Source organism: Cygnus olor, chromosome 4, assembly GCF_009769625.2.
Source record: "Cygnus olor isolate bCygOlo1 chromosome 4, bCygOlo1.pri.v2, whole genome shotgun sequence".
NCBI lineage: Eukaryota > Metazoa > Chordata > Aves > Anseriformes > Anatidae > Cygnus > Cygnus olor.
The window spans coordinates 69,353,064-69,424,377 of NC_049172.1; the positions used below are offsets into that span (position 1 = coordinate 69,353,064).

At 47.2% G+C, this 71,314-nt stretch overlaps 1 protein-coding gene across 6 annotated transcripts; it reads right to left on the reverse strand.

Annotated features, from left to right (window-relative positions):
* Positions 1-3,213: 3,213 nt before the first annotated feature.
* On the reverse strand, positions 3,214-59,088 carry FGFR3 (fibroblast growth factor receptor 3). Of its 6 annotated transcripts, none has more exons than XM_040555659.1 (18): positions 58,965-59,088; positions 57,879-58,114; positions 38,557-38,820; positions 33,961-34,014; positions 27,833-28,002; positions 23,113-23,236; positions 22,428-22,618; positions 17,424-17,568; positions 14,655-14,842; positions 13,689-13,834; positions 13,477-13,598; positions 12,153-12,263; positions 11,486-11,676; positions 10,020-10,142; positions 8,616-8,686; positions 6,975-7,112; positions 6,243-6,348; positions 3,214-6,163 (listed from the first exon to the last, which is right to left on the reverse strand). In XM_040555659.1, the coding sequence occupies exons 2-18, from the start codon at positions 58,063-58,065 to the stop codon at positions 5,999-6,001; spliced, it is 2,496 nt and encodes an 831-aa protein (XP_040411593.1). In that variant the 5' UTR covers positions 58,066-58,114; positions 58,965-59,088; the 3' UTR covers positions 3,214-5,998. The 6 variants fall into 6 exon arrangements, with proteins under 6 accessions (XP_040411593.1, XP_040411592.1, XP_040411591.1 ...); XM_040555658.1 differs by having other exon boundaries at positions 13,689-13,837; XM_040555657.1 differs by having other exon boundaries at positions 14,649-14,842.
* Positions 59,089-71,314: the final 12,226 nt, after the last annotated feature.

The window sequence follows — 71,314 nt, forward strand, 5'->3', positions numbered from 1 at the left end:
CCCAGGGGAAAATGTGCATGGCATTTCACTAAATGTCTGTAATATCAGCTAGACGGGGTATGTTATCACTGGAGAAGGTTTATCCATGGCATATCTTGTGCTGCTCAGCATCAGTTTTAGTTTGTGCTGCCTGATTTTCTGACCTGACGCATACGGCCATAGGAGGCACACATCCCTCTGCTGATGCCAAACTTCCCCCTGCTTTCACTGCTTGACTTTGGTGCCCAGTGCCCGCTTGAATGTAGCCCTTGGTTGGAAATGGGAAGCTGCACGTCAGCCCAGCCCCGTTTGAAAGCAGCACTTGCCCCTTTCCTGGTGTTGGCACGTTCCCTGGGGCAGATGCACTCGTTCATATTCCCTCATTGGTGGGGCAGGAGCTGGACCACCCTCACCCAAGGGGTTTCTTCCAGCTCTTGGCATTGCTGTCAGAGCTGGCGACAGGCTCAGCAGAAAGCAGAAGTATCAGTCACTCTGCCAGACTAGTGGTTCTCCATCTTCAGCACAACGGCATTTCATTCTTCTGCCTTGCGCTGGGCTTGTATTTAGGAAGGGACACCGAAAAAAAGCATAATTTCACATTAATCTGTTCCCTAGTCATGCCCAAACCAGAGGCCAAACAGTGGCACTTCTCACGGGCAGAGAACTGCCGCAGAGACTGCCAAAATATCTGATTTTCCTGCCTGCTTTGCCTATGCCAAGGTGGGGGAAGCAGGCAGATTGTGGCCTTTAGCAAAATCATTCCTGGACCAGTTCCACTCACACATTCAGTAAGATATCTTTCTTCTCCTTGCATGCTTTTTTTTTTTTTTTTCCCATCCCATGCTCCTGCATGCTGCTGGCCCCCAAAAAAGTCCTGGGACAGGCACAGTGATTATGGTCTGCTCCTCGGTGGGCACCAGAAAGTTGAGCTGATCCCCCAGCAAGCAGTGTGTGTGGGTACGACTCTCTCTGTAGGGCTCAGAGCTGATGGCATTGCTGTCTGCTGGACATAGACTTCTCTCCTGGTTTTAGATAGTGATCTTCTTGGGGCAGGGCATGGTGCTGCTTCTGCTCTGTGTGTTGGCCTACACCCAAGATGCTGCTTGTGAAAATCAACATGATGGTGTTGAAACAGAGAAATGAAATCAGAGGTATGAGAAAGTGAAACCATGATCAGAAGGGTACAGGCAAGCGTGACAAATCCCTTCCCTCTCTTCATGGTCCTGGGTCCAGATCCAGCACTCACCTTTTCCATTCCCTTTTCATATCAACACAACCCACGTCTCCATCTTCGCCTTCTGCAGGTTGGGTATGCTCTGGGAGGAGCTAACTTGGAGTCCATCAGCAGGAGACACTGCCTTCAAGGGTTTTAGGTGGCACCAGGAACCAGGAAACTTTGCTATTTTAGTTCTCGCTGCCTCCATCTCCTACTGACACCTGCAGGGCTTCGGACTTTTTCTTCCTTTTGCCAAACCCTGCCTGGCTCGCCATGGAACTGTGACCAACGAGAACATGTAAAATATGACAATATTAGTCATTTGTTTGAATGTTGCTATGAAACAGGTCACAGGGGCCAGCGTGAGGCCCTGTTTGTGTAGTCACCCGCAGAGGGAAAAAAAAAGACATTTGTTCTGTTTTGAAAAATACCTCTTTCATGTGGAAGGGGAGTACGGTTTGGGTGGAAAGCTGCGGCCACTGATGGGGAGGATGAGCTGCGATGGCTCAGCCACACAGCCGGGGCAGCTTCACAAATGGTCCTTGAGCTTGTTTTGCACATGGCTAAATGCACCTCGCCCGCTGCAGCCAGCCAAAAATTCATCCTCGGCTAAGGGCTGGCTGCATCGTAGGGCAGTTGAAGTAAAATATTACCCCCCTCCCTAACCCACAAGCAAATAGCTCTGCGCACAGAGGCCGGCAGAGGAAGAATGACATCATGAAACCCAAGAGGGAAAGCAAACATCCCGCCAGCTCCGTGCGCAGGGCAGCCACAGACGGACTTTGTCTCCTCTGCTGTGTGCTCAGAGGACTTTTCTCGGCAGCTATAAAGCATGGGTGTGCTGCACACCACAACCTGCTCTGCTCCTGCCTTTGCCATCCCGGTGGCCAGTGGTGCACAACACCCTCAGCACCCTACCATGATGAACGAGAAGAGAGCATCCCTCAGCCCACGGTGCTCCTGCAGGGCTCGGGGCTGGCCATCATCAACGTGTGTCCGGGAAGCGTGGAAATGATCCACTGCAAGGAGCAAGGCTTCTCCTCCCACAACGCAGTGCTAAAAAAAGGTTTTTCCTACAACGGCAAGGAAATGACCTAAATGCCATACAATCTATCTTCAATAAATAAATAAATAGAATGTAAATTCTAGGAAGCAGCAGGAGCAACAGTGCTTCCAGTGCTGTGGATGTAACCAGCAGAGATGCATGAACCCCCCCATGCCACTTTCTTAAAAATAGGCAGGCTACACGCAGTTGGATGAACTTGCACGCAAAAACTGAGGTTTCTGGGAAGCAGTTCAACAGGATCACTCGTAGGGGTATGTTAATTTTATATGGCCATGCTGGGTTGGCCCAGTGCTCCCCAAGCTGCAACACCCCGTCTGCTGCTGGCAGAGCGAGGATTTGTGGAGCTTCCTTGCATGCTCCTCCAGAGGTAAAGGAGACAAATGGGGGTCTGCTCCTTGGATGCTGGGCAGGATGAGGTCCCTCGTACCCATCCTGAGAGGTGCTGGGTGCCTGCTCTGGATAAATCCCCATTCTCTTTCCTAGCAGGGGCTTCCCTTGTGCATGGCGGGACTGAACACAATGTTTGCACCACATCATGCTGGGAGACTTCCAGGTCTGAACAAAATCCACAGCTGAGGTCTCATCAGCAAATCCTGCCCTTGTGCCAGGGGTATATGCTTGGTCCTGTATGGGAGAGGGAGCAAAACACCCCTGTTCCTGCATGCACACAATGGCCTGTGTGGACATGAATACACCCACTACTAAAGAAATAATCCTTCCCTGCTAATCCATAACTTTTAAAGTTATAAATATAAAACCTGTGCTGGCCAGGATTTGTGAAGCACTGTAAAATACACCCTCCTGGCACAGGTTTGGTCACTACAGACCCCACAGACTTTTTTTTTTTTTTTTTTTCAAAGGACCCTCACAGCTGGGAATAAACCCCCAAATTTAACAACTTGTTTATCTTTATTATTGTTATTTTTCTTTTGGTAAAAGTAAGTTTGCCATGTTAACAAAAGCAGAATAGTTTTATTTAGTGTTCATCTCACACCTTCGACAGCTGCAGCTGTCAGGCACAGAAATACAGTATTAAAATAAACTGAACAGAGTTGCTCATTGAAAAATCACGCTATGCAAACCTGTGGATTGTAACATCAACAGTATAAAATGTAACAAAATTGGAATTTTTTAATTTTTTAAGCTTTTAAAGATAATAGTCCAGGCTATAAAACTATATAAGCATTGAATAAGAAATGTTAAGTCAACAAGTCTACAACAGATACATCTTGTAAAAACTCAATAAATTATATATATATTTATAATATCTAGTAACATTTGAAATCATGCACAGTTTTGTACATTTTCTTTTTCAGTACATGAAACTCAACGCTTCGAGTACTTGGAATGTACACAATTAGCAGACATTTGTAAGAAAATACCAAAAAATTCTTTTTTTTATTCCAACACAACAAAACAAAAATCTATAGAAATCTACCTTCTCAAACTTCCATTGAAGTAACCTCAAACTATAAATTATTTATTTTAGGATAAGGATTTTGTGGCTCTAAGAAGGAAAAAAAAAAAAAAAAAAAACTTAAAATGAGATGCTGCCATCCTGGTATTCTGAAACATTGATATGTAATATGCACCAGAGAAAAATGTAAAGAAAATTCAGGATGCAATTATCCTTGCCTCTTCATGGTAGCAGATAGTCTTCTGGACAAAAACAAACAAACAAACAACAAAAAAGCCAACCCAAACCTCCCCCCTTGTCAGCTTGAGCCACAGTAAGATTCTCTAGTTCAGTTGTGTGCTTTTAAACTGCTATCTGACGTACAGGAACAAAATAGCACAGCACTCTGAACACAGAAAATTAGGCATCACTGGCATTTTTCAGTGTTAGATGCAAAAGAAATATGCAGTCATTGCATCTCCCCTGCAAACAGTGTCACTTCTCTTGGTATTTTGCCCACATGGGTATTTCTTAAGCCCAAAATACAACGGTACTGGCAAAGGGGGGAAAAAAAATAATGCGCATCATCCAAAGTCAACATTTCGCTTTGCTGCGTACTTGTTATTAACTCGACCACAAAGAATACCTTCATTCGAAAATAGAAAAATAAACACCCACACCCCCTTTAATGCACAGTGGTTAAACTGATGGAAGAATTCTTGGCCCTATTTTTCTGAAATATGTAAAAATCATCTCTCTGCTGCTATTTGTTTGGTTTTAACCACTGGTGATGTATTGAAAAATAAACTTACCTTTGCTCACTGCAATCCAGGATAAACTAATATTTTTTTAACAAATACATATATATATATTTATAACATTAAATGTAATTTGTTAAAGGACTGTACATCTATACATTCTTTCAATATTTCCCATAAACACAAAAGAAAAACTTGATTAATATATTTTTTCTCCATTTTTAATAAGTTAAAAAAAAACACCCTTAAACTCAGTGAAATTTAAAGTTTACAGTAACGCTACGCTATTTAAACCGATGAACAGATATGTTAATGTCTATAAATAACTTTACAAATATACATGTTAAGGTACAATTTTTAAAACAAAACTGTGAAGATACAAAACAAACAAAAAAATCTCTTTCACCCAGATCAGTATATCCTAGATTGCAATGCTCATATTTTGAGACTCTCTCTCAGTACTGCTTTATGTTGCATTAGTATTATACATTCTTTTTTTCCCATATATTTATTTATATATATACAGGATATATTTATAGATATATACACAGATTCTCTGGAATAAACCTTTTTGATATAAGTTAAAGGCTCTTGCCTACAGGTACCCGTAACTTCTTTCTCCAAGTCACTGCACGTAGATGGAGCCAAACCACTGGCGCCAAGGGCCGGAGGAGCTGCTCCCCTCCAACTCGCCCTTTGCAAGCAAAAGTATGCACACCCCCATCTCCAGAAAGCAAGGTTCCCCCAAAACGGCTGCTCCCGCAGGTTGGGACAGGGCTTGAGAAGCAGCATGGGTGCTCAGTCCCCGTGGGACCTGGCTAGCGGCAGGGTGATGCTCTCCTCCAATTAGGATCACTTGACTGTTTCTTTTTTTTTTCTTTTCCTTTCTCCATGACGATTTGCATTTTACTCTTTTTTCTTCTTCTTCTTCCAAAAAAGATTCCTTCTATGTAGCTGGGTAATAAGATCATGAAGCTATAAAAACGACGACAACAAAAATATAGATATTTTTATAAATATATGAATCCCTGCAGGCAACGTGGCTTTTCAGCTCCACCAAAAAGGTTCATGTACAGATTGCATAAGCAAAGAATTTCTACATTCTTTACACTTTTTTTTTTTCCGTTAGCTTTTTTTTTTTATAAAAAAAGGAAGATTTTTTTTTTCTCTTCTTCGTATTGCAGGCACAGATCGGCTACTCTGGCACTCGGCACACGACCGTGGAGGCTGGAGGTCAGCACCCCCAGGTTTAACATTCTACTTAGGAAAAAATAAAATAAAAAATACCAAAAAAAAAATCATACAAGATAGATCATCTTGGCAAGAGATTAGTTCCTTCAGGCCAAACAGTGCTTCTTGACTTTTTATACAGCAAATGGGAAAATAAAAAATAAAGATCTTTCTTTTTCTTTTTTTTTTTTTTCTTTTTTACCCTGAACAGCTCAACAACACAAATCCTCCAGCGTCGCCGAGCAGTTTCACGGAAACATCCTTCACTACGGGTTTGTTCTCGGCGCCCCACGCTCACGCCGGGGTGGGCGCGCTGCCTGTCCGTCCGTCCATCCGTCTGACCGGGGGGGCCGTCACGTCCGGATGACGCCGTTACAGGGGGGGTGCTTGGGCAGGCAGGGCTCATCCGGCAGCAGGTCATGTGCAAAAACCGAGTCATCCCCCGAGGAGCAGGTGCTGTGGGTGTCCTGGCCAGCCGGCGAGTACTGCTCAAAGGGCACTGAGAGGTCCAGGTACTCCTGAGGGGGTGACAGACCCGTCAGCACCCTTGGGGACAAGCCACCCCTCCCCGCGTGCCCCCACCAACACCACACTCACGTCGGTGGACGTCACGGTGAGGACCCTGTCCAGGTCTTCCACCAGCTGCTTGAAGGTGGGTCGCTGCGAGGGGACAGCGTGCCAGCACTCCCGCATGATCATGTACCTGTGGGGCATGACAGGGAAAGGGAGATCGTCACCTGTGGTAAAGATCGCCCCCAAAACCCCGTCTGCCTGAGAGAAAAGCTACGGCAGAGGAGAGCAGCAAGGCTCAGCCCCAGCCGCCATGTCAGGAAGCAGCAGGGATGAAGCCCAGCGCTGAGGGGATGGCGGCAGGTCCCTGCTGAGCATGGGTAGGAGAAGCCTCCTCTGCTCACATTGACTTGAGGAGTCACTGGAGCTGAAGTAACGAGGAGGAACTGAGCGTAATTGTGTCATTTTCTGGGACGCAAAGCAGGCTGCGGCCCCAGCTCCTAGGACAGCGTCCCTCAGGCATGAGGTGAGGAGGGTGTGAGGCTGTGGTGTCGTCTCGGGGAGGGGAGGAGGAGGGTTTTGTGGAGCCAAGGCCTCATTACTGATCACCTCAAGCCTATACGTGCTCTCAAAGCAGGACAAGGACCTGTGCTAAAGACGAGACACCAGAGCTGTGCCCCAAATTGCCACCCATCGAATGAGGCAGGTATGTGATGCCCCAGCAGCCTGAAGCAGGCCATTTGTTGTTGTGGTCACAGAGGGAATGGGGAGTGGGGAGAGGTGAGGGGAAAGCTGCTGGTTCACCCTCCTTCCACTCACAGGTCATGGGTGCAGTTGGCAGGTTTATCCATCCGATGGCCTTCTTTCAAGAGTTTGAAGAGTTCCTCGACAGGAATTCCTGGGTATGGAGACCCTCCCAAAGTGAAGATCTCCCATAGTAGCACTCCAAAGGACCAGCTGGAAACCAAAGAAAGATCTTTAAAATTCAATGAGTTTTTTTTTTCCACCCCCCATATCCCCTCCCCCCTGCTCTGCTTTATTTCTGTGCAGCCATGCATAGCTAACAAAGTCATCAATAGCATGACTAATTGCCTAGGCCATTTTTACTAGTTACTTGGAGATCTCTGCTGATCCAACTCAATAGCAAAGAAATCCCAGGCACCAAGTCTGAAATTGAAATGAGCATTTAATCAGATAGGTGACAGCCCATCTATTACCCCCAGCTCTTTGTTAGGTCTTCCACCAGCTCCACTGAATGGAACAAATCAAATTATTCATGCACAGCTTCACTGAATTGCAGGCTTGGAACCACAGGCCACTAATTGTGCAAGCTGATACCAAAACTTGCTTGTTACAACACTCATTTCACTGGCCAAGCTGGGAGAAAAATACCCCAACAAAAATCAGCAAAGCACTAATGTTACACACTCCAGTCCTGCAGCTGTGCTCTGGTTAAAAGTCCTCTTTTCAAAAATATCTTTTGCCTTCTTCGTTTTCTTTTTAAAAACAGGGATTATCTGTCTCTGTTTCTCTTTCATGCATGCTCTCTCTCCTGTTCTCTAGCTTTGATTTATCTGTCATGCCCAATGCAGCATTACCTAAGCATGGAAACTATGATTTAAGATCAATAAAGCCAAAGTATGTGAAATTTACAGAAATAGAAATGATTCATTTGTCCAACTGCAAGCAGTGAGCCTTGGGGAGCCAGCAGCCTGTCTGCTAAATTACTGTAAAAAGCTATTATCATCCAAATATTGAAATAAAAAAGCCGGTGTGCATATTGAGCTACTTCAGTCCTTGCAAAGTTTAGATGTGATCTGAAACTGCTTCCCAGACTGCTCTACTTTCTGTTCAAGTCAGGAAAAAGAAAGAGAGATGTTTAAGGTAGCAGCCTGATAGATTTACATTTAGCATAGGCTCTGCTGTTTGCTTACAGTGCAGAGACACTAAAACTGACAAGATGGGATTAAGAAAAATAAAGGTAAATAAATGAAGCAGCAAAATTAATCTGAGAATATATCTGTTGACTATTCTCTGATCACCTCTACTAATGCTGGACAGAATATTTCAAGCTCATCCCACGTACTCAACTCAAGTGTAACTGTCTGGGTCAAAGTCTGGAAGAAGTCAAGGGTAACTTTTTAATGGTTTTTCTTTTCATGTTTTTTTTTGACTGCAGGATGAATCTCCTCATCTATAAACTGCACAAGAAATACCTGCCTGCCTCCCAGTAATTTTTCAGCAGCCTACTGGAGATTTATCCTTAGTTAAAAGCAACTAGATAACAGAAAAACAAAACCACGTGTGCAAAGCTGCAGCTTGAAATTGAATCATTCATGTTTTCATCCCCAGGCGCCCCAGCACAGAGCAAGCCCTGCTTGAGTTTAGCAGTACATATATTTTTGGGTTTATTTTACTGTTATTTTGTTTTATTTTTTAAAAAGTGTGGGTAATGCTTACACATCGCTCTGGTGAGTATAGACCCGGTCAAACAATGCTTCTGGAGCCATCCATTTCACAGGCAGCCGACCCTGTAATTAGGAAGACAATGGGAACATCCCATCAGCATATTCCCCCAGCCACAACGGCACCATCTGAATCTTCTTTTCTAATCCAGTTTGAAACATTTTCATTAACAACCACATCTGCCTTCCCGGTCACTGGGCAAAGCAGTAGTGGACACATATAAACAGATTACAGCATTTGATCCCTGGATCTTTGCTAACAATCTTTGCAGTAAATGCTCTCTGTGAACTGTATTTCTCTGCCAAGGCAGGTTTAACATATCAGAGCATCTAAATCTTCGTGTGGGAACAGCTTCTATTGCTCATAAATGCAGCTAGCTCAGAGGCAGAGAGCACAGGACAACAGTTTCAATCTCTTTGGTTGGAAGAAGCAGTTTGATGCTTAGACCAAATTCTGCTTAGGCTGAACCAGAGGGGAAATTGCCTAGAGTGAAATCAAGGGCCAGATCCTCTGAGAATCAAATTCTAATCCCACTGAAGTCTGAAGGAGGCCTGAACCCAGGTTTCCAGGGGGCTATTCTACATCAGGGTCATAAACATGCACAAATGGGATTAGGTTGTCAGCTGTCCAACGCAGCTCAAATGGGAAATCCATCTGAGCTGTAATTAAAATTCCCAATAATTTTTTAAAAATATATTCTTTTGATATTGCATGGGATCATGGTGGGCTTTGTAGGACTGCCTGAGCACTGAAACCCCTTGCCGCTGCAAACCTGCTGAGCTCCACAATACACTCAGCTCTTCCACTGCTGTCCTCTGCACCACGTTGTAGTTGTGGCTTTTGCTCTTTTGCTGCAGTGCACTGGGACGTGCTTTGTGTTCTGCAGCATGGCAGAAATCTGAACTGTTTTGGGACTCAGCCCTTGGCTGGGACCCTCTTCTCACCCTTGGTAGCAGATCCATGGAGTTCATTTGTAAAAATGAGAGAGAAGTGCATGAAAGCCAGGTAGCTCCAGGAACACAAAAAGTGATATTCTTCACTCAAGGGCTCTGGTGGGGCCTGAGGTTGGCTCCTTGGGACCTTTATGAACAGTAGTGCAACAGGCTTGGAAAGGCTCCTTTGGTAAAAACCTTGGTTTCTTAATCTAGAGCCTTCTTGGCAGAGCCGAGACCTCTCAACCAGCTGCTAGCACCAGCACCATCTGTCAGGAAGAAAATGGATGGTGGATGGACTCCTGGGATCAGCCTGTCTGTGGTCCCTCACAGGTGAGGCCAATGGCAGATCTCTTCCTCCTAAGCCCCTCTAAAAAGGGAGATGTGGAGTGAGGGCCACTTGCTGCAGGGACAGCAGTTCCTTGCCAGAAGGAAAACTACAAGTTCTTGGCAGTTCTGTACTTACATTGGTGGTTTTCTTGTAATAGTCGATGTTGTGAACGTCTCTAGCAAGGCCAAAATCAGCTATTTTCATCACATTGTCTTCAGTGACTAACACGTTCCTGGCTGCCAAGTCGCGATGAATGCACTGTGAAAGGTGAGCAAGTCAATAAATAAGGGCTTAGCTGCTTGCGTCTGGAACTAACAGCAACGTGTGGTTTACGAGCTGCTGTTTCATTGACTCCCAAGCTCATAAAGCTGTGAGCACTGCTTAATTCCTCGCTCTCTGTGTCATCGCTGCATCATGCATGCTCAGTGGGAGCCACTTCTTAGCAACACCTCATTGGCAGCCCCGGCGCTGACACGGCCGTGCAGCTTTTCCTTCTCCAAAGGGGATGCATGGATGGGTGAGAAATCAAACTTCCCTATTCTGTGGGTGCCTACTGGGACATGAAGCTCTTTCTATCCCCCTTCCTCCACAAAGATGAGTGCAGGTTGATGTTTAGAGTAAAAAAATCTTAAAATAAAGACTCATCAATACACCCAAAACACATCATAGCTGTTATCAGAGAAACAAGCTGTATTAGCCTGCACTGTGCAGAGAGGGAGTTGAAAGCCACCACGAAGCATCCACTCTGAACTGCACTCACGGGGCCAACACACCTGAAATCTGGAGCTGAACTTGTTCTTGCCTTTGTGTTCCCTACCCCCAGAAAGAGGTCACACCACCTGGTGCACAGCTTAGCAAACTCAAAGGCCTGATCGTCCACTTGCTGGTGTCAGGGTAAATCAGGACTAATCCCCAGGGTGTGATGTAAGCAAACACAGCAGCCGGCTCAACGCCAACAAAGTACTCCCCAGGGAGCATCCTGGGCATAGCCATGCCAAATCCGCTGCCAGCTCTGCTCCAAACGAGCCTACACGTGCTGGTGACAACTGCAAACACGTGCACTGCAAGTGGGATCTCAGCTTCCTTTTAAGTGCCTCCATCTTCAGCAATCCCAAAAGAGAGATCGAGGAAAGACAGGGGTGCGGGGAGCTCCTGACTCTGTCATCTAAGGTAATGCCTCCCAGGGTGGAAGCTCACAACTTTGTGTGATGCCCACCCTGACCACTGCAGAGAGAGCCCCAGGATCACACATCTGAAAACCAATTACTTCTACAAGCGGTAGAGGTTGAACTGCTGAGGACACGCACCAGGGTCTGGGCTGCCTGTGTTTTTGCATGCCCTTTGGAGATGCTAACAGGCCTGCAGGGGACAGCCAGGGCTGTTCAGCTCCACAGCTCACGAATGCAACCTGCACACAGGGAACAGGCTTCTACAGCTTCAGCCTTCTGCAAAAATACAAAGATCCTTTGTACTGAAAAATCTGGTCTCTAAAGGGAGAAGCCTGTATAGGTAAATTTGCCTGAATTTGCCTATACACACACACGTCTCTGAACACACAGGACTGACCAGCATTTTTACCAAATGAGACTTGTCAAACTCACTTTCTGAGATGCCAAGTACTCCATGCCCCGAGCCACCTGGTAGGCGCAGGAAACCAGGTCTTTAAATGTCAGCTGCTCCTCAGGCAGCTTGCAGGTGTCGAAGGAATAGTCCATGCCAGGTGGGCGACGTGCCCTGAGGTATTCCCGCAAGTTCCCCTTCGATGCATATTCCACCAGCACGTAGAGTGGTCCTGCAAGCAAGAACACCATCAGCATCCAGAAGAAAAAGAGGAAGCATGTGCAAGCTGACCCCTGAAATCTTATATTTTGAGACATTTTGGACAGTCAGTTAATAGAGGGGCTAGTCACAAACCTTGCCTCTCTCCAGGACATCATTTTATATCGATGAGAAAAGAAGAAAGATGTACAGGAGGACCTCAGGGAAAGGTGCAATCCAAGCCAAACCACATCAGACACAGACAGGAGTCTGTTGCTGATGCCAGCTATATGGCCGTCAGCAGGGCCTGGCCAGGTCTCACACAGTCAATGTGTGAGTGAGCCAGAGGAAGGAGGAAAAATCCCTCGGCACTGACCAAATACAGCGGGCAGGTCCTATCTGGGGTGAGATTAGCTCCAGAAAGCCATGCTGAGCACTAAGAGCAATGCTGTGGATGCAGGAGTATGAAACACAGCACCCTGAGCCTCCCGTCACCCTGTGAGCTCGTACCGTCCTGTGTGCAGGCACCGAGGAGGTTGATGATGTTTTTGTGCTTCCCAATCATCTTCATCATTTCCATCTCAGAGACCAGGTCTGAAAGGTCCTTGTCTGTGGCATCATCTGGTGAAAACAAGAGAGGGAGAGAAAGAAAACGTCAGGATGAAAATAAGTGTTTTGTAAAATATTGCTGCACAGCCATGCAGGGTTTTAATGGGGAAAAAGTATGCAAAAACTGTCAGTATTTGTTTTTCTTCTACTTTGGGAAGAAGAATCAAAATAAAAACAAAAACTATTATCCAAAAAAGAGAGTATTTGTTCAAAAATAAAAATGGAATAAATGGAGAGAAATATTGCTATGAAAATCAGTAATACCTTTCATCTTCTGTTTCACCCTGATGAACATTAAAGAAAAAAAGTCAGTTTGGGTACTTGGCACCATTTTTCTGTACTGATTGTTTCTCTCCCTTGTCTTCCAGGGAAAAGGGTTAAGGATGGGGGAAGATCAGATCTGGGATATAGGATAGGAGAAGGAATGTAATTTTTGCTCAGAAACCTGTAATTTTTCTACAACAGTAGAAAAATGAGGGAAAAGCTCCCCAGACGAATGCTTTGGTTTGGAGAGATGGGAATGTTCCTGCTTCCAAAAATAACTTCAGAATGGACTGAAGGAAATCTAAAGAATCCTTTTCTGATAAGAAATAGTTTTGTTTAAAAAAATGTCACCCCATGTAACCTCAGATCTGGGCTGCTCACTGACAGGGCGACTGCCCTGCCTGTTCCACCCGAACTCCACAGGGGGATTTCGCTTGTGATTACCGAAAGACTGCATGGGGGCAGGATGGGAAACAGGGACTCTTACGGAGGTGCCCAGTGCATCTCCCATTTTGGCCTCCCTTCCACCTCTCAGCAGTTTTGGATTGATTTTTTTAAGTGAGGGGTCAGAAGGAGTTTGGCAGATTAATTTCTGCAAGCTCCACCTGAGCTTGTTGAAAAATGTTTGCTAAAATAGCCAGCGTTGGTTATGGGGGGAGTAAAGAGCAGACTGCTTCACGGAGCTGGCTAGAAGTAAAGGTGCTTCCCCTTCTCCTCAGCGATCACATTACCCCTTGGCAGAGAACCGGGTTAATTCCCATTGCCTTTTCCTGACGGGACTTACACCTTTACATCCTCTCCAAGGAGACAGCCCTCGCCCCCAGGCTATGTGGGTGAAGCAGAAGGAAGGCCCCTTTTGCTTTCTTCTATTGGATCTGTTTGTACAAAAGACTTAAAAGAGAAGGAAAGAGAGGAAACCCCAGCGCAACATGCTGCTCCGCCCTCCGTGGGCTCCCCATACCTTTCAACATCTTGACAGCCACTGTGATGGCCTTGTTTGGCTTGTCCTTATCAATCCCAATCGCTTCTGCCATCACCACCTGGCCAAAACACCCCTCACCGAGCGGCTTCCCCAAGGTCAGGCTGGAGGGAGGAATAACAGGCGTGTTAGTGGGTATCAGGATGGTGACACTCCTGGGAAATGTGGGGACCCGGCCCGTGGGTTTGACTGACCGAGAGCGTGCCAATTCCCACTTGGGATCTGGAGGCAGTTCCAGCTCAGAGACGTTGGCCAGCATCGGCCCGTCGCTGGAGGAGAGACGCGTGATCCGGACCAGGGGTGTGTTGGAATTCATGGAAGAGTTGGACTCCAACGACACCTGCTTGGGTAGAGCAAATGAAGTGTTATTGCCAACTGTAGTCCCAGCGGGCAAGCGGGTGGGAACATGCCCTAGGTGGGTCACTGAGGGGTTTTGAGCTATCTCTGACATCTCACTGGTAATTTTGAAACGGGAAATCCCTCCCCCCCCCCATCTCTCATCTGTCCCACCCTTGCAGAAATGAGCTGATCTTGGCACACGTGGTCACCGTCTTCGCTGGTGGGAAGGAGGGATGGGTCAGCCAGTGCTCTCCAGCAGGGAAGAGTCCTGGCAGCGGTGATATAAGCCCTTCATTTGCTCTGTATGCTTCTACACAGGTGTACATGTGCACGTACAGGCTGTGGTTCTATCCTGGCACTGTAACTGCCCACCACGAGCTGTGAAATCCACATACTTCACCATGTAGCTTTATGTGGTGCCTTTTGCCCCGCTGCAATGGCAGAAAGTGCATGGAGAAAGATGACCCTCTTTCATCTCCATGAGAACGGAAGGAACAGGCACATTTAATGTGCTCTTGCTCCCCAAATTACCCCTCTGCCAGGGAGCCAGGATTATACTGCTCCCCTGCAAGACCTGCTTTCTGTGGCAGCCAAGCACTGGGAGTTTGAACCCAAGGCAGACGCCACCAGCTACTGCTCCACTGGAACAGAAACAAATGAATAAAAGGGCGTTAGACTTCTAGACTGCAGCCAAGTTATGTCCCTCTTGGGCAACATCTTTCTGGTAGAGTTTCTCACCTAGAAAGGAAATTTCAAGGAAAAAAAAAAAAAAAGGAATGACCATAGGGGGGAATAGGAATCTTGTATCTACTTTCTGTTACCTGTCTCTTAAGTGGAAATTTGGAGACTTTCTGCACAGTGGTGGTGTTCATGGCCTTTTTGTTTGGCATCTTCATCCTGCAGATAATCACAATGACCAGCACCAGGATGAAGAGAACTAAGCCAGTGCCGTAACTGAGAATGCCAGCATACACCGAGCCTGAATCGTCCATTTCCATTAGCTCCTCTGCTGCAGGGTGACAAGAGACAGCAGTCAGGATGGGGCCAGCGGCTGCCCGCACGCAACCACACACACGCAGCACAAAGAATTTGGGGAGGACCTGCTCATCCACACCAATTTTCTGACTGACTTCAGCGAAGGGACCCTCCTAGGCCAGTGGTTTTCCACCTGTGGCTGTAGCTACAGTATTTGCTTGGTTTGCTTTTTGTGGGGGGGTGATTTTACTGCCCTTTGATGTGATGGTGGAGGGCCTTCAGCCACAGGTTGAAAACCACTGCTCTAGACTGAAGGCATCTCCACGTGTCTGTGCTGTTCCTCTGAACCATGTCATGCTCTCTCTGCACATCCAAACCATGTAACTGGGTGCGCCCAGAGCTCCAGTGAAGATCTCCACCGGACCAGTGCCTGCCCTGACGGACAAAGGGGCTCAAAGGGCACCCAGGGGTAAGGTACCACAACAGGAAAATGTCTCATGATAGAAAGCTACATAATTATTTTGTGAAAACTTTGTTGTTTTGGGAGGAGGCCGGAAGGTCTGGCCTGGAGAGGTGGCTGAGCCAGGAGGACAGTGGCATGAGCCCATCAGCAGTGGCCACCTGAGAGCAAGGCGTTTTTGGGACCAGCAAGGCTCGGTTGCAATTCTCCCCCTGTTCCCTTCAGGACAGGCACTTGGACCAGAGGAAGGAGTCATGGTGGGACCGTTTTTCTGTCCCCCAAAGGCAGACCAGCATCAGAGGAACAGTCAGCAGTAGGAAACTTTACAGTGAAGTCACGCCAGCGTGGGCAGCTTGCTAACATCCCATGTCCATCAGCGGCTTCGGCAGCCAGCAGGAGCCTTTCTGCTGGCAGCAGCAGGCTCCAAATCAGGTCTTCAGTGGCTGTTTCCAGGGTGCACATGGAGAAACGGTCATGGGTGAGCACAGGATTCGCACCAGAGCATGTGGGCCCATGTGCCAGCTGTGCAGGGCCTGATCCTGCCAGGCGGTGATCTCTTCCTGCAGGGAAGGGTCACCAGATCTTTCGGGATCAGGCACTAGGTTGGTGCCACAGCTCACAGCACGTCGCCCTCTGCTCTACACGGACAGGTTCACAAAGTCAGGTTCCCCAGCAGGGTTGGATCCTGCACCTCCCTCCCTTTGGGCAGTGCTTTGGAGCCTGCTGCTGCACAGACAGCTGTACTTTGCTGCACAGGACTTCAATATAAAGTTCCACTTCAGGTGTTTTTCTTTTTTCCCGTTTGTTCTTTGCTTAAATCGGAGGTGTGAGTTCACACATTATAAAAACAGCGTAACGGTTGAATGAGACAGGATCAGGAGATTCTTAAATAACAGGGATATTAGTGCTCTAACCAAAGGAAGTGATTTGTCATCCAGTGGATGGCAGAAGCAGAAACAGGATAGGATCAGCTATTTTAGAGCTGGCAAATAAACAGAGAAAAGACCAGCAGATCCCACAGGCAGCAGGGTCAGGCGTGGAGGAAACCCTCTTGAGCCCCAGGAGAAGTGTTTACGAGCAAATCACCCACACAGATAAAGTCAAGCTTAGAAATGCCAAAGTTCCTGGTTCCTAAACATATCCCAAGACATTTGTGGGATAGAAACAAATGTGGTCTATGACTCGGTGAGCAAAAGCTGTGGGTATGGGATGCTTACAAGGGCCTACTGAACATACTCCAGGTCTGTTCCTGCACCCTCTGCAAGGCACAGCACCCACTTAGCTTTACTGTAAAACACTACTGGTGCTTTCCTGGGCTGTGCTCACGCTGCCTCCATAGCTGGAGGCAGATTTTGCAGGTGAAGGCACAGCACAGCCTCAGCCCTTTCTTTTGGAGGGCAGACCCCTCCTGCTGCATATTCTGCGCTGGCTTCATTGTCAGCGAGAGCTTTGCACATGAAAGGACCACAAAATTGAGGTCACTCTGGCCTCGGGTTTGAAACCCGTGGCAGCTTTCATCGGTTTCAGCTGGAGCAAGCAGCATTCAATGCCCCTGGGAGCCAGCACTCCTGGGCTCTGTCCACAGATGACTCCGGTCGACCTCCCGTCTGAGATCGCTCTCTCCGCCTGTTCATCCGTGAAGTGGAAATAATGCTACAGGCAGGGACGGGGGTACTCACACCAACTACTTGTGCATCTGATTTTTTGGTTGAGATATGAGGTTGGACAGAGAGGTTTCTCCATGAGATGATCCACTGTACATGGCCAGTGTAGGTGTCCTGGATTGTCTGATGGGGAGTTTCCTTCTCCCACTGGGTACACTTGCAGCATAAGGAGACAAAGCGACTGATTTTGGCACCTAGAGACAGTCTCCTAATGCAGAGGCTGTGAGCACCTCTGAGTTATTGACATCTAGAAAGATACTGGGCAATTTGTATCATTGCTGCAATAGTAATTTAAATCCCGAGATGAAATGCAAAATCTGCCAGCTGTGAGTATGCAACAGGGGTCTTCTGCTGCACCGGTTTGTCACCGGCATGGCAAATCCCAGAGGGGAGCCCTCCCTGGGTAACGTGTCAGCAGGAACCTGGCATTTCTACAGCAAACATCAAAGCACCCTGGAGAAGGAAGGAGAGGCCAGCACAGAAGGAAATACCTGGTAGCACCGTCAGCCAAGCAGAGTGATGTGAGAAACCAATAGAATTCCCTGCGAGACAAGTATATTCCCCAGCATCCTCAAAAGTAACATTTCGCAAGTACAGAATCTCTAGCTCCTTATCCGTTGTGTTAACACCTGCCGTCTACGGGGAAAAAAAACACACACATATAGAAAGAGGGAAAACAGAGAATAAGCCACATTCCCAGCAAGTGTGAGGACACCACAGGCAAATTTCAAAAGCAGATTAAAGTGTTTTTTCTTTTTTCTTTTTTTTTTTCCAACGGCCCATCTTCCACATTTATTCATTCATTCCCCTCTGCATCCTGTAGTCAAAAGCAAAAAAGTTCCCTTCACCAGGTTCTTACTCTGTCCCACTAAAGAAGCATGCAAGCAAAAGCATCCAAACGAAAAATTGCCCCCACAATATGACTGACCTTCAGTTAGTAGGGTGAGTACAGGGGGGAAGAGAGAGAAAGAAAAAGGAAAGAGGAAAGAAGGAAAGAAATGAGAAAGGAGGTGAGAGGTAGTGGGGAAAGACTCAAGTGCTGATCAGATGAACGTACAAATATTGAGTTCATTGAAGAATATTGAATTGTCAATTTTTTTTTAAGAATTATTTTCAGAATGGCCATTTCTAAGCCATATATTTATCATACAGCCTTTGATACTGCAGTGTGACTCTGGCTGATCCCAAGAAGGTGCCAAACCCTCCAGGGGTGCAACAGCTGGAGTCACACCAGAGAGCTCACAACTCTGCACTGCTCTCTGCTTAATGTGCTTGCTCGTATGAGTCAACATTGATATTTATTTCCCAATTACTCCTCAAACGGACAGAAGTCAGTCCGTAATGATTGTGTCAGTTTTAGGGGCAAAAATCTTGGTTTTCCATAGTACCAAACATCACAGGTCATTAGCATGCAATTCTGTTATCAGCACTCAATTGTAAGGAAGGGAAAGGAATAAAAGCATGAAGAGTTGATAGCAAAATTTGACAGTCGTTTTATTGTGGGAATTTTTCCATGGCAATTGCTGTATAGGCGTTACATTCTTGTAAAAAAAATTTAGCAAGAAAATAAGATAAAGCCATTCAGCATCAGTTGACAGGGTGTAATACAAAATGAATAGTAATTTTAATCACTAGCTTCTTAAAATGTTATAGCTCATTCTTGCAGTTGCCAGGGCCTTGGGACAGAGTCTGTGGTTTACCTGGTTTTGGTTTGCGAATGTGGAGCCAAAATGGTTTTTCGGCTATGCCTACGAAATTGTTGGCTCTACACAGATATTCTCCTTCATCTTGTTCTGTCACATTGAACAGATTTAGGTTAGCATCGGCTTCAGCGTTTTTACTGATCCAAGACTGCAGGAATAGACAGAAACCTGAACTTCAGTAAACCAAACAATACCTCCATCGAACCTATATCAGCTAGGATTGACTGTTCATGCCTATTTTCTTTCCAGCTGTAGCAACACCCCCAGCTCACCCTGTGGTGATAGACCTACCCAGGACTTGGGCGAAGAAGTCCCCAAACCACACGTAGGTGACCTCCCACCCCTTCACTGGTGTTCCTGCTGCTGGAGGCACACGTGCCATGTTTTTCTTAGAACAATTTCCCACTTCTCCATCTGACAGCAGTCAATGGCCCTACAGTTCCCTAATAACTCTGCAGACAGGAGCACCAGAGAAAGGGCTTAAGCAGAGATTTGTGTTTGCAACCGGGCTCAGCAAATACTGTTTCAATTATCAGATTCCAAAATAGAATTTGGAAACAAAATATAAGCAGGGGCGGTCTGAAACTAGCTGCTGACTTTGCCTTTCAGAAATTAGCTGTAATTTTTTCCACTGCTTATAGGAGCCTCTTCTTTACTAAATAAAGTGGCATATGTAAATCAAACAAACTTCAGGCTGTTAAGCAGGGGTTTATTTCTCTTCTTCCAAGCTGCCACAACTGCATATCAGTCTGTTCCTAAACAGTTGTTTTTATTTTGGTTGAAAACGCACACACCAAAAAAAAGCACAACTGTTTTGGGTAGCCTCAGAAGTAGCCTGGGGAAGGTCCATAAAAATATCAGCTTCAGCCCTGGAAATGAAAATAAACCAATTGCATTTCTCAGTTTTGTTCTTATGTCCTCTAGCTCCATTTCAGTGCTTTTGATTTCAGAGCCTGATCTTGCCAATGTGACTCTCAGCCCATGAAAATCAGCAGGGCTGCCAGATCTCATAGGTTATTGGAAGCCAAACCCAGAGGTGACATCAGCAAGGAGCCCTGGTGTCCACGTCTGATGGCAAACCCCTCTGGCTTTGACCTGATCTCGTCTCTGAGGCTCACACGCTGCAAGGTCTGTCTGTCCTGACCAGTGGGGAAATGTGCCTGCCTGCTGCTGCTGCCTTGTTTATAATTAAACCGGGCATGTTTCAATGCCGAACGTACAATTTAGCCTTTGACAAAGCTCGGGCACCGTGCTGCCAGCCCCCCTCCAAAACTGGAATGCATTTAGTGCTCTTCTGCAAAGAACAAGGGCTTTCCTTTGATCACAAATGAGCCTGGCTTTCAGGAGCTGACGCAGGTGATGGCTTGGTTTTGTCAGGCTGCTTAAAAAATAGGTTGAAAGTACAGCATTCAGTTTATCCATCTGGCCTGGGGTGGGTTTTGTCCCCATGATTTAGATGTGAGGGGGAATTTCACATGCTGGGCACCTCTCCTTCTCCCTTGCTCTGATGGAGACTGGGATGCTCCCCATATACAAACTGCCCCACAGCAGCTCCTAGGCGCCACAAAATCTCCTGAAGGCAGGAGGGAAGGACAGGCTGATAAAAAAGCCTTATCTCCCTGCAGGCACCATACTATGAGGCAGTGGGGAGCCCCTTCTAAAGCAGCAGAGGTCAGAAGGGCTGCTACCAGGACCCTGCTCTGGCAGCATGGCCAGGATCCTGGGTCAAAGCAACAGCACCGCACGGCACAAGGGCAACGAGTCCATACAGCCAAAGGACTGGCCCCGAGATGACAACGAGATCATCATTATTTTTGAAAAAGCAAACTAGCACGTACACCAAAAAAAAAAAAAAAATCCCTGCAAAGCTGGGCCTGATACAGCTCTGCGGAGGCCCAGTACTGGTGCACAAAAGATGCATCCCAAAATGGAAATGCTCCGTGCCCCAGTGCTGATGCAGGCATTAATACAATTCAAAGCATTCCTGATTAACCAGAAGTAGTAAATAGACGTGTGCTGGTCCTATTCAGCAAAAATAAAACCAAACAAAACTTCTGCTTTCAAACGCCTGCCTGTGCTCCCCTTCGAGGAATGCGGAGCCTTTGCCGTCCACAGAAGAGAAGGTATTTGGCAATTCTAATTACCTAGCCACCCCGGTGCCGCTCAAACGTAATTTTAAAACACTATTTATACGGACTATTTATATGTTCTTTGCCACAGCAAAATGGGAGCTTGTGCTTGTGACACAAGCCACTGTTCGCAGCGGCTCTGCAAACTTCCCAAAGGTAGCACTTTATCCCATGGGGACCACACACGGAGCTCGGAGACTATACGAGATGGCATGTGACACAGCCAGCTATTCAGAGCGTGGTACTGGGCTGTGAAACCAGGGGGAAATTCAAATATGCATAATTCAAACATATTTGGAGACACAGACAGAAAATAAGTTTTATCAACTTGCGAGAAGTGCCTGCTGCCAATCCTGAAGAACTGTCTCCAGCCATTTCTTCCAACCAATCTGTTATTTCAATCTATGTAATTATTTCCAGGGTCTCTGGCTTTTATTATCATGTATCTGGCTGAGTTACAGTTTTGTAGATGCTGTCTGATAAGTTTGTGTTTTTTTTTTAATTTCATACAAAGAGATAAAAGGGTGCGTACAGCAGGATGTGCACGGGGAATGTCCATGCAGAGGACAACCTCTGCTCAAAACTGCAGGGACAAAATCTGGTTTGAGAGACAGAAAAACTAGATTTGGCACTACATATTTTAATAAATACAATACAAACACAGGATGCCTTTAATTATTAAAAAAAAAGGGAGGGGGGGCTTAAAAGTTCAATTTGTTTTTCACTCTCTGTTCCTTACTTTTATATCTGTACTGGATCAGAAGAAACCAGACCTGCTGGCTTTGCTCTGTCTGTAAGCTGGAAGATTCCTTTCTAGAAAGCATTTTAACAAAGTGGAGTTTTACTAAGTGAGCTTTTGCTCAATAAAAAATAAACTTTCCTGAGCATGGATAATAGCAATGCTCACAAATTTTAGTGGCTGGAACAACAAGACTGTCTTGGCTCTCAGGTGCTGGTCGTTGAGCATTATTTAGCACATGTGCGCTGCAGTATGTTTACTTGGAAAAGGAAAGAATGTGTTTTAGTTGGGAGCCTTTTATTTTAGTGAGCCCTGAAAATACCTCTTTTGAAGCTGTAAAAGAGAGTTATTTTTACAAGTTTAGGTCAAATTCAATCTGACAGCTTCTCTTTTATTATGCTGCATTTCTCACAGTTGCCTCAGCCCTTACAACTACTTTGCTTATCTGTGCCACTACAGTAGTTGTGTTATCTCTGGCAAGCAGAAGAGTCTGGAACATCGACTTCAGGACATTTTTGCTGTACCCCCTCCAAAAGTAGAATATTCCACTGCACAGGCTTTAAAGGAAAGAACAATCCCAACAGGGGCTTACTCTCACTGTTTTTTCTTATAGACGTGAAACAATTACATAAAATGAAACCTGGAGCTCCCAAAAATCTGATTTAAATAATAATCACCCTTCCAGGAGCTGTGGCATTTAGCATATTCTGTCGGGAGTTTCTGGTTTGCGTTGCAGGACTAGTCTACGACTTATTTAATGAACATGGAAATGCGATCACCTCTATTCAGTGCTGATCTCTTTTGCCACAAGACAGTGGGCTTCTTTGAGAAGCATCCCCAGAATGTAGCTGCTGTCCCTGTAACACTGAGACCAAGGCAGAGGAAAGACTGCCCTGAGGGTGAAAAGAAGGAGCGAGTACCAACCTTCAGCACCGTGACGTAGGGTGTCCCATCGGGGCCGTATTTGCTGCCGTTGACTTCCACGTGTTTCAGCCACTGAATGTGAGGCTGGGCATCGCTGTAGACCTTGCAGTGAAACTCCACATTGCTCCCAACCACCACAGTCTGGTTGGCAGGGAGCCCTGCTTGCAGGATCGGTCGGTGGGGTGACCGTTCTGAAACACAGAGGAGAAGGAAATCTTAATTTACCCGTCCTTCTTCCAGCAAGGTCTCCTCTCTGCAACCTTCAGCGCTCTCGATGGGAGGGGACAATACCGCTCAGTGGTGGCAGCTTACAGTGACCTGGCAGGAGTTGTTTCAGATGGGGAATCTCCTTTGTTTTTCAGCAGAAAGGGTGCAAACTGGGATTGTCATGCCTTCCAGGTGTCATGGCCAAACAAGCCAAAGGAAGGAGAACCACCCGAGAGCAGAGGATCTCAGCCCCACTCATACCATTCCTTCTCTGGCTCCTCTCTAGACCAGCTAGGTAATTTATTGATCGCAGATCCGAGGCTGAAGTGCTGGTCAAAAGGAGGCTTCCTGTTGGCTTCAGAGGATGCATGATTCAGCCATTTGCGAAAGAAACCATGCTCCTGCTTCCTGTATCCCATCATGCGCCTGTTCAACATCACCACAGATCAGTTGTTGAGGGAAAACAGGGAAATCTCACCTAATACATCAAGCTGGTACGTGTGCCTAATATTGCCGTATTTGTTCTCCACAACGCAAGTGTAGTTTCCTCGATCTGACGGCACAACACTCTCCATCACCAGGCTCCACTGCTGGTGTCGCAACTAGAAGAAGAAATCAAACCATCAAGCCCATGGTCAAGCACTGTCATCACCAGAGCCTTCAAATCAGTGAACAGTCAGGGACCTTCTACACACTTGGCCAGCATGAACAGACCCCAGAGCTGGCCTGAACATCACAAGCACCCATTTCAAGGGTCATTAAAGGCTTAATTTGAAGAGGAATTAAGACCAGTGCATAAACAGTGCCACACTGAGATTGTAATGGGGACCTGTAGATGCTTCCACGTATGAAATCAGCTGACAGTTGCACTGATTATGGTGCCTCTCATTAGAATAATGAGTTTACAAGACATCAGCTAAGGTAGCTCCAATCTACTTGTCCCCTTTGTGAGACCACTCTGGTACACAGACTGTCAGCCCAAAACATTGCACTCTTGTCTGCAGATCTTTACCAACTGCTACATATAACATGTAAAGATAACTAGAAACAATACAGATTATACTTCTTACCCCATCTATAAGGTATTTTGTGCAACTATGCTATGGGAGCAACATGGCATGGCACCTGTCTGAACAGAAATGGTTATCTACAACTGAGTTGGCCCCCTAAATTTTCTGTCAAGAACAGTTGAGAAAACATGCCCAACCTCAAGTCCGGTCCTAGGATGCTTGGTCAGCCCTTCTCTTTCTGCCCTAAGCCTCATGCTACTTACTTTTCTGGATGGGGCTTATATCCAGAGCTATTGGTTGTGCAGTAGCAAAAGGGAAAGCACTACCCATGTCTCCAGCCTGACCCGCTGCCCTGCGCTCCCCCTGGAACGTTCGTTTCTAATGAGTGCAAAGGAAATAATGGATATGGGAAGTAAATCTTGAATTAATACAGAAAGCAACCAACACAAACAAAGATGACTTCAGGATGCATAGCATATAAAAGCTCTGCAAATCTCTGGATATTCGTTTGATGCCTTCTGCTGCCCAGAGCAGCACATTTCACTTTATTAAACATGGTGAAGGTGACTCCAAGGACACAGAAGCAGGAGATTACAATAATGCTGTGCTACAGAATGTCAAGGGCTGATGGAAAAAACAAGGGTGTAATTGCTCCTGGAGGTTTTTTGCTGCAGCAGGTGAACTCCAATATGAAGTCATTTAACCTCTTTTGCTACACATAAATTGCATCCACATGCTTTCCTTTAAAGGGCCAAGTCGCAATTAAAGCCAGAATTTTGGAAAGAGAAGGTTTGAAGCCATAGGACCAGACAGCTTAAACAACTTGCTTAGTTTCAACCCAAGCAAGCAAAAGCCATTTGACAAAGCCCCCTACTTTGTACATCCCTGGGATAGCAGTGCTGAGCACCCCACTTTTCAGACGTTGTGATTTCCTTTCATTTCAGGAGGCCGTGGCTGTTTTAAACAGCCTGCAAAGTGGTCTCGGTTGCTGCCGATGTCTGGTCAGGTCTGACTGTGCTCGTTGCCCACCCAGGGCACAGATGGAGCTCAGTGCAGAGCCAACATTTCACCTTTTGTAACGCAACAACCCACTTGGTGCAGCTCTTCAACAGCGCTGCAATTACAGGGTAACAGGAGCGGTGAGAGCTGAGGGCCTGAACCCTGGGTTCACATCTGAACATACCAGACTGTCAAGGAAGTTTGAATGCAAATTTGTGGCTGCTCAGTGGCTCATTTCCATACTGGCTTGTCTCGTAGTTTTGTTTAAAGACTTCTTTTAATCCACTCTTCAGCATTGCAAAGTATTTGCCTGTGGAACTCCAAGGAGCTACTCCAAGGAAATGGGACTCCAGACACCCGATCAACTTCCTAGTCTGAACTGTATTATAAAATCAGGTCCAAATTAGGTATTTTACTTAGCATGTCTTGTATTTACTTTCAAGGAATGTCTCATCATTGGGTTTGTGACAGGGACTTTGGACCCTGAACAAAGACATGATACTGTGGAACTGCAGGCATAAACTTGGGGAAAACTTGTTTGGGAACTTTTCTAGAAGCAACAGGGCTTTTTTTTTTTAGGTTGAGACTGGGTCTAAACTTAAAGGATAATAAAAAGGGATGTTCCCAAGTATGGATAATTGCTGTACTTGATCAAACACTAGAAACAAGAAGTGACTTAGTGCAGACATTAATCAAGTCGGTGAGATACTGGAAGTCCCTCTGGTTTATTTGGTGTTGTCATTCTTGGCTTCTTGTGAAACAAACATTTGCAGACACACTTGGAAACTCAGTCGGTGTTTGCCAGACTGGTATGTGCAATGGTCTGGGGAAGGGATAATCCCCTATCTCCCCTCCCCCTCAATCTTCCCTTCTAGGGTCATTTAACACAAACAGGCTTACGATATTAGGGATTCCAACACGGATTTAACCATTAATGCTCTTTGGGAAATTTCATATGATAAGTCATATGAATTTCTTCTCTCTACCAGTTAAGGATGAACTGTAAGAAGATCAGTTTAGCCTGGGCCTTCTCTTTACCCTGCCCTTCTCTCTTGCAGACTTTACAAAGGGCTCTGACAATCACATAGGATCTAAATGCCATTTGCGAGAGGCAGAAGTGGAACAGTGGTCAGCTTTCATCTGCTGACCACAGTCCTTTCACAATCAATGTTTAAACTCTTCCGCACACTGAGAACAAATGAGAAAATTCCCAGCTCAAAGATTTCTGGGTTAAGACCAGATCTTGAGATGAAGCAAGCCAACCAAACTCTGCCAGATCTGGATCTTGCCCATTCTTTTCAAGCTGCCTAATCCTGTTATGAAGCTAAGTTGTAACAGGGAATTTAAATCTTAAATACATGAAATAGTGAAGAGGTTTTCGATTGCTTTTTCTGGTTCAAATCTTGGTTGATATCTATCAGTATTATTTATATTGGATGAGATTTACATTAGACTACTTACATCTAACCGTGGCTCAAGAGCAAAAGCGAGCAAATAAGAGAAGGAAAATTACAGAGAGAGAAAGATGTCTTTATATCAGGAAAGGGACAAAGAACTATACCTAGACAGACAGAGAGTTTAAACCAATCTTGCTGTAATTGGCCTGACGTTGCCTTCAACAGCACTTTAAGCATTGGCTTGTTGCTGGAAGGTGCCCCTAGAGAAACAAAGCACAGCGATGCCAAAGACTCACTACTGTGTTGCAGAGGATGAAATGTGTCAATTTAAACTCAAGGATAGATTAAAACCACCGGGAAGTGGGTAGGGGAATTGCTTTCAGCTTTAGATTTTATTCTGCAAGCATAATTTAGTGCAGCTGATGTCACATAGTCTTGTAAAAAGCAGTTCAAACAGCGCACGCAAGCCTGAAAACATTTCATGATGATCCTTACAGCGTGCAATTAGTAAAAGATGCTTGTGCTTTGTAACTGTTATCTGCTGTAAGACTGTTTACAGACAGGAGTCTTTTCTCTCCTTAAATTTTCAGATCTAAAAGCAAGTGTGTCCTCAGCCTCATCCAGGCTGGAACGGGGACAGGGCTGAGGAGGGACCTTCAAAGGCTTCTCTGAAACAACCACAATAGGCTCTTTCAGGAACAGGCCTGAGCTAACAGGAAAGCAACAGCCCAAAAGCAGCGGGGAGGGAAGACTTTTTCAAATCCTTTTCTGGTTTCTGGAGCCCTGCACGCTCCGCATGCCTAGCCCCCTTTCACAGCATTACAGATGTGGTAGGCATCAGCACAGAGCTATTTAAGGTACTGATGAAGGTGTCTTTTGAAAAACCACCTTCTTTCCTCACCAGCAGCCCAGGGAGACGCCAGGGCTGGCAGAGTGCAGGCTGAAAATGCCTGCTCAGGAGTCCTTCCTGCTGCTCTGGTATTGTTCTAACCTGCTACTGCCAGCTTTATGCTCCCCAGATATGTTTGATCGTGACCTCAAGGGGACAAAGGAACAACAACAACAACAAAATCAGAGCAGCAGATTTTCTTGTTAAAGTCCTCTCATTTGTCATGTACAGTAGCACAGAAACTTCTAGATAATTTGGTCATTTGAGTGCACTTTTGGTGTCCACTTGAGCAAGAACATTTTCCAGAACACACTTGAGCAAGAACATTTTTCAGAACACCTTATGGTAGAAAGGGAAGAGGGAGAAGGAAGAAGCCAAGGAGCAGATGCTATTACTCTCAAAACAGGGTAATCCAACACTTGACCAAGGGTCAATGATTTATACCACAAGAATGTTAATGACCACCAACACAGCAGTCCAGCTCTTTGGTGAGGACCTTCCCACACCTTCAAACAACACAGAGTCATTTTTCCTTGAAAGCTGGGAGTAGCTATGGCTTGGTCATGCACATCTGAATGCACTGGGCTGATTTCCAGAAGTTAGGAGTATTATTACTTTCTCGTTGCTGTCCACAACGCACCCATAAACTCAGCCTCTTTTCTACCTAAGCCCTGAATGGCCAATATAGACAAACTCAGAGGGAATTAAGCCCTGAATCCCAATGGACAGCAGCCCTATCTAACACTTTGGTGTCGAGCAATTGCTTGGACTGCCAGAAACATCCCCATTCCTGTGAAGCTGGGACCACGCTCTTACATGTACCAACGTTAATTACAGTGAAATACAATTTCCTCCAGTCAGTAGAAAACTTGACAAAGTCACAGATCCAAACCGAGGCCTTACCTTGATGCCCCCAATCCTATGCTCTCCCTTGAACTCTTTGCCGTTCTTCAGCCAGTAGATGGAGGGAGTTGGGTTGCCACCCGCCGGACATCGGAAGCGAACGGTGTTGGCGGCGGGAACTGCCAGCAGCTTCTTCTCCATCTTATCTGGCCGGGTCCAGAAGGGGACACCTGAGAAAAAGAACAAGCTGAACAGGCCCGTTTCTGCTGCAGAGGATATCAGCTGGTGAGCAGATGCATTTGAGGAGGCTTTGGCATGTGCGGAGTGACAGTTAAATTGCTACCTGCTGCAGTTAAGATAAATGACACAGAAATGCTTTCCAGCTAAATGACTCTTATAGACGTAGACAGGGTGTTTGCATTTTAGGTTTGTGATGAAAAGTTCATGACCAGGTTCTTGTCTTGGTAATGCCGGTATAAGTCTAGAGTAGCTGCTCTTAAATCAGCAGGGAGAGCTATCCCAGATCAGGGTGAGGGTTTGGCCTCAGTGTGTAAAAAGATACAGATGTACCTTTGGGACAATAGTAGTCAAGAAGCATGAACAGCAGAAAGATGTTGGAACTGTAAAAAAATGCTGATGGGCCAGTAAGGGAGCAGAGAAAAAGTATTAGCTGAGTGCTTTGGAAAATTTTGCTCCTCAGTGAGCACAAACATAGTGCAGCCTCCTTAAGGGAAGGAAAGGAAAAAAAGACAGTGCCAAACTGGTTTATCATGTTTATGTTCTTAAAGTTCAAGTGATTTTAGTTTTAAAGATTCATGTTACCTTTGAACAGGGATAAGTTTTAAAATACCAGTGTTAGCATGAGATACTTTTTATAATCTGCCTTAAGTACAGCAATGTTTCTTGGCATCATTACAAACATTACATATTAACTCCAAATTAAGGCAGCAGCGGCAGCAAACTTATTATTCTGGAAAGAAAGAAAGAGAAAGTTCTAAAAACAAGCCTCCCAAGCTTTCATTTCTGCTTAAGGAAACACTGCAGAGCTGCACTCAGGCTGCTTGCCCTACCAGCTCCATGCCCTGCACCGAGGCTGAAGGGAGATGGGGGCACACGGTGTGTGCTTAGGAAAATAGCAAAGAGGAGGCCAAGGAGTGTAGCCAGTGCATGGGAAGGAAGCACCCACCAACACAGAGTACCCAAACCCACTGGCTGAAGAGCCCTGCGTGCTTCTGGCCAAGACAAACCGAAGGTGCTGGTCCTGAAAGACCTGTCTTGGAAAACATGGCAGCCACCAAAGCTGCTGGGAGAGCATCGCTGCCAGCCTCTCCCGCAGTGGTGAAGATCACAGAATCACAGAATGGTTTGGGTTGGAAGGGACCCTAAAGTGCATCCTATTCCAACTCTCTGCCATGGGCAGGGACACCTTCCACCAGACCAGGTTGCCCAAAGCCCCATCCAGCCGGGCCTTGAGCACTTCCAGGGATGAGGGGCTCAGAAACACCACTCAGGATCACAGCTCCACCTCAGTGATGCCTCTGTAGCCCCTTCCTCTTCATTACAAGGGTGTACAAGGTTTTCCCTCTCCTTTCAAGCCTCTCGGAGCTGCACCCGAGCTGTTCCCTCTCTCCAGCATTCACCAGCGCAGTCGGCCCTGACATGTCTGGTTCCTACCTGCTCCAGGTAGGGCAGTGGTGACCCCATCTTGCTTTAAAAACCACAGACCAGACACAAAAGTGCAACACAAACATTGCTCAGACAGAAACACGTCACAGCACTCTGTATTCCCAGGGTAGCACGAGGATTATGGGTTTTGAAGGCATTTGATAAGCACAGCCAGGCAGGCCTAGCACAACGAAGCAGGCCCGATGGAGAGTTTTACATCGTCTGCCTCCAATTAGGAGTGGCCTCCTCTCTTCCCAGCTGGAAATTCAATATTCAATTTTAATGACACATCCCAGGCAGGTGGGAAACAAGCGGGCATTCGCCTGTTTGCTTCTGCAGAACCGGGATTTCCCTCATTTGTCGTAACGTAAGCCTGGGTTTAGAGAAGAGCCGAGAGGATGCTGGCAAGCACCAACACCCAGCCCTTCCAGCGGATTCCCCCCTGCCCTGCAAGTATTACAAGGACAATTACAGCAAACACAGAGCAAAATATTGCCTTGGATCCACCCGCACAAAGAGGGGATTTTTTTTGACAGCCCTTGGGGAGGGGTCACAGAGGGGGCTGCTTCTGCTGGGATGAATCCCATAGATGTTTGGTGGCAAAGCTCACTGCCGTGCAACCCACCTCCGCAGCTCAAAGGGTTCAAGGGCTCTTCAGTTCATGGCATTTCAGCTCCAGAGACTTTGCAGGCAGGCTCATATGGCTCACCTAAAGCATGCACCATTTTAGCACCTGCTAACGCACTCCACGTGGCCTGGTTTCCCTTTGGTGTCTGGGTGCGTTGCTGCTGCATCTCATGCTTTCACACCTCTGCAGCTGGATGGCTGGACACAGGTGCCTCAGTAGTGTCACAGCCTTTCCAGGGGGCAAAAATCAATATTAAGGCCTTGCATCTGCCCTCAAAATGCCTTGCACAACGTGCTGTGACTCCTGTCAGTCAGCTCCATGTATCAGAGGAATGTGGTGCTCACCCGTGGCATGTATACCTAGGCATCTTTTAAAAAAACAAAACTGTTTAAGGATCTTTTCTTGCTGGGCTCACACCAGAGAGGTGTGCAGCTGGCAGAAACGAAAGCAAAAGGAGTCCATGCAACTGTGCTCCTGCAAAATTCCAGGTGAAACAAAGCTTGCTGTGAACAAACTGCACATCTGGGGTGGGCCTCAAATACTGCATGATAACATGGGCTAAACGGGAGCAGCCATTCACTTTCCAATATCTTAGAAAAACAGCCAAGACCTGCATGTCTCACACACCCGGACTTCCTGAGGACTTCACATACTTTTCCTGGGACTGAGGAGAGGGCTCAGAGAGAGGCCAGGCACTGCCAGAAAAGTCCCCACGTGTCGCTGCAGAGAAGGGCAGCTCTATAACCTGCTGCTTGTTTTCCTGAGTATCTGGGGATATCCTCCATATGGAGCAAAAGCAGGATGCGCTCCTCCATCCTGCTGTTAGAAAGGGCTGCTTCCCTGAGTGCATCCCCTCCGTTTGGGTGCTCTCCCATGCGACTCGGGGCTTGGCACCCTGGGCTAACATGCCAAGCATCCAACAACCAGGGCATCACGCACAGCGAACTGGAACTGGAAAAAATGTGTCCGTGCATTCAAAATGGTGACTTTGTTCTCACGCTCAGGAGTGGCGAACAAAAACATCAGCGCTTTTGGTTTACTGTGCCCTCTGAGTCCCTTCATTACCACTTTTTAAAGGAGTGAAATTTTTTGCTCAACTCTTCTGTTCACACAAAGCTTGCAAAGCTCCAGAGAGTTTTGGGAGTGAGGAAGGATGAAAGACAGCAAAAAAAAAAATTCAGAGCCACTCTCTCTAAATTAATTAAAAGCAATGATTCTGCATGTGCAGGTGTGAAAAAAGGGATCCGCAAACACTGTTGCCGGCCCTTTCCCATCATCGAGCACTAAGCCTGACCGTCCGTTTTGTTTGTCAAAGACACCGGCCACCCATCCGCCTGGAATGACCAATTAAAAAACTGAGAGCGATACTTGGAATAATTAATACAGCCGAGCGCTCATTTAGCAATTAGGAGCTGCCACAAAATTCTGCAGCAGACAGAATCGACTCTAATTGTGTAATTTCCCCAGCTGACACCTCCGAGTACACAGCCAGATTTAACTGGAGATTATAGGGGCTCTTTGAAGGTGCTGGGGCTACGCAGCAGGGGCTCCAAACAAACAGATACAGAGGAGTAGGGAGCACTGGGGCAGAAGAGCACTGTGTGAAAAGGGAGTTTGGTTTTTGTTCTGGGGCCAGGAAAAACAGCTGTAGAGAACAGAGGTACTGGAAAGCCTCTTTTTGCAAAGGCGGATCGCAGTTCGTGACAAGGCTGCAACAAATGGGATGATGATTTGAAGCTGCTGAGGTTCCTCTTTCTTCTCTTTGGCCACCCATCTCTAAGGGATGCTGTCTCCACGCTCTCCAAGGGCTTCTGGGCCAAATACTTCGTTTCTGCTAGGTGAAACTTCTTCTCATCCCCCAGCTTTGATATTTCCAGCTTGGGTTTCAACAATCTTGGGTGAAATCTCCAAAATTAATGAGATTGGCTTCAAACTCATACCACTACTACTGTTGTCTCTCCAAGTCCCTCTCTGTAAATATGAGGCTTAAAAACTCTTGAACAACACAAGCAAGCCAGAAAATTCACATAGCATCACAAGGGGCCTGGAGAAATTATTACTCAGTGATGTACAAAACGTGGCAACACGCAGTAAGGCAGTCCTGGACACATTATCTCCCTCTGCATAAGAACAACTCTTAGTTGTATTTTGCTTTTGCGTGAGAGGCATGTTTATTGCTCTCAGTGCTCTAACTCCTGACTGTGGGCATGTCTGATGGGCAGGCAATGGCTCGCACACCTCATTAGGGTACTTTTTGCCACAAGAAATGGAGGACACAGGCATTTGAGCAGTCCACAGGACATGGCACCAGCTATACCCACGCATCCTGCTCGGGATGGTTGAGCAGCCCTTGTCCCCAGTGAGATGTCCCAGTGGTGGTGCCGCTGGGGTTAATACACAGCTCCCCACACTCAACAGAAGATCTGCCAATGTTAACTTGGGGGGTCCGACATTAAACAAAGCAACATAAAGTACATTCATGTCACCGCACACCACGAGGCTTCATCGCTCTGGCATTTGAAGCTAATCAACTGTTTTTAAAGCAAAAGAGAATCCAACTTTTTATAGCAAGACCTTTAAGCAAAGCCAGTGGTTACCTTCGGGTCTAAAAAAAGAGACAGCCTTGAAGTCAAGAAGACCCAGAATACAGGCTATAAATACATGTGGCAAAACGTGTGTTTTCCCTCTCCGTGAAGAAAAACGTGTCTTTCTGTACCATAAAACAGCCCGTGTTTTGTGATACCTGTTGCTAAGAGATGAAGTTTACTACAAACCACATTAAAAAAAGCACAGAGCGATTAATTGTGCTCATCAGAAGTTGCTCTGTAGCAAGAGCAAACCCTGACCAAAACTGACCCTTCCCATGTCTCCAGCAGGCTTCAACAGGCATCGGGAGCGCTGAGCACCTCTGCAAAGGTGCTCTTCAACGTGCGGGATCCAGCCCGTAATTAGAAGCTATCAGAAAACCACTAACTGCTGCCGATGGGTTGCCTGGCACTACACCTCACAATTACTGTCCACATACTGCACGACACAGCGGCACAAATTTATTACAGTGGGAGACCTGTTTTAAAGAGTCCTCCAACGCTATGGGCAGAAGAAATTTTCCAGTCATGTTGAACTTCTGCCAACGTACATAGCTGATTTGGAGTTCAAATGCAAGACATTTATTTATTAAAAACACATATGCACAGGCAGCTCGCTTTGCAGAAATATAAAGAGCATAATAAAACACAACACTAACGCCTATGAAGCACGTAATGATCCTGATTAATGATATTGCACTTAAAGAAACAAGCACTGGGATTGAAAGAGACTCAGTGTAAAAAGCACTGAGGCTCTGTTCTGGGGCTCCCTTCCCCATGCGAGTTAAAGAAAAAGCCAGGAAAGCCAAAGGGGTTGCTCCTGCTTACGGCAGCAGTAAATTTGGTGCTTGGCTAGCATGAATTTTATTCTCCGAGCTGCCTCTGCCTCCAGCCAAGATGCTTGTAAGGACCAGAATTAAACCTGCTAAAAATAAAGCAGGCTAAGGTTTGCGACGTGTAACTGCAAGGTGTAACTTCAGCACAGTGAAAAAAGCAATGACAGAGAGGGCTTGGATGGATTCTACCTGCAAGGAGAATTTATAGCTAGAGTTCGTCAAGTCAAACTCACAGAATCAAGCATCTGAAAAATCAAATATCAGTAAGATACTGGAGCAGCTCTACCACTCTGGCATCTATTTCTAAATTTCTGCTGCCTGGTGCAAAGAGTTTGCACCCCTGTCCTAAGGACACCAATTTCAATGTGACAAAGAGCTGCCGTCAGTCTAGGCATATACCCAGGTGAGCTACTCCACATGGCAGCCACATCTCTTTTAAAGGAAAGATCTCTGTATCTCATAAAAACAAATTACCTGTATCTTCTGACTCATCATCGTCATCTTCATCATCACCTGAGGAAGGCGAATCTAGGAGGAGAAGAGGAAAGAAATGAAGCAGAAAAAAGATGGCACATGGGGATACTGCATTGGATGAGGCTGCTGGTGCCAGTCCTCTAGTGAGGGAGGACATCTGAGTGATGTGTCTCCCTCCCCTGTACCTCCACCAGCCTGGGATGACCAGCCAGGAGCTTTCCAAACTAGGAGAGGGGGGCATGAATTTGCCAGTGCTCTGCCACTGGAGAGCAGGGCTCCAGTGCCAACTACCGTTCCATGTGCAAAATGCTCTCTCCTCCTAAATACAAAAGCAATTCCAAAAGGGGAGATTTATTTTTGCAGAACAAGCTCTCCCCGCTTTTTTTTTTTTCCCAGCGTTCACTCTGAAGACTTTTTATTTCACCAAGTCTCAAAACGACAGGTCAGCATTTCTAATTCACTTTCTCTGTACTGTTCTTTTAGCTCAGCATATCCCTGCTATATCTCCCTGTGTTAATTCCTTGCTAAACTACTCAGACCAAGGCTTTTAAAACTTCCCCCTGTAATCGAACCTCTCTCCAGATAGATACTTTGCTGGCTACTCCTTGACCCAGCTGCCTTCAGTTATATTCCTTCTACAGAGGCACCTCAAGGCTGTAACTGAATACAGGTTAACAGGTGGGAATTTTCCATCAGTATCTCTCTAAAGCTTCCTGTACCCATTCTCTTGATGTGGTCTAACATCTCACCTTCTCCAAGCTGTCCACAATGAAGCCTCCATCCCCCTCCATGCCCCTGAACAACTACTGTAAATGTAAATCCCATGATAAAATAGCAGCTTAGTGTTTGATTTAGTTTTATGCAATTTAGTACAATTCAGTGTGTGGAAGATTTAGCGTCTCTGACTTTATATAATCTCCAGGAATTTCTTTTTAAAATAAAGGCAAAATGCTAACAATGCAGCAGCCTTTATATTCTGAGACAGAGGTAAAAGCACTTGGCACGAAGCACAAGAAAACAGGAAACTTTATGAGTGTACGACATGTGGCCAGAAAAGCAAAACACTGATTCAGACCAAGACTCCTTCCTACCAAGATGCACTTGAGTTTTCTGCCATTCTCTAACCGGCCCAGCGACAAAAAGCTCGGAGGTAAAAACCAAAAGGGACAGGAAAGGTAATAACAAAAATCACTTCTCTGCAGAATCTGGAAGGAACTTCCAAAGATACTCACTGCACACAGCAGCAAGTAACCCAGGAACCAGCTCCCTGCACCAGCTTGCAGTCGCGCATCGTGCTTTGCACCCTCTCTTTGGCACGGACTCAGGGCAGACGTGAAGCACGTATCTAACTGCAGATCCACGGCTAAGGTCCTGCTGGCAGCAGATCCAGGGAAATGCCACGGGGCTTGCTGAAAGTCAAGTGGCTCTTTAGGTGTTTCAGCAGAACCAGCAGGTTTACTCAAGTCCTGGTGAAGGCAGAAACCTTGCCAAATACCCACCAGCATCGACAGATGAACGAGTACATTCTCAGCCCTGCACTCTGAGATTCGGTTACCTCTATATTAACACGTGATTACAGTTTACTTCTGGTTTCAAATGAACCAATCGTGACCAGGGCAGCAGAATCAATTTTTAAACCAATTCAAAATGTTTGCACAAGATCGAGGGAGAGTTTTTGACCTTGCTTGTGTTTCATATGAGCTCTGCAGCTTGGGTTTTAAGACTACCCCGTGCTCAGAGCTACGCTCCTATTCAGATTACTAAAAAAACACCTTCAAAAAATGACCAAAAATGTGTCAGCTATTTGTTAATCATTCACTGAACCTGTAATCCTTTCCATAAGACAACACCTACTGGCATCAGCAAAAACGGTTAGATGCTATTCTGAAAGGGCTTCCTTTATGAGCAGGAAGGGCTTAACAGTTTTAGTCACTCGGCTTGAGGAGCTTGGTCTTGGGCACTTTGAAAGTTCTTTTTGCTGATACCAGCCTGCAGCCCATGCTGCTCATCCCAGGGGTGCTGCTCGGCCACTAAATCCAAAGGGCGTGCATGAAATGGCTGCAGAAGCAGAGCTTCTGCCAACAGGCCTGGAGATCAGTTTGGGCATGCAGTCTTCAGTTGTGATTCACATCAAGTGCTCGTGCTTTAAGAGGGCAGTACATTTCTTCTTGTGAACTAGTAAAGCAATCAAGCCCATGTCTGTCATTGGAGGCATTTTAAATAAATCAAAGCCTGTTACTAATCAGACTGGTTTTTTTCAGTTTAGAGTAGCAGCTTCTCCCTTCTCAGGTACCTGATGCTTCCTAATGCTGCCACCAGCTCTGTGCAATCAGTCCATAACCACCTTGGTTTGTACCTGCCACCTGAACACCCCCCAGAAGGGTCTGCAGGGACAGAAGTGTGTCCTGCCAGCATGGTCACACAGCATGCCCACCTGGAAAAGCCCTGAAATGCCCGCTCCAGCATCTCCTTGCTCTACCTTCAGCATCAGCCATCTCACTGGGCACACAAAGTTGTAGCAGAAGAGCTGGTTTGCTGCGAACTCAGAACTCATGGTCCCAAACTGGAAAATCCTGATAGGATCTGGAAGCAGCTCTCAAAAAGGGACTTAGGTGTCTATCAGCTGCTTTGAGTATTACATCTTGTCAAGCCAGCCTCCTTTGCTCACTTACGGGTACAGATCAGAGCAATTCCAGTTCATTAGTACGGATTTAACCCAGTTTAACAAAGAGAACAACTCCAGCCCCGTACATCAGATATCCACATAAACACCCAACGAGACATCTGAGCTAATCGCTGGTGTTACCTTTAAGAAGTGGGAACGCAAACCACAGATCTCAGATAACAATCTCCTCTCCGCAGCGGAACACTGAGCAATCAATAACAATTATGAAGAAATATCTGAGCGTATGAGAGGCGCCACTATTGCCACACCGAGCAGGGCTTCAAAGTTTGAAACAAGTGCTGCTGACAACTAAAATGAAGACTCCCACATTACCAGCACTTTGGTGGTAATGACAGTGGGCTAATAGAATCAAAGACTCGTAATGCTGTCAGAAAGCAGGTTCAGGTTACTCGCTTGTTCTTAAGCTGTTATTAGCTATTATTAGAGAAGAGGAAAAACACAGGGGCTTAAACTTTCTAAAAGCAGAGGATTATCAGCCCTTCCACTATTAAAACAATTTCTCACTTTACAAACTTTTGGGGCTGGCAGCTGTTTCATTTGAATGTGTAACCAGCTGCCCTCTTCTGCCTCCCTGCTGCCCCTTGAACTCAAAAGCATTTTAATGTCACTTAAAAAAAGAGAGTAACATTTCTAACAACCTGCAGTTCCTTGGATAGTCCCAATAATCCTACCTAGTTAAAGAAAGCCTTTCAAGGGCCAAATACTTCTTTAACCATTTAATTGATATGACCTTGAAGCATTCACAGCAATCTCCAGTAACGTTCAATGAAAAGCAGATGTTGGTGAAGGCTTGCTGAAACGAGCTTTTATTCTCACGATGGTTTGATTCTCTCACTTACACAAAATCCTATTTCTGGCAAGAGAAAGACCTTTATGGAGTGGATGTGATTTGCTATCACAGACATCTCTGTGTTTGGTTTTCAAATGGAGCCCCTTGCTTTTTGAGGGAACTCAGCTTTTGGAGGCAATGACCTACTGTGTTGGGAATACTTGAGAAGGTTCCAACAGCACACGGGAAGGAAAGTTTTCAAAACCTTAGATCCACAAGGGGTTAATTCTTCTGAAAATTCAGGCCTTTAGTCTGTGTGATTAGGAGGCTTTTTATCAGCTCTCAGTGACAAACCAGTGCAGCAATGTGAAAACAGCAACCTTCTACCAGTGCAGCAATGTGAAATCATGAAGATGGTCTTAACGTTATTTGTTAGCTATCTGGGAACAACATTTTTTTCTGGCACCCTCTGTTGAGTGATCCAAGCTTGGACAGCTTGTAGCTGTTCTGTCCTACTGTCCCCATCATGGAAAATATGGCCAAGCAAATGACAGCATGTGCTGTGCTAACGCATCACTTGCTCGCAATATATGGTTTGCAGTAAGTACCTCTGATGAAGCACATATTCTAGATATGCAGTCTGCAGATAAGCTACTTCTGAAACGAACTAGTCACTTGCAATAACTGAGGTGGAGGGAAGCGACATTTATCAGCTAAAATAGGGATACAGTGTTCAGGAACCTCCAGCTTTGACATCCAATTTTGCCACTGATTTGCCACATAAGGTAGAAAAAGTCACTGAACTTCCCTGAGCCACAGTTCACTCACTAAAGACTTCAAAGGCACATGTAGCATTGCATCTATTTGAGTGTTAAGAAGAATCTGAGGTTTAATCTGACCAGCACCATTTCCAAGTCTCTATCTTAACATCAAGTTTTACCACTTGGTACAGACGCGCAAGCATTCTTTGATTGTTTTTTTGTTTTGCTAGACTAATTACTGCCAGGAATTGCTGGGGAGGTAAAGACCTACCAAGTATGGCAAAACACTGCAAAGCACCAGCTGCGCTGAACGTGTGAAGGGGCAAAAATACAAAAAAAAAAAAAAAAAAAAGGTGAAACAGCCGTATTTCTGCACGTACCTGTAACTCTGACTGTAAAGTTTCCCAGGACCTCGTTGGAATGCCTTGGCTTGCAACTGTAGAGCCCCGAGTCATCATAAGACACATTGATTATCTTCAACAGTTTTTGTCCAATATGAGTTCTGTTGGTAGGTGCAATCCCAATACCATCTTTAAACCAGAAAACTGACACAGAAGAGCCTTGGGTGTTGCAGGAAAGTTCAATGGTATCTCCGCTTCCAAACACCAACTCTTCCAGAAAGGCGGTCTCACTCCTCAAGTATTCTGCAAAGGGAAGAAGACATGGAAATGAGTAAGAGCGGGTATCAGAAAACAAAAGAGCATGTCAAAACAAAATTTATCTTCTATTTGCCCTACAGATGCTTCTATGTACCCAGAGCTCCTTCTTGACAGAGTTGAAACTTGTGCACCCCTCCCAAGCAGGCAGTAATGCAGAAACACAGCTCTGCACAACGCAGTCAGGTCTCTGGCTGATCTGTAGAGATTGCTTCAATGCTGTAGGGACCAGAACATGAACACCCCACCAGGTGCATCACAAAATACAGCACAGATCTCTTTGCAGGGTCATTGCAACATACAACGTTGCATGTGGGTGGTGATCTGGCAGAAATAAGCGTGTGAGAAGAATAGTTTGGTCTCTGGATCTTGACTTCCCTATTCCTATGAGACTATCCACAAGTGCTGTAGGACTCAGCAAGGAGCAGGAATAGGGATTAACCCAATTTCTCAAGTGACTCTGGGTGGCCCGAAGGCAGCCTCTGAGGGCTGAAGGAAACAAGGCAGAAGGGTGGACAGCAGACAAGCTGGAATAGCTAAAATAATGTTCCCACCCACTAGCTCTCTGCTCTGTGCAATGAAGGTGTGCAGAACCAAAGACTGAACATGAAACGTGAAATCCTTCAGATCAGCCTACCTACCAGCTGCAGCAGCCTGTTACACTAGTGATGACAGGGAATCCTGCTGTGGGCTGGGGAGTTTTGTAGAGTAACGACAAAAGGAAAGGTTCAGACTCAGAAGTCTTCCCAAGAAGGAACACAAGGCATGTTGAAAGTGTGATTCCTGGGTCTGATGGTTCTCAGACTCATTTTGCAGTGACATATAAACTCACTTTAGACATATAATAATTTCTTCCTCTTTTACACCAGTTTGAAAAAGAAGACTCATCCCTCCCCAGCTGCCCTCAACCCCCTATATGAACAGCATGAGCACTGGTTTCCTGCTTTGTCTATGCTAACCAACATTTTCACTTTGCAATGCTCCATCTGTTTCTTTCTGGCTTCTACCAGCTCTGAGATGTGCTCCACCACACACAACTCTTCTTGGTTTTGTACACTATGTAGTGCACAGGATCCTAATCCACAGAGAAGACTCTCTGGTGCTAAGATTACCCAATTAACAAGTAAGAAGTAATGCAAAACAGACCAGTCTGGACCTACTCCCATGATCCAAATTCAGGCAGCCCACAGGTGGTCCAACTTTACCTCTGATAGTAATCAGATATGGATAGAAATCCTAATTTTGCAGCTCAAGCACATGCATAATTAGAGTTCAACTGTCAAACCAACATTTCAGCAGCTCAGAACACCTGATTATGGGGCACTGTCTTCAAGTTGCTCTTTGCTATTAAGTGGAAGAATTGGAACAGGTTATAAAAGAAAAATGTATTACTTTTCTCCTCTTGTCATGCAAGTTTTCATACTTGTGGAACGTTAAAAATACAAAAATGCTTCAGTTGATAGTCTTACATGGTAAGATCGATGAATTCTAGGGGGCTGCAAATGTGGTATTTCATGGGAGGTATCATCCCGCAGTAGGCAAAGCCCACACACATTGGGGTCACAAGGCACCTTTCCCTAACACCCTGGCGGCAATTCCAACTCAAATATTTTTGGTTTTGGCCAGAATGCTGTGGTCTTCATGCAGTTAAGGGTTTCTTTTTAATATATATTATTTTTAATGAAAAGATTTTCCCTTGGAAATATACACTTTTAATAAAAAGAGAAAGACGAAGGAGCACCAGCATCTCCATCACCCCTGCTATGATGCTGTTTGCCCGCAGTCTCTTCCCAGCTGGGAGATCCTTGGAGAAATATGGTTGAAAAAAAGAAACGTGCAGCACCAGGTAAACAGGAATTTTCTGTTTTAAATGTTCATTTCAGGGTTTTGCCTCCCTTCTTTGGGCTTTTTCAATGGTACCAACTTTGGCTTCTGATCAAAAAGCCCCGTATACAGCTTTGCACTTGCATGGCTGGCTACTGATCTTCATTTGTTGACTCGGATGGAAGTTGTTGCTAATTTAATCTACTGGAAAACAAACCCCACGCAGTTGCACCATTCCTCCATACAAAACACACAGTTTTACCTGAGCTGTTTGCCCAATGATCAAGACTTGTATGTTTCGGCTTTTGTATCGTAAACCTATCAAACAGAAACAAGCCCAAACCAAACTGTACTGTTTAGCCATTTAAAGGAAGTCATTCTTTTCTTAAAACCATAATGAACCCGTGTTAATGACAAAGTGACAAGGTAGCTTCCTGTGGAAAGGAGCCTCACATCTTGTTCCTGACACCTTCATTTTGACATCTCTGCCCTCAATCTCCCCAGCTGGTCTCCAGCAGATATCTGATGCCCGTTAAATATACACTTCAGTCCTACTGACTTTATTCCCATCAACTGTATGTAATATCTGGAAATTTGAAGGAGCGGCAACTTAAAAGGAGAACGTTACTGATGGTTTTAATCTCAATTCTTTAAACAGCTTTTCAAGTTTCAATTTATATACCCATGGCTAAACAATAAACAGGACCTAAACTGAGGACCTCTACAAAGTACTCCAACGTGCGCTGAAGTGCCTGAGCCCTTTGCCTAACTGGGACCTTGGACAATGATGTTTTACTGTTATTATTCCTCAACTGGCCATCAGGCTGGCGGGCAGAAGTCTACATCTCCAACCCCATCTTGGTACAGGGTTTAACGCAGAGAGGCTGAGTCCTCCTGGGGACCTGGGGAGGGTTTGGCCTCCTTCTTCACCCTGGATCTCCCACTGCTAGCTGATAAAGAAGCCAGCAGGGGGAACAGGTACCGAGCTCTCCCGACACAGTTGCTTCTTGTATCTGGACACGCACCTGACGTAGGCACTCACAAAACGTCCTGCTGCAAAGCAGCGCTGCTGGGAAGAAGCTTTCAGACTTCAGATGGGCTTACAACACCCATCACCCGAGTATCAGTCCTGCGTCCTATGAAAACCATCCTCACTGCTGGCAAACAGTTATCCCCTTTGAACCTAAAGTGTTTCTACTGCAAGTCAGGTTATGAAGGTTCCCCCAAGCCCCCCTCACAAATCAAACTCCTATTGGCATTAAACCATAAGAGCATCTTTTCAAACCCCGCAGCAGAGAGCTGTAAGCACGGGCTTCCACAGGTAGGAAGGACTGGGGATCAGCTGCTGTGAGGGCTAAGGGAGGCCGCTCTGCCTCTTGCTAGCAGTGCTGGGATTAATGAGTTTGCAGCTTTAATGGGTTCATAGTGAGGAGGAGGCAATTCAGGCTGTGGGCTCCCAAGGTATGATTCAAATTCAACCATTTATTAGTTTAGCCGAAGCAGTAATGAGTCGAGAGTTACCAAGAGACACTTCCGAGGAAGATCTGCACTTGCAGCGTTACTGCTGCTGCCCATAGCACGCAGGCTGCAGAGGAAGAGGCAATTTTTGGACCTTTCAGCGGAGCAAAAAGGCAGTAACTCGCTGGGAAGCACCTTCCACAACAAGAAGCAGCTGGCCCAGCTACACTAAAATGTTTTTGTGTGGATCCACTTATAAGATACTTCATCTCTGTAGCTGCTTGGCTCATCCCAGGGATAATTCACTTTCTGTGTGGTTCAGAGCTCCGCGTACTTAAGCGTGTCAGTATTTCCATCAGATGTCTGCTCCTCTTAGACATCAATACTTGTTTCGGGCTGAGCCTGGAAGCATTTTATTTTGGTTTGAACGCAGGTACCTCTCAAGAGCTGCAGGAGGATATACTGGGATTTACTTCTCAGACATCAAAGGATCAGGAGGTGGAGGGGGGATACTCCTGGGCTGCATACGGTTCCCCAAAAACTTGAAGCCAACCTGCACCCTGGCTGGTGCCCCCCCTGGTATCGGGGACTATTTCCAGGTGCTGTGACAAAGCACCACAGCTTCTCCGGGCAGCGAAGGACGATGATACCTGTGGGATGCTCAGTGGGGTGGGGGAGCCCTGGGACCTTGGACAGACTTGAAGCTCACCACCTTCAGTACCATGACCAGATATTCCTCACCCCGATCCAGAGCTCTGAAAACCCCAGGAGGTTTTTCTGTGATCGTTTCACAGCTCAGCGGTGACATCAACCAAGCGGCTCCGGCGGCTCATGGGTAAGTGGAGAGCATTTTCCTCTGTTCAAGCTGTATTTGCTATGTTAACAAGCAGAAAGATAGCAGCACTCCACTCGTTTCCCTCTGTAGGTTAATTCAAAACTGTTTTCTTGTTCTATGTATTTTATCGCGCTAAATCCACCGTGACAGGATATATTATAGGATCACAGGGTAACAACCACACCGAGCTTTCTCCTGCAGAGTCTGGCGTCCTGTTCCCAGGGAAAACTGATTGCAGCCACCGAGCCTGTGGCTCACTGCTGTAGGGACATGGAAACTTCTCCAGGCCCTGCACTGCTGGGATGAACGAGACAGGTTATCCGCAGGCTCAGATCAGTGCTGTCTCCTCCTTGTGGGGTCAGTCCTGGTCACTACGTAACTGTCCCGTGCTGTTACTGGGGGCCATGGTATTATTATATCCCACCAACAGTCTGATGGAAAAATGCAGAGGAATAAAAGCACTTTCTGCTTTCAACTGTCCCACAGTAAAATCTGAGCAAAGAATCCTTTATTTTTTCTTTTTACCAAAACCTACACCATGTTTTTCCCTTTCCCTCCATGCGGGCTGGCTAGTCTGCACCACGGCAAGAAGCCAGCTGCGTTGAGCCCAGTTTCCTCCAGCTGCAGCCCAGTAAGTCCCAGTATGAAGCTTCATCAGCCTGATCCCTCTGAAGAGGGCTACAGCTTGCTAGCTACGCTGTGTCCCCCAATATATGTATGTCCTCCCCTCAGGGGCTTCTGTCCCGGGAAAAGCAAGCCGCATGGATGAAAACAGGAATAAACCTCTCTTTTCTGGCTGCGCATTGTTCATTTGGGATGTGCCATCATTTATAAGGGCAGCCAGGAGGGCTGGCAAGCAGTGACTAGCAGCCAGCATGCCAACCCCCGTTCCAGCATCCTACAAAGTTCCCAAACCAGGACGTGCTGCCCCCTCCCCAAAAAGGCAGACAGGCCCCAGGGAACATTGAAACTCACACAAAAAGCTCCAAACCTGGCACCAAGCAGCCCCACAAGACCCACCCTCCCGGCAAGGCCATAGGGGGCAGCAAGGAGCAGGGGCATGATAAGATGGTGGGGCTGCCTGCTCACCCCATCCCTGCTTTGTTAGGGCAGAAAAGATTGGTGGAGTGGCAGGAAAGTGAGCCCTTCTCTGGTCACCCTTACAGCACCGCATTATATATCTATTATATATATATATTATTTTTTTTGGCAGCATTTTATGCAAGGTAAAGCTTCCCCTTTTTCTGCAGCATGTGTGACGGCGTCAGTGGAGCATCCCTGCCCTGCCACAGCCCCACCAGCCTGGGCAGAAGGGGCATGAGCGAGCACATCCCCAAGGGATGCTTGGCCAAAACAACATCATTTCCAGCAGTGAGGCACAGCCAGGTTATCTCCCCTGGTCAACGTGGCTCCTGAGGGCTCACACCTCAGCAAAACCCCAAAGCCTGTTCACTTCTGTAAGTGAAACGACTCGGTCACTTCTGTAGAAGCCTAACCTGTGATTTAGAAATTTGCCTTTAGGAAACGACGTCTGAAGACAGTTTGCTTCAGCCATTTGAAGGGGTTGCTTTATCTTTCACCTGCTGTCCTTGCTTCGGGGTGTGAGGGGGGTTCTTCTGGAAAAGCCTAAAATAGCTTTCCTAATAATAAAGAAAGGTAAACTGTTTATACAGTATTACCACTGTAGTGCCTGTGCAACTGCTACCAGACAGCCTTAACAAGTGTGCTATGCTCTATTACCACCAAGAGATTTTTTTTTTTTATTTTTATTTTCTTTTTAGATTTGTGTATTAGGAGGAAAGCAAACTTTCTTCCTAGAGAATCTCCAGAATGATAACCAGGTTTAATTCTCAAGTCATATGCATTTTTTTCATAAACAAGAGATTATGGGAAAAAAACCCTCTAGTGTTTAGCTTGGCTATCCCCAACAGTGACTTTGGAAGGGCTTCTCAAATGGAAAAGCAGATGTTGCAAATCTGCCTTATCTACTGAGCAACTGTTGACTCTGTTGTGCAAATCCTAATTTACATCTGCATGAAAGGTTTCAGAGATTAAATGGCATTCAAGAAGGAATATTAGCTTTTCTCCCTCCCTCCAGCCCTCCTTTGAATGGATTTACTACTGGCAATTAGCTTTCTGTTCCACCGGCCAAGTAGAAAACAGGATTCATCAGGACTCTACAGTATCCTCCTTTTAATGGACTGTTTTCTCAAATCACCCAATTCAGATGCTCAGAGTTAGAAGAAGAAATAAATTGTCACAAAGCTAAAATAGTTACAAAAACACTTTGGCTGGGAGGATTTCCCTGTGGCACTTGGAAAGCCCTAAGGAGTAAAAAAAAAAAAAAAGGAGAACAAATCAAAGGGGTCTCCTGGCTACACCCAGGAAAAATGGGAATGCAAAACCCCAGGAACACAAAGCTTTGGTTGCTGCTGAGAGCAGAGTGCCTGTCCCAAGGACAGCCTTCAGCTGGGAGTTTGCTGTCTTAAAGGAACAGACACTGATGGGTATTTTCCTTAAAGTTTGGCCAGATTTTCATTTGTTCCTCTAATGAAGAAAAGTAAGAAGAACAAGAAGCAACTACCACCCATACCTGTCTCACAGTTTTGCACTTTTTTATTTTTTTCAGGAGTAAAGAAAAAAAAAAACTAATGAAATGTCCTCCACTTCAACATCAGTGGTTTCTGAACACAGGGAGTGGGGATGCTCATGTCCCCAGGCTGTGCTGTTCCATGCATCCCATGGGAAGAGCTCCTGGCTTGTGCTGAAGCATCTCAAGGATGCCCACACAGATGGTTCCTGTTCTCCTGGGTGCCAAAGGCTTCATGTTGGTCCTGCTTTACTCCAAAGAAGGCCAGTAACTGAGCCCACACTCAGTTATACCCAGCCCACCTCACCCAGTCGTGGTGGCCAAACACGGTCAACCTGGACCACTTCCTACACAAGGCAGAGTGATGGGACACCCGTTGGGCTGATCCGAGGGGAAGCACAACCATGGGTTGTCCATTTGGTGTATGCTTCCCGTTGCCTCAGGAGTGGTGGCCAACTCAGCCCCAGTTTTCAGATCCGTAGAGTGACAAGCTGGTATGGGAGAGGTGAGGTCAAAATCACTGGCTGCACAGGGTAGCAGTGGTGTCCTGGCTTGGTCTCAATAGGCTGATCCTGTCACAAAATGGTTGAGGTTTTATATTTCTGCTCCTCATGCCCAAGGAAATTTAAAAAAATTATCGCTGTAGTGAGTAAATGACTACCAACAACTGGCTGAAGCCAGTGGAGGCAGTTATGGAAACTGAGGCCTAGACTGGAGCTTCCCAGCTTCCCAAAGGCCTGAGTAAAGCTCGTCCCCAGCCTCCACTCAAGCAGGACTGGGTCCCAGAACCACGCCAAAGTACACACAACCCACCACAGAGTGGAGGTCCTGAGCAAACCCAAGCTCTTCAGGCATCAGCACACCACGCTGGCTTTCCCGGACCAGGCCGCTCGGCTGGTTCCTCCTCTACGCTCTCATTTCCATCCTAAAATCCTTCAAAAATTCATCACGTTGAAAGTTCTTGACCTCAGGATGGGCTTTCAGCTATCTGGTGAATGCTAGCAGAACATTCAGCACCTTTTCAGTGCCTTTGCAGACTTTTTTTTTAAACAATACGTAGTCACCAGGCCCAACAGTTGAGGTTCACCTCAGAGGAAGTTTCTACGGGATGGAGACCCGGAATAGTGGGAATACAATTCCCAGGCTGGTCCAGGCGGGTGCTTGTGATGCTTTCCTGAAGCCAGTTTTGAGATCACATGGCGCTAGAAAAAATTTGCCATAAGGCCCCAACCTTTCCCCTTTGGTTCACAGCTATGCAGCCACCAAATCTCAGTGCGTCTGCGTTTCCCATGCACTTCTCATGTGCGCTCCTCTAATCTTCATTTAATGCAGGCAGCTGGCTGTAAATACCCCAGAACAATGACTTTAATCCTAAGTATCCTGAAGCCCCCCTTCCTCCCTGCGCCAAAACTGATGAAAAATAAAAAGAACAGCCTCATGACAGCAAGATGGAGAAATACAAGCTAGCCACTGGGCCAAAAGAGCAGAAAGGCACAATGAGCTAAATTTTGCCTGGCCCGCTAATTAAAAACGGAAGCGACCATACTCTGGAGCCAGCGATGGGAGGTGGGGGGAGTTTTCATGCTATTCAAAACCCGGCTTCCAACTGGGACCATATTCACTCCACATTAATTGTCATTCCAACTACGAGTGTCCTAGTTTCAAAATGAAAACTACTCTCCAGCGTAGCTAGTGAAAACCAACACCAGTTTCAAGGCATTAAACAAAATTTATTGATTGCATTTTCCCACCCACTAAAACTTTAATAAGCATTAAACCTCAAACTCCTGGCCCTGTTTCCTCCCTCTACCCTCTCTCTCCATAAAAAGGGTCAGGCCCCTCTATATGGAGATTAGGGCTTAATGTTTGGTATTTGTTTATGAGCCTATCAATTGCCTCTATTTCAGGGGGGAAAAAAGCACAACTGAAAAAAAAAAAAACCTCTGGTACACACGGATTAAGAGAGGGCAAAGGTTTAGGGTAGTTTCTTTTTTTTTTCCAACTGATTGTGGGTTTTAGATATATTACTGATCATGTTTACATGAATGAAAATAAGTAAATATTCCCCTCTTTGCAAGCTTCCCTTGAGTTACATAAAATGGCATTTTTCAAAGATCCCTATTTCTCAGTAATAAGACACAGAACTTCAAGGCTTCTCTGCTAGTTGTTTTCAGCCGTGTAAAAGGGAAAAAAAATAATTTGGGGGCCACTCTGTCTGCATACTTAGCAAAGAAAACAAAGGCCAAACATTTGAAATGCAAAGGTCAGTGATTAAGCCCAGAAATCCATATCTAGGCACCAAAATGAATAGCCAGATTTTAAGAGTGCTTAAGTGCTTTAAATGCGGAGCCTGGCCTGGCTCAGCATCTTTCAAAACCAAGCCTGTTATTTCAATGCCTCAAGCGAGATGGAGGTGCCAGGTACCCAAATTGCAGAAGTCTAATCTCCTTTTCGTGAAGGCTGAGCCGTTGGAATCTAAAGTCGCGAATGACAAACCAAGATTTTATTATTTAGAAAGCACATCTCACTAAAGCTGCAACACTTTGCCCTTCTGCTGCTAAACTCAACGCTTACCCTCCAGCGTTACGAGAAAGAGTTTTGAGAGATGGTAAAAGAAAAAGGGTTGTCGAAAATTCTTTTATTTCTCTTCTTTAAAGAAGGCTGCTGAAGGGATTAGGCAGCTTGGAGTTCACTGCTCTGTTAAATCAACCTTACAGTATTTTTTCAGCTTGTTTGACTTGCTGTTTCTGTATACATTTTGTGTTTTCACCTTTCTGCATTCAAATCCCATGCTAGCGTTTGTTCTGGGCTTCTCACAGGAAACTTGGTCAGCTCTTTATTTGTATTAAGTCTACGGAGTTATAGAAAACAGACTTGGAAAACAATCCCTAAATTAGCAGGACTTACCGGCATACATGCCTAGGCGCACACACACAGAGTGCCGCATACCATCCTACCCGAACGCGGCGTTTTATCATTTCCAGCAGCAACAGCAGGGCATCGGGTTCAGCAGCACGGACCTTTTAATGGTCTCGTGCAACCGTATCTATTACAGCGGGTTTCTGACTGCACGTAATAAATTAAGAGAGAGTTCAAGGAAGTCATGCGTGTCTCAGTTCCCACTCCCTACAAACTGCTTTAATGCTCCCAAATAATCATCCTCTAGGAACTGAACCATGGCAGGCTCCAGAAATGCCAGCAGCAGGTTAGACAGCTCCACGCGCAGCTATTTTAATGCATCCATAAGGAAAGGCACTCTCTGCACAGCCTCCTGCAGCAGGACACTGCTGGTCCTGCCTGCAGGAGCCTGGGACCTTCCACAGGCTCTCTCAGGCACCTGCCCCATCCTCTGTGGTCTGACCTTCCCAGCTTTTCCCTTCCTTCCCCCCCAAAAAACATGTCTAAAACCTCTTCGCTCTGCAAACGAGCTCCCACACATCCCTGTGAGACAGATGCCATTGCGACAGCGGGGTTCGTCATTGCAATGGGCAAGAGGAAGGAGGAAGCAAAGAGCCATTTCTCTTCTGCAGACAGAAACCGTGGGACATAAATCTGAGGCCAGTGGCCACACACCGGCTGGATTTGTCTGTAAGTCAGGCCCCGATGGCAAGCTCCAGTGGGGCTCCCTTGGGTGGGATGGGTGGACGAACCACCACCTGGCAGCACGAGCCAAGACATGAAGTCAGACCCTCACCACATATTTAAACCTATTTCTCAACGTAGATGCATGTATCCATAAGAAGAGTGAGAGCTGCCCACAGCAGTGGGACAATTGAGCAGTTCAGACCCACAAGTGACCCAAAATCTGGGCTCTGGTCTCTTTGCTCCCTGTTGGAGGACTGGCATCTAATCCAGCATCATTTCCTCTTCCTCCCAGCCCTGAGACACCGCGTGCTGCTCCTACAGCTCCTCCTCACCCCAAAACCAGCCAGGCTCAAGCAGCAGTGGTTGCCATCCCTGCAAGACTGCACCGCTTGTCCGTGCCTCATTTGCTATGCACTGGGAGCAGGGGGGCGGAGGGGACGAAAACTTCCACTTCAAACATTTACGCATATTTTGAAAGCACCTGAGAAGGCTTCAGGCGCCTTTTGCCAGGACTAACACATTCCACCAACATGATTACCTTATCCAGAGGGCTCCTGGCAGGAAGCATTTGCGTTGTGTGTGGGGTTACGATAGCCAGAATCAGGCGGGCAGCCCAGTTTGCAGGGCTGCGACCCACCACGGAAATCAGAGCAGTGGGGACAAAGCTGTCCCTTTTTTCTGCACTGAGAGAGAGAAGGGCACAGGGGAACCCGGCTCTGCCCCCCAGCTGCCTGTGTTGTTCCTCTCCCTCCATGAAGACACCCCGATGAAGATGCCCACTGCCTTCTCAAATCCATCGCTGCCAGCAATGAGGCAGGAATCTCATTTCTCCACTAAATATCACAGAAGTTGGAGTCCCTGTACAACTCAACAAACGCATGCAAGGACTGGTTTTCCTTTTTTTTTTTTTTTTTTTTCTGGGCTGCATGCAGGTGGTTAAACCAGGGGCAGATCCCAAAGCATTTCTGGGGCAGGATGCTTCAGATTTGGGTTTCCTTTGCCTCTGTGTCTAAATAACAGCAATACTAATAGAACCACTGGCCAAAACTGAAGTGCGACCCCACACTCTGGGGGCTCCCATTTGCTGGAGCCACTCGATCTCCTCTAACAAGGGGTAGCAGAAATGATGGCAAGAGAAGGTGCCACAGTCAAGGTGCCTCTCTCTGAGATACCCAAGGCAGAATGAAAGATCTAGTATCTGTAACGTAGTATCTACACTTAAATTCTATGGTATTTACTGTATTTATACGGTATTTCAGCTGGGCTGGGAGCTGGGGATGCAGCTGTGTGAGGACAAGAACATGGTTTTACCAGGGATCTCCAAAGCAGACATCAGCACGCCCCAATAGCATTTTTTCCCTGCCTCCCTAGGCAGGGAAATCAGTAGCCTGGAAAGCCTGAAACTTATTTTTATGCTTAATTACAGTTCTTGAGTGCTTGACACCAGGCACTCACTCATTACACTTTTGACACTGATGCCTTTGGGCTCACGGGGAAGGAATGCTTCACGCTCGGCCATCACTCACTACATTTGCAAGCGTTTAACGCAGAAGAAGGTGGCTGATGGATTTGTAGCAATTTCGAGAAAGGATGCAGAGAGGACACCATCTGCTCTTTCTTACTTTTTTTGCCTTCCTTTCTGCAATTTATCAGTTCGCGGACTGGGAGGCCGAGGTTTCTCTTCCCCCAGCCCTGGGAAGGAGAGGCAGGGACGAGGGGCGCAATGGGCAGGGGGAGCTCTGGGCTGCCCACTCACCAGGCACCCAACGACCGCACGCTGCAAAAAAGAGGCTCTCTGAGTTTTCCCTGGAAAAAAAAAAAAAAAACAACAAAAAAACTCTTTCATGCAAAGCTGCGGGAGCGTGCGTAACACGCCGGCTGTAAAATGAATGTATTTTTTATTTTATTTTGCAAGTGTTCCCCCCTGTTCCAACTGCATTCGTTCGCAGTCCGTGCCTTGCGCAGGAAATACCAGCTAATTTATGCACCTCCATTTACTGGCCCCCCTACTTCTGCACGAATCCCCAGCTATTAACATAACTATTTAAACTGGACATGTTTTCTTAAACATTCCTCCTCTTTCATAAACTGCCAAGTGACAGTTGTTTACTGTCAACAAGCCTGGGTACTCCAAGACAGGGAGAAATATGCCCTTTCAAAAGGCAGACATATCGGCTACCAAAAGAAGATTAAAATCTGGTGTTTTTCTCTTCTCCCTCCCCAAAAATGCTTTATTCGTACGGGCTCCACGTGATACAGATCAGCAGAGATAATGCTATGTTTAATTCCGATTATTCTTTTAATTAAAGATTGGCTTATGGAGGATTTATCTTCGGTTGCACATGCTAGTTGTCAGTGCACACTCCAAACTCCCTAATCTTCCCACTGCAAATGTTGTCCCCCCCCCCCCCCCCCATTTTTAGCTCCGATACCCCCAGCACATTTCGGGGAACCAGCGTGCTAATCTTGCACAGCCCCTGCTATCGGCCACAAATAAAATGCTTGCCCTGGGGATCTATAGAGAGAAGTTAAAAAATTTAGGAGGGAAAAAAAAATCAAATCACTGTTTACTTCAAGACCTACAGTCTCCTAATAAGCTGCTGAAATATTTTGCTGGGAGGGAATTTCTTGCATTTGAGTCTTGCACATGAAAGCAGACAATAGGAAAAAAAATACAGCGCAGTTCTGTGAGAAAAACATTTTTCCATGCCTGCGAAGTGCTGGGGAACCTCCTCCAGGGTTTCTCTGCTGTACCACAGAGGTTCCTCGCTGAGTGCTGCTGCTATAACCCACATCACGCCAGCTCCTGCTCTGGTGGAAGCAGCCCCGTGGGGACACCACGGGGACACCCCAGAGCACCGTGCAGAGGGGTCCGGGCAGCGTTGGTCACTGAGATGTCACCAATTTGCATCCAGGCCGGGTGGGGGGCATAAAAACCTGCAATCACTCAGTGCAAAGGCAGCCACTGACCAAAAGTGAGATGGAAAACGAAGGTCCCGGGACAGCTTGTTCCCAGGGGGACGGGAGGTCCGGGGATGGCCCTGGAGCAGCAGAGGCAGGCACCTGCCCACCTCCCTAAAGTTTCCTCTGCTTGTTAAAATGTTTGGGTCATTAGAAAACTTTGCGAACAATCCCCGCTTATGCTAAACAGTCGCTCCCACCACGGTCTGTTAAGGGCTCCAGCCTGCCCCCTTGGAAATCAATGGGGGCTTTTTTGCTTAGGATTCAATAGGCGCAGGATCAGGACCTCATTATTATTTTTACAGGACTACAAGCAGCAGGGAACGGTGAAACCCCCGAAACACAGCAGCAACCCTCTGAACCGGGAGCCAAAGTCACCCCTGAAGGGCCTTTACAAACTCTGCCAAGCATCCAGATAAAGTGAAAAATCCCAATTCTCGGGAGCTTTCAGTTGTTTTACAGGGAGAGCAGGAGGTTGACGAGGGATGGTCACATCATCTGGACCCAGGAACATCTCCCATACCTCCCTGCCCTCAAAAGAAAAGCCTGGATAGATGTCTATTTTGCTTTCCCCTGGGAAAACACTCATCTCCCTCCAAAAAACACACAAGTCAGCATGTTGCCGTGGATCAGCCTGACGTTTTAAGGCAGTGAAGCAGCTTGTGGGATGACCATCGCTGGTGCTGGTGCCGCGGTGCTCCCGGGGCGCGCTGCCTCCGGCACGCAGGGCAGCCTGCGCGGTTTTCCAGCTGCAGATCGCAGCCCCAGACTGCGTCCTTCCCTCACCCGAAAACTTGGAAGCCTTCTCACTTCTGAGTCATTAATACTTTTAACCCCTCGCAACCTACGGAGATGGCACGGCCCCAAAATCCCACAGATGCTCGACGTGTAAGCACATGGTAATTGTTTTGCATACGGTTCTGGGCGATAAAGAGACTACAGCGCGCTTCCAAGTTTTAATATAACCTTTTTATTGAACCGAGTCTTTATCTTCCCGTCCTCTCTGGGCTTTGAGGAAGCAAGGCCAGCTCACTGAAGCTAGCTCCCCCTCTGCTACGAATACCACACCTTTTTTAGATGAATACATCTGAAACTGAAGTGGTTACTGGAGAAGTGCTTTCTCGCTTTGCTGCGCTGCAATTCTTCAAAAATAAAAGCTTTGCTAAGTTGTGTAACCTGAGAGTCACAGCAAAAAAAAAACAAAAACAAGGAAAGAAAGCAATTTAACTGCTGGGCTTGTCCCTATCCACCTGAATGCTGCAACCCCCCCAGACAGCCTAGCAGAATGATAGGGCAGGTTTACTTCTGATTACCTTTCACATTTTAACTACTAAGTTTACCAAAGGTTTTACTCGGCTCGTATCTCACAGTTCTTGTTTGCTTTTGATATTACAGAAACTTCCTGGTCATTCAAGCCAAGGAGCTGATACTTTAGGGGGAAGCAACATCAGGAATACCGCATTCGCCGCAGGAATAAAAGCCCTTCTTCACACATCCAGAGCTTTAAATCATATCTATGGCACTTGGCAACCTGAGCTGCGAGCTATCGGGAAGGGGGCACTGGGGCTGTCAGTTCCAATTCAGGGAAAAAGCACATTTTTTTACGAGGTCACCAGATAAACAGCCCAAAGAGGGGCAGACAGCGAACTATGTTTAGCTATGATAAGCTACGTAGGAGGCCTAGGTAAAAAAGCCTGGGTGTCACAAGGTAATTTAAGGTGCTTTCAGCATCGAATGTGTCTTCAGACGCAGCTTTAGCCTGCATTTTGCCCAGGGGGTGCTATGGGATTTACTCCTCCAGCAGCCTGGGCTGCCTGCTTGCAGGGACCAGGCATGGCTCTGCCCAGCTCCAGCCCCGTTTGCTGAAATAAAAAAAAAAAAGGGGGTATATGGAGAATTTGTAATGAGCCACCGTCCCCTGGCACCCGGCCTGGTACGTGGAGGGGAATGAAGTTTATAAACCAAACAGTGTTCAGAGGGATGAAACAGCAAACGCTGAAGCCCGTCCACCAAACCATGCTGCCGAATGGCTTGGAGGGTGCTGAGTCAGCAGGCTGTTTCAAGCTGCTTTTCTTTTCTGAAAAAAGAAGAAAAAGGTATGCAGAGCCAGACAAACTGACTCCCGGGGCATGGGGAAAGTTACACGCATGCAGCACACTAGAAAAAAGAGGTAAGTCCTTTCAAATGAGGAAACAGAATAAAATTAACGTAGGTTTAATCGATGCCTGTGCATCAGGTTCAGCCCAGCTGGGAAAAAGTCACTCAACTAGGAAGGGAATTTCACCTGCCTTCCTAATAGAAATATCTGAACTTGTAGCATTCCTGATCAGTATCCATGTACACTAAAGACTGCCAAAAGCTAAACTCTTGGGGACAACACGACCACTTCTTCACCTCTTCTGAAGCCTCGGGGCTCGTGCCCAAGCTCCAGCACCGCATCCTGCTCCCTCCAATGACTGCCAGCAAAACGTCGCGGCAGGCACGGACACCGAGCTTCAGCTACAGCCCTGCCATGGCTCTGTCTGACAGGGCACTGTCAGAAACGTGTTGGTCTAACGCTGCTGTGAACTGGAAATTTTGTTAACTGGTCGGAAACCACCGTCACCCCCCGCCTTTTTCGGTCCCTGACTGAAAGAGCAGATGCACGCAGTGAGCGTGCCGAGAGGACAGCTCTCTGAGCACACAGTCGGGTATCAAAGTTCACTTTTACTGACTGTGTATAGTCATACACGAAGGGGGAAAAATTGTTTCCCGGCCTTACAGAGGCGGAAAAAGCCCTCCCCAAAATTTCACGTGAAATTTCACTTTGTCCAGGCTGCAGGACTGGGTCCCTCTGGATGGGAACAGTCCTGGTGCAGCGGGGATGCTGCACCAAAACTTCAAAACCCACGCTGGAGAGGGCTGCTGGACAGGTACGCTTTCCCCAACAGCACCGAAGATTTGTTGGAGAGAGTCATAAAAGTTAACGTGCTGGTCAGAGTGGCTTAGTTTAATTGCATGATTCAATTAGCAGATCAACACTTCGCTAACACAATCTACAGATTTACTTTCATCACATTCCCTACCCCATGGTTGTTAATGAAGTCTTAATTAAAAGAAAAAAAAAACCTCGGATTTAATTGGAGTGACCCTTGCCAATAAGTGTAGAAGATGTGGGGTTACACAGCCACTGGTGAGCACGTTGGTGAGTCAGCCTCTGCCCTGGAACAGACTTTTTTTGCTAGGTAAGGGATAGACAACCAAAAAAAGCCATATTTCATCATCCTTCACTCGTGTTCTCTTATTTTATTACTCAATAAAACATGCTAGTCTCAACTTCAAAGGCTTAATTACCTTTTTTAGCTGCTATTATTAGAGAACAACTTTTTATCTCACAGCTGCCCACTGAATCTAAAGGGTTTCAGTTCTCGGACACGAAGTCGGAAGCACCACCAATTTACAAGGGACTCTTTTTGGAGGGTTTTAAAACACTTCCCTGAAGGGACCACGTGAACCCCGAGCCCTGCTCCAGTGCCGTGTGGCACTCGCTTCAGCACGAGGGCAATTTCAGGGTGACCTTTGGAACATTCAGGTACACAGAGCCAGGCCGTATGCAGCGTGCACCTCGCACCCACCGCCGGGCACAAGCTGGCGGGCCACCAGAGCACGGCGGCCATCAGCTGCATAAAGCAAATCGTCCAAACCCAGAGCATCTCCTGCCATGTCCAAGCAGAGAAGTGACAGGAATCCATACGTACCCCGGCTCGGCTAAATCCCGTATTGGCACCTTTTCCGCCCCTTTGGCTCTCTGTACAACTCTTTCAATGCGCGTACACAGCTCTGGCTGCTAACTCCCGAATGCTAAGGAGCCCCAAAATTCCCCTTTTTTCACATATATTGTAGGCAGACAGACACTTACAAACCAGCTACAGGAGACAGGCCAGTTATCAGAAGCTTTTAAAAGCGAAACGCTGCCGTTTCAGTCGGTCTGCTCTCTAAGAAAACAGCCAGCGTTACTTGACATTCACAAATCGTACGGAGTAATATCTTTATCTGAATACTAATGCAAATTGGACGGGCTTTTTTATATTGATGTCTATTCTGTGGCTGCTGAATAGAGTGACCGCATGCTCAAGGCTGCAAAGGAGTTCACTGACCTCCCTAATCATCTCTGTCATAGCCCCTGAATGACATACACATTCAATCCTGCCTCGCCTCTCTACTTTCATTCATAAAAAAAGAAGGGGGGGGTGGAAAAAAATTGACATTGTTCTTCCTGCAGCAGCCCCGAGAAAAGGAGAGAAGAGAACTCGGCCCAGATGAGGCCCCTGGTGTTTTTAGTTTAGCTTCTATTCAGCAACAGCCCCGCCATCTGCCTCCTTCCTGCCAACAGCCGAACACCTCCCTGCGGAGATGTTAAAACCTGCACCCCCTCCACCTCCGCTAATAGCGAGTATTCATATTAGCAAACATACACATACCTCGAGAATGCCTCCCTTCAATGTGTGTTTTATGTAGCTGAGTATAGGCACAAAGCAGTAGCTGTTATAGCCTTCACAGCCCCGTGTGGAGAATTAGATCACTGGGGAAAAATCCTTCCAAGCCCCTTTATGGAAAATAAGGCCTTAGACTGTAAATGCAAAGCCCAGCGAACAACAACCCTCAGTAATGAGCCAATACCCCATGGCCCATTTGACCAGGAGAAAGAATTTGCTTTTTTACCATGCCGTTCAAAGGCTGAAAAGCAAAACGTGTTTTTGCTTGGCGCGGAAGGTTTATATCCCTTACAGTTGCTTTTGCACAACCTCTCTCCCACCCCGGGTCGGGTGCCGCTGCCCGGCCGAGGCGCTGGGCGATGCTCGGCCGCTGCTTCCCCGCGCACGTGGCATCGCGGCACCCGCCCTCACAGCCCCCTTTGCCCGTGGCAAGCCCCCAGTGCTTCAGGTTCATGGGACAGCCTTGGGGACATCGCTGGGTGGCAAGGGGACCCTGGAGCCCTCCGCTCGGGGGCCCGATCCTGGCTCCTGGGGGGGCTTTGACAGCGACTCCGCAGCGAGCGAGCCTCATCATGAGGACTTCCGCGGGAAATCCCAAAGCATGGCCGAGCTCCCCGCTGTCCCAAATGGGATGTTGTCCCCCTGGTCCCCTGATACAGCCCCAATGCTGAGACCCGCAGCAGGCTGTGACACCTGGGTCCCGTGCAAGCGGCACGGGGCTGTTTGCTGCCTGCACCCACCTCAGCCACCCTGACACGGTGGCGGAGATGTTTGCCCTGTAAATCAGTTCTTTTGGCTGTGAAAAATGAGCCAAACGAGTTACACTAAGAATCTGGTGTTTTATTAGGACTTTCTTGAAAACAAAACCAACCCCCGGTGTGATTTATAGCTTTAACCAAAAGGGGTATGAAAGTAATGCCCCCACCCCCAGCCTCCACGAAGCCCATTTATTCCCCTGTCACTTTTTTGGCAACCAGGCTTCAAACCCTTTCGTGAACAATGGAAACTTTTCTGCCGGGTACATGCAAGCTGGAAGACGGGGGGCTGCGAGGGGGCTCCCGTCCATTAAACAGCTTCCAAAAATAAACAGCGACTCAGGTAGCAGCTGAGGCGTATCAGCGAGAGGCGGCGTTTCAAACCGGGGGTGATATATATAAATTTTTTAAGACTCGGTGACTTTTTTTTCCCCCCTTTCAGGCCACTTGAGGGGGGGGGACAGCCACCCCCTGCGCCACCTCCTCGCCTCCCTCAGCCCACCCCCACCCCCCCCCCAACCTCTGCCCACCGACCCCCTGCCCAAGGGAGGCGAAGCCCTTACCTGCCGGCTGCCCGCCGCTCCTCTCCGCCGCTCCTCCGCCTCTCCGCCGAGCCGAAGGCAGCCCTCCGACGGCCGCCGCCAGGCAGAGGCACCAGACGGAGCCCCAGGCCGCCCCCATGCCTCCGGCACGGCGCCGGGGGAGCGGGGCCGCCGCTGCCTCCCCTCGGCCGCCTCCCGCCTCAGACATCCCCCGGCCGCATGCTGGGCGCCGCTCAGCGCTCCGCTCCGCCGCCGCGCTGCGGGGACAGGCAGGGGGGGACCTCGGGGGGGGGGGCACGGAACCCCCCCCCCCCGGCACAAACACCCCGATATACGCACCCCGACATCCCAGCCCCCGGGCACACACGCCCCAACGCACGCACACCCCAACGCACAACCCCCTCCGGGCACACGCACCCCGACATCCCACCCCCCTAGGGGAGAAAGGGAGGGGGGAAGAGGTGAAATGGTGAAATAAGTAGGAATGGAATAAATAGGAGGAATGGGGAAAGTAAAGTAATGAGACGAGAGTAATGGGATAGTAAGGGTAATGAAATAAATGAGAATGATGAAATAAGAGTAATGAAATAAAGCGGGATAGTGAAATGAGAGTAATGAAATAAGTAAAAATGATGAAATAAGTAATGAAATAAATAATAATGGAATAAATAAAGCTAATGAAATAAGTAATGAAATAAATAAGGATGATGAAATAAGTAAGAGTATATAAAGTATGTAAAAGCATATAAAGTATGTAAGACTATATAAAGTATACAAGAGTGAGAGTAACTAAGAGTATATAAAGTATACAAGAGTAAATAAACAAGAATAATGAACTAGGCAAGAAAATAAGAATAATGAAGTAAGAATAATAAAATGAGAGTGATGAGCTAAGATCAAGAAAATAAATAATGAAATATGTAAGAACACTAAAGTAAGGATAAAATAAATAGTAAAAGAAATAACGCCAAAATAAGCGATAAGAAAGACAAACAGTGACAAAATGCGGGACCCTAAGACAAAGAGTCAGAAAATCGCGAAGCACCGCTCCCGCAGCGGCGGCGGGCAGGGCGCTGAGCGCGGCGCGCAGCACGGAGCGGCGCCTACCTGCGCAAGCCCCGCGGCCGGCCGCGCACCGCGCATGGAGCCGCCGCTGCTGCTGCCTCCTCCTCCTCCTCCTCCTCCTTCTCCTCCTCGTCCTCCGGGTCCCGGCCGCGGTGCCGGCCGCCCTCCCTCCCTCCTCCGCCGCGGCGCTCCGGCGTCTGCCCGCTGCTGCTCGGGCGCGGAGCGGGGCGGCCGCGCTGTCCCCGCCCGCCGGGCCCCGCCGCCCGCCCCCGGCCGCCCCCGCTCCGCCCCGCAGCCGCGGGGGGCCGCGCCCGCCGCCCGCGCTCCCCTCCCTCCGAGCCCGGCCCCAAAAAGGCGGGGGGGCCCGGCCCTAAAAGGGAGCCCTGCCCCAGAAGGGAGCCCTGCCCCAGAAAGGAGCCCGGCCCCAAAAGGGAGCCCGGCCCCGAAAAGAGGGGAGCCCGGCCCCAAAAAGATGCTCTCCCCCCCCCACCCCACTCCCCGGCCCCCACCACCCTGGGATGTGAGGCTGGGGGAGGTGGTCTCTTAGGGAAGGGGGGGTTGTACGTGGGGAGGGCATGGGGTGAGTGTGGGACCCGGCGCTATGTCGTGGCACGCTTTTTATTTTTTATTTTTTAAATTTTTATTATTTGGGCTTTTGCTTCTGGAGCAGCAAGAGTGTGTTTTGGGAGCTGCTGCAGTTTGGGTGAACTGGGTGGTGGTGGTAGGGGGGGCCCAGGTGGGACAGGGCTTTGGTTTAACCCCGGGATGGGTGCTGGGAAAAGGCACCGTGCCCGCAGGGCTGCCGTGCTGTGCCCCATGGCGATATCCCCGGTGTGCTGCCAGCGCTCCCAGGGACTCCCTCCAAACACCCAGCATCGCTGGTTTCGTATGGATGGGAGTAATCGCATCCCCCTTGGGCTCTGCCAGCCCGCTGTCTCTAACCCGACCAGCTACTCCAGTAAAACCTGGTTAAATGTCGCTTGTATCTGAGCAGCCGTGATTTTGGGTGCTGCGGTCATCTCAGACACCCCCAGCCACAGCGACACACACCAGTCACTGCCAGCGAGCCACCCGAGCTGCTTCGCGCCGAGAAGTCACAGCTCTGCTTTAATCCCCTTGACGTAGCAGCTCGTTCACCAAAAATAGATGCAAATATTATCGGAGCTGAAAACGCTTGGCATCAGGGGCCCAAAAAGACCGAGAGCTCGCGTTAGAGCTGAGCTGAGGTTTTTTGGGTCCCGGCTTTGTGCTGAAATCCAGGGGAGCGGGGAGGTTTCGCTCCCAGCGCTGTGGAGAGTTTTGGGGTTGGCGCTGTTGTTGCCGAGACTGGGATCCATCCTGACGCCTTTATCAGGGGCAGGGAGACTCTGACATCTCAATACTGCCGCATTGTGTGGGGAAGCATTGAGACGGGGCCGCCGCGAGGAAATCCCTACATGTCAGCGGAGACCCTCGCCGGTGACACCAGCGGTTCAAATGAAAACAATGGAGGGAAAAGCAGACGGAGAAAGGAAAGCGCGGTGGTTACACCGTCACGGAGATGCCTTGGCAGCATGTCAAGCTGCATGATGTTTGCTCTCGCAACTGCTGCGCTGGAGGTGCCAGAAAATCGATAAAAATAAAAACAGCAGCAGCGGCGTAATTATAGCGGGGACAGCACCGCGCGTGGGGTCGTTGCCATCGTTGTTTTGAAGACGACTTTTCGGAAAAGCAGGGCCAAATTCTGATCTCGTGTGAAGTCGGCAGGGTAAGAGCGACACCCGTTATTGTGACTATTATGAGCTCCAAGAGCGGAGCTGCAAAGAGGATCAGGAGCTTCCTAAGCCCACAGCTAAAGCCGAAATGTGATAATTCAGGGCGGTTTTTATATGCCATGACTGTGCCGCTGTGTCAGGTGAAGCCAAAGGCATTCATGATAGCCCTAGAGCAGGGTAATAGGATGGAAACGGCCGATCCCAACCAGGCAAGTCTTAATGTTGTGGAGAGATGAAGGTCCGCATCTCAGATCAAGTCCTTTAATGGTTTTGAACTGTTTTTCATTTGGAGGAAAACTAAAGGCTTATAACATTTGGAAGCCCTTTACAACAGGAAATCAAAGAGGGATTGGGATAGTCCTGCACGAAGGACTTCAAGGTTCACAGTTTTCCCCAGACTGGGATATTTTTAGGTTTCCCGTTGGGTAACCTCCGGGGCAGCACGCGCAGACCCGATTAAGCGCAGATTTCCTGGTGTTGCTTTGTCACTGTGTGGCCACCGCAGCGGAGCCCGGGCTGCAGTGCTGTGCGCTGGAAATGACAGCCCTGGACTGCATCTCAGCCACTTTCTTACTATAAAAAATCCCATGTACTAGTAAATCCTGCACAACACAATTGCATTTTTTTAGGACTACTACACTATAAGCCATATATTTAGCCCCAGCGTTTTTCTTCCACCTCAAGCTAGGAGCGTGCGCTCCCCTGCATGCTGGGGTACTCTCGCTGCTGATGTTTGTTCTCCTTTTACCCTTTATAAGCTTTCCCTGCCCAGAACTTTATATTTGTTTAGCCTCTTAATATCCAGAGCTGTCAGTGATGAAAATCAACCCCCTTTCAGCAGCTCAGGGATGGCGAGCGGCTGCTCTCTTCCAAGCAAGCAGCTGAAATATGATGTGATCAGCGATGCTCTCGGTGTCTGAGCTGATCACCATCGCCTCCACCTGCCCAGATCCCACCAAGGTGGCTCTCTTGGGAAGGGGCTTTGGGAGCTTTGCAGGCTCTGGGGGCACTGGCATGGCTAAAACCCTTCTTTGTGCCTTTCCAGAGCCCTGCCCAGAAGGAGGCTGCTAATCTCTCTGAAAGTGTGACCTGTTGATGGTCTCAAAACAAGTTAAATGCAGGCTGCTGTCGGCAAAATTGACAGCAGGTGTGAGTGCTTTGAGCGGTTCCTTCTGCCTTTCTGTCCAGAAGAAGGGGACGGGACAGGCTGCGAGATGCCTGTCCAAAAGCCCTTGGCGCCAGGGCTCCTTGTGAGTCACCTTTGGTGACGTTGCTGGATGAGAGCACGGGATGATGTGGGTTGGGATGGCATGAGCGTGCTGAGGGCATGCTGCAGGAAACAGTTCCTGCATTAATACTGAGAGCAGAGCAATGAAGGAGGTTGAGCTTTACTACAAGTTTTAATATGCTGAGCGAGACTGACCAGAATTACAGCAAAATGTGGTCACACGAGTCTGAATCATATTGGGTTAGGTACACAGAATAAACATCACCAAATATTTCTTATCAAAGCTAGGACCCGTGAGCCAGACCGAGAGCTGCAGCCCTGCTTTAGCAGCTCTTTAACAAGCTGCTCCTTCAGCCTGATGGACTGCTATGAGGTTACATAGGACTGGATTGAAATATTGGTTAAAGTGTGCGTGGGTAGAAGCCCAAATTGCCCACCCCTTAGCACCAAAGGGTTAAGAGCAGCAGCGGAGGCAGACCCCGGGATATGTTTCCAGAGCTCACGTCACTATCCATTTATATCAGTAAGGTGCATTGGAATGGCTAAACCGGTTTTTATTAGCTAGCCAGCCCAAAGGACTGCGTTTCTGAGCGGGTTTATTGAATTTCCAGCTGACTGTCCTTGTTGCTAAGATTAAGGGTCCAAACGATTGTCAGGGAAAACGCAGCACAGGGTTAAGCCACCCCATGAAGGCTTTCTCTGCGCCTGCACGCAGTCCCCCTACAAGGTGGCTGCAGCACAACCTCACCCCGTACAAGTTGTGTCCCACGGAGCAGCATGCAGAGACGAGAAATAGATGGTCCCCGCAGGGGCCGAGCAATTTGAAGTGAAAAAGGAACGAGTGATCCGGAGAGACGCACCATGCCTCTTCTGCAGGAGCTGCGTGCGGGGAGGTGCTGGCGGAGGTAAGATCATTTGGCAGCCTGGTGAGCGAGCGATTGGAGGAAGCGGAGAGGGAAAAAAACTGGAGAGAGCCTGTGGAGGGTGTGAGAAGCACAGATTTCATGCCGATCTTGAAATACTGCTGACTCAGCAGAACCGCTGCGCGTGCAGCGTGGGGCTGCTGCGGGGTCCCCTTGACAAACATCTCTCCGAGGTGCCATTCGCCGCCAGTGCAGGCTGGGTTTTCCCAGTCCTTGGAGTGAATAATGCCAAAGCTCTGGAGCCTGGAGAGGAGGAGGCAACGATCACTTCTGCCTGCCAGATCTGCTCGTGCCGTCACCGCACAGGACGTTTCAAGCAAGCGTGGGGCTGGAGCAATGCACTTACAGGCTAGCAGGACACCCTTCTTTTGGGGAGCATTTGAAATGAAGCCACAACCTCTTTATTCCTCTGCCACCCACAGAACGACGCCTGTGGGGCAATATTAGGGCATTACCACCCCAGCTTTCAGGCGAGCTCTCTCTCAGTGGCACGTTGTCCTGCTGCAGGCAGAGGCTGGAGTACAGGGACAAATCAGGCATTCTTTGCACTGCGTTAATACTGCCTGTGTGCTCCGCAAGCAGTCCTGACACAGTGCCCTGCCTGCCTCCTGCCTCGCCACATCGAGAGGTGACTTGTACATCCATCTCCTTGCAATCCCTGTGGTGGCTTTGTTTTTCCAGGGAGCGCGCTGCAAGCTCTGCTCTGGGTGTATTCAACTGCAGAGATAGTGTGTATTGGGTGTGTATTGCTGTACAAAATAAATGGGCTGTGCTGCAGAACTGAGCAGCTCCCTAACTTTCACTGCCCTTTGATATAAGAAGCAACATGCACACACATTCTGGATCCTACATGCACAGCCATCAGCTTTGGGGTGGAAAAGCAGCACAGGATACTTTATAAACAGAGATAACTCCCGCAGGAGTTGAGTGGTGTTACCCCCACATCACGCACGATCACTGCAGAGCCCAAGAAGGCGAACAGCCTTCCCAAATGCCACCCCCCTGTCTGCAGCTTTCAGTCGTGGAACCACATCCAGCTCCATCCGAGCAAAGTGATAGCTGTGCTGCTACAGAAATGCGATTCCCCTCGCGCAGCACGCTGGATGTCCAGATCAAATGCGACGAAGAATGCAACCAGTGGTCGGGGAGGTTTGGCCTCCGTCAGCCCCGAAAGGCCTCTGCATAGTAATTGTGGCATAAATCGTTTCATTCACCATTAGGAGAAAAACATTTGCGGTGTGGAAAATGGCAGTTACATAAGAAATTGGATAGGAGGCAGGTAGGTATTGACTTTAAGATGTTGCGTGGAGCCAATGCCTTTAATCAACAAGGGAAATGTTTGAATGTTAATAGAACTAACAATGAAATTGGAGTCGTGTTTTGACAAGTATTTCCAAACATTCCAGGAACACTGCGATGCTCTAGCAGCGGCTTTCTCGGGGAGGTAATTGATTGCTCGAGTTATAGCAGGGTTTGCAATGTGCGAGCAGCCTTGCCGGCGTGTGCCAAGCCGTGAGGCTGTGGTGGACGTCCTGTTAGCACTGCTGGTGATGGGCAAGTGGCTGCGTTTAATAAATAAGAGGGCTTTCTTCCCTGCAAAATAGCCAGCAGGCTTCTTAAGAGAGGTGAGGTCAACGCTGGGAGCTCTTCCCAAGAAAGAAATTCTCTTCTGGATTACGCTTTCATCGTACAAAATTGCTCATCTTTCATTCATCGAGAATTTGGTGGCCAGGCCCCCTTACCGGTTGGATTTTGCCCCATTTTTTCACGTGTATTGCTGACACATCTGAGCTCTATCTGTTCTGAAAGTAATCCCTGAGTCATTTAAAATGTGACCAGGGAAGTGCTAGGGGACAGATGTATTGTAGAGATCAGCCCTGCAAGGCCGGCATGGTTTGCCATGCTTTTCTCACTGATTTTGTTTTAGGTCAATAGATCAGATGAATCATTTATGAGCGTTTAGAAACACTGGATGCCAGGTACCGCTCATCTCGAGAACCTTGTAAACGATTGACCAGCTGGTCAAAGGTGTGTGGGTTTTGTTTTTTTATTTTTTTACAGAGAAGACCCACGGTTTACTCCCAGATTTGCCATTAACTGCATGACTCCGGAAACTTCCCACCCTCCTTGAGCATCTCCTGCCTTTGCAACAGTTTGCCACCCTTGTCTGCATAAGTTGAAAAACCCACATAAATTCAAGTAGCAAAGCACCTGAGTTAGAAATGTGATGGACCTGGTCTGTCCCTGTGGCCAACAGAGAGAGACAGATGCTTCCAAAATACGGGGTTTTGAACTTGACCTACTTCTCATGGTGCTTGTCTATGCAGATAATGGAGGGGTCCCGGGTGTTCAGCAGCCAAAGAGAGAGAGTTTTCACCCCATTTTAGCAGGTGTGGCTCTCTGGGTGGAGGTGGGCTTCAAGGTTTCACTGTGGGGCTGGCAAGAGAAGCAGCATCCCTCTGAGTCCATGGGCAGCAGCTGAAGGGAGACCCGTGGTGGAGAGCTGTGTCCCTGCCAAGCTGAGCACTGCAGGATCTGGCCATGAGTGAGGGGAAGAACTGGGAACAGCAGAGGCAGATTTCACCTTTGTTCCCTCCAATTCTGAGCTGTCATCACTGAAGGCTTCATTTCTCCAAACCACCACCGTGCCTGAGGTCAGGGTCAGCACCCGCTGCTGTTTCACATCACTGCAACAGCTTTAAATCTGAAAGATCTCAATTTCTACCGAAAGGCACATAGGTACTTCTGAAGGCATTTTTACAGCATAACCCTAGTCTTCCTTAAAAGAAAAAAAAAAAAAATGCAGCCAGAATAACCAGTGGTTTTCAGTCAGTGGTTTTCCATCTTTTTCATTTGCAGGCATCCACATTTTTTCCAGCAGAGGTTCAGACCCTTGTATACTTAAATTGAAGACTATTGACAATAGGCTCATTTTCTTGTTAAGTTTTGTAGACCATTCAGAAGAAGTCAGAGTACCCCAGAGACCCACAGACTACAGTGAAAACGATTGAAAACTGCTATATATTTATTCTTCTGTAACTAAATATGATTTTTTTTGGCCATATATTTATACAGACTGTCTACTTCGGCCTCTATAGTGTCTGGAATCTGTGGGTCTGGTGGTGAGGGGGGACAAAGGTTTGCTCCAAGGATGAATCTAAATATTATTTAGGTATTTTCAATTGTTTTAGTGATATCCCTATGTGGACAATGACTACGACATTAGCTGGGAACATTAATGGATAAATCAAGTTACTCCTCTTAATCATTAGTTGCCAAACTTGATGCAAAGAGTGGAGAAAAGAGTTCAAATGAATCAGGAAAATAGCAATAATTGCCAAAAGGCTTAATGTAGTTTACAGAGAAATGGCTTCTTAATTGCTTCTTAATTGCTCTTGATGGGCTCATGGGAGGCAGGATGCAAACACTGCAGATCGTACAAATGTCTCCAGCCGTGCACTGGAGTGCAAGCCTTGTTTTTTTGGGAGGAAGAAGGAAAAGTGTATGAAGCTGGGCACTTGAGAAACAACAATGAGTGGGCAGCTGCAGTATCCACTGTGGTTCATCCAAGTCACTCAATTGGGACAGCAAATTTGTGTTGTTTTCCGAAATTCAGGCATAGTATTAATAATATGCCATGGTAAAACAAAAGGGCTGCGTATTGCCAGGAATATATTAGCTCCTCTTTCAATTGAGAACACAAGTAAGAACTTGGTTGAAAAGGGCATATTTTCTCTGTGGCTGTTGATGCCTCAAACCATAGAAATATGAAAATATTTGCAATAGTTTGTATCTGACTATGCAGTGCGAGGGGGATAATCCACCGTCAGCTTGATTTCTCTGGGGGCAGTCGTGCAGCCAGGCTACAAGGGATATCTGCAAATGTAAAATGTTTACCCAAATCAAACAATCTGAACTTTGAAAATATCTTCCTCCCTGCAGCTGACAGTGCTGGAGTTAACCTGGGAGCGCCCTGTCTGCAAACCAACAGAATGAGAATGGTTCTGTGCTTCCAGCAAATTGAGCAGCTCGCAGGGTAATAAGGAAGACAAGGACACTACAGAGAAGTTACCATTTTTTCTTGAAGGCTGTGTGACAAATTTCCAGTCCCTTCTTTGCCAAAATAGTTCCATAAATACTGGAGATACTTGATTTTATCCACCCTGAATTCGTAGAAATGTCGAAGCATGTTCTCACAGGTAGCCGCAGTTAATCTGAGCAATCTTGAAATGGCTTCCAGCTTTCTGAAGTTTACATTAAGTAAAGATTATCCAATTATAGTTTTCTTTAAAGATAAGGTCGATGGAGAGACATGCTAGATGACTAAAGTATGCTACTTCTACTTCATACATTTCTTTCATGGCACTCTGTGAGACAGCTCTAAAATTAAAACACAGGTTTTGACTATGCAGCAGTATATGACATAACAATGTAATTGAGGGATAAGCACAGCAAAAGATGACAATTGTTGGTGAGAAGTATTACTACTATGTAAGAACACATCGTGTCACTATGGATTTCATCCAGATTTATACATTAGCTTTCAAAATACCTGATTTCATATTTTGATTTCAGCCAATAAATTACCTGTAGCCTGACTCAACCGGTTGAAAATAAATGTTGACTTTTCAGGAAACTGTAAGCATTACCAAAAGGTTTGAAGTCAGACCAATGGCTGGTGGTGGATTATTTTGTGAGAGGAATATTGTGTTCAGAGAAAGGATCAGGGAATATGTGAGTTTTGTGTTAGGAAATGGAGTCATATTCTAACTTTAAATTCTGATTCTCTTACAATGTGTGAAATATATCATATTTGTTCCTACCTCACTGCAGCCTTGAAAAAATATTTTTTTCTTAGGTAAATATGCTTGGGCAGATTTCAGAAACCTGGTGAATATTGGTCCTGTTAAGGCCAAACGTGAAATTAATATTGTTTCAGTGTGTATCAGTGTATCAGTGAAAGGTTTCATGGAAAAATTTGAAATTAAATATTAGTGTAATGTGTCAAACTGGTAATAAACACAATTTAAAATAAGATGCTGTGGCTTATCATAATGGAGCTGGGTGTACCTGCTCAGGGCATCCAGGAGGAAAGCTGCGTGGATGCTGTCCTAAGCCTACCCTGCCCTGGGAAGCTGTGTGGGTGACCACAGAAAATAACTACCTGAATTACTTGAAGGAAACAGCTTCTCCACGTCATCAACAGCTCAGTCAGTTGGAAGCCAAGGTGTAGATCATCCATGACCTCAGGCCAGCGGGGGTCTAAAAGAGAACATAATTGCTTGCCATTGGATTCCTTCCCCTTTCATCTTCTTTTTTTTCCAGTTCTCTGGCTTTCCTTTCCAACAATGCCAAATTGAGGAGGGCCTTTCATTTTGCCATGTATTTTGCAGGTGAAAGTGTTGAGACATGGCTGCCCCATTGTTTGCAACCTCAGCTGGTGCCCGCTGAGCACAGCCAGGACAATCCCACCTCCAGCCGCAGGTGGACGTCGAAATGCTAACCATATGGTTGGGCCAGAGAGCGAATGAGGAAAATTCCCCAAATCAAACAGCCTCTTGCAGCGCTTTTAACATTGCGAGTGTTTATTTTTTCACTTGGTGATGTTGGAAAACTTTAAAAGATCTGTGAATTTAACTGAACAGGGTCGGTGAAATTTTCAGGGTGACAGTTATTAGGGCAAAAAAAGAGAAAGGTTTGGGTTTTAACTGTTGCCCTGTCAAAGGTGCCTGATGGAGGGAGACTAAAAAATACTACTGCTCCCTTGGGTGGTGTGTGCAATAATCACTTGTCCTTATTCCAGTGCCTTTTATTCTGTTACACTCCATCTTTTTCACAGCCTGTGTTTGAAATGTCTCCTACTCACGTTGCCTTTGCAATGACCCACATGAAAAGGAATCAAAGGCTGTACCAGTGTCATGCCTGCAGACCTATCTCTATTTCTGTAAAGCCCCTGTATTATGGGAGCTGGCTGTGCTCTGGCATCATGAGTCACCGTTGGTAAATCCAAGTCAGAAGACCAGTGTTGTTTGGGTGAAAAAAATGCTGGAGGGTATTACGGGGAGCACGAGGGTGTCCTGAGGGCTGTTATGAGAGAAGACCTGGGGTAAGAGGGATAGGAGGTCCATGCTGAGGTCTGCAGAAGAAGTTGGTGAACTCTAAAAAGGTGATGTCTTGTCTTGCCAAAATCACCTGTTGTTACTTTTTGGGTGCTTGCCATTTTCTGTGTTTTCCACCTTGGTCTGTGATGTTATCTTTTGCTTCCCCAGGATGCCAAAACCTTAAAGGGCAGAACCCGAGGACTGTGCCTCTGTGGCTAAGCAATGAAGCTAACCCTTCTCTTCACCAAATATATTTGCACAGCCTTTTCACTCAGGCAGAAAATACAAGAAGTGGGATCCTTGCAATCTGGGCCAGAATTGGTGGAAAAGTAGATTTCACTTCTCACCTCTTCATATTCACACTGAGTTTAGGAATTGCCGGCACCAACCCCATTTTTACTTCCAGATGAAAAACATCATGGATGGAGGGACTGGGCCTGGGGCAGGTTTCTCAGAAATGGGAGAAGGTGCAAGAAAGCAGAGAGAAGCTGAGTGGGCAGAGGGAGAGGGGGAGCAGAAACAAATTCCTTACGAGGGCTCATTGCCACCCACCAACACGATGCTATGCTCCGGTGCTGCGATGTGCCGAGGGGGCACCAGCGCTTAGTGGAAAGGCCAGGATTGCACGAAGCTGAGGGGAAAACAGCACTGGCATCAAAATGTCACTGCACAACACCTTCACCTTGGGCTGGAGCCAGTGTGGGCGTTTGGCAGGTTGGGGGCTGACAAAGCAGCCAGCGATCACCCCTGCGGCACCAGGTGCCCCGTGCCTACAGACCTTCCTTCTAAAGCAGTGAGATGGATTCAAATGCTGTCTCTGCCTCCCCGCTGTGACTTCCTTGGGATGCTGTGAATTTTCTAAGTGAGGAGAGGGTTTGGCCTCGTGTGTTTGCAGTTAGTTTTCTCCACCACCCATCCTCAGGATTTTGTTAGCATTGCAAATTCCCATTTCACAATCAGCTTTCTTCCAGCGCAATGGACAAAGGCATTTTAAATGGGCTGCATTTATCACTAATGCTCAAGCTGGATGAAAGACAGGGCTGGATCCTCCACAGGGGGGTTACACCATAACTCCATCGACCCAAAAGAGCCGCACTGATCTACCGCATCTGAAGATCTGCCTGGTGGAGTTTAATCTGGCAAGGCTTCGGGGATGCTCTGATCAAAAGCAGTCTCTTCAGAGGCCAAATTCAAAAGGCTGAGGACGGACGCACCATGCTCTTAGGGTGTGCTCTTCCTGAGGAGATGGCTAGAGAGTCCCGGCTCAGCCTGTTGCACAGCAATGCTGTTGCAGATAACAACCATCTGCATACTTGGCAGGCGCTCTCCAGTTGCATGTCCACCCCTGAGGCAATCGCTGTCCCCTGGATGGCCTGTTAGACCAGGTTTAGGCAGCACTGATAAGATTAAAGAAGTGAAAGAAAAGATACAGCATTTGCCCTTGAAAGCACGTTTGCTCAAGGGCCATCACGCAGAGTAGTGCTGTCTCCCCTGGCCCTCTGAGCTGCAGCTGCTGGGGAAGCCCTTTGCTCCCAGCTCAGCATGGCTCCATCCACACAGACGTGTCCTTGGGTGTCCGGCAGGTTTTAAATTCTCACAGCGTAGGCTGAAGCATCGAAATAGTTGCAAATGAGCAGCTAGTGGAGATATTTTCAAATAGCAGACTGGTTTTTGGTTTGGTTTGTGTTTACACAGCTGAGCTTCAGTCACTTAGTTTTAGCTCTGAAGGCACTGAAGGATGGTAGTGGAAACAAGCTGAAAAATGAATTATTTCCTTTTGTCTTCAGGGCTTCTGCTTACCCACTTACAAGACTTTGAAGAATCTGAATTTGAATGTTTCCCTCACCATCAGAGGCTTAAGGCAACTTCTCAGTCATCCCTGTCTGGCTTGAGCAGCTTTTTGCATGTCCTCTGAGTTAAGTCCCAGAAATGTTCCCTTCCAGCTTTCTTTGATGAGTGGCATGTAGCTGTCTCCATCTGGGTTTCCTTCCAGTTGTCTGGTGGCAGGACGGCCTCTGCAGTTGCTTTGATTTCATTTTTAGCACATACTGGCCGTGCATTTTTCCCTTACTGGGTGATGCTGGGCACTCAGATCTGATGAGGTCTTTGGGCTCACTCTGCCATCACAGTTGTGGCCGTAATGCCGAGCAGACACTTCTACCTTGGATTCAAACCAGGTATCTGTAGCAGCAGGTGCAGAGCAAAATAGTAGCAAAACCCACCCAAAGAACATTATAAGTATGTGGGTAGTCACTCCACTGTGCTGCTGGGTTAGTCTGCTGTTGGTGAAGTGATTAGCAGGTTTAAAGATGCTTCAAGGTATGTCTGTAGGTTATCTCCACTGCAGAGGAGCCTTTGATCAAGTTCTGCACTTTCTGCAATAAAT

Excerpts from the sequence above, each read along its gene's own strand:
- FGFR3 (XM_040555654.1), bottom strand. The coding sequence starts at position 58,065 with ATGTCTGAGGCGGGAGGCGGCCGAGGGGAGGCAGCGGCGGCCCCGCTC. Across the intron at positions 23,237-27,832 it reads ATAGGATTGGGGGCATCAAG|TTGCGACACCAGCAGTGGAG; the intron begins GTAAGGCCTCGG and ends TTCTTCTTCTAG. Across the intron at positions 7,113-8,615 it reads TATACTCACCAGAGCGATGT|CTGGTCCTTTGGAGTGCTAC; the intron begins GTAAGCATTACC and ends TTTGGTTTCCAG.